The sequence below is a fragment of the Malaclemys terrapin genome, chromosome 2 (assembly GCF_027887155.1).
Source record: "Malaclemys terrapin pileata isolate rMalTer1 chromosome 2, rMalTer1.hap1, whole genome shotgun sequence".
Taxonomy (NCBI): Eukaryota; Metazoa; Chordata; order Testudines; family Emydidae; genus Malaclemys; species Malaclemys terrapin.
The window spans coordinates 75,381,181-75,453,269 of NC_071506.1; the positions used below are offsets into that span (position 1 = coordinate 75,381,181).

Genomic DNA, 72,089 nt, shown 5'->3' on the forward strand with positions numbered 1-72,089 from the left:
GCAGGAGCCCCGACCTTGCCCCCGTGGGCACGGGTGGCAGGTTTGTAGAAATTTTGGTGGTGCCCAGAATGCATAGAGCCCACTGCTCCAACTCCTCCCTGCAAACTCCAGTCCCCACCTGCCTAAGGCTCTGGGAGGGAGTTTGGGTGGGAGAAAGGGGCCTGGGGTGCAGGCTCTGGGACAAAGTTTGGGTGCTGGGTGCAAGCTCCGGGATGGAGCAAGGGGTGGAGGATGCAGGCTCTGAGATGGAGTTTGGGTGTAGGCTCCAGGCTGGGGCAAGGGGAGAGGGTGAGGGGTGCAAACTCTAGGTGGGAGTTTGGGTGCAGGCTCTGAGAGGGAGTGCGGAGGGCTGGGGTGCAGGCTCTGGGAGGGAGTTTGGGTGCTGGGTGCAGGCTTTGGGCTGGGGATGAGTGTGCAGGAGGGAGTTTGGGTGCAGGCTCTAGGTTGGGGCAAGGGGTGGGGGTGCAGGCTCTGGGAGGGAGTTTGGGGATGGGAAGGGGTGTGGAGCGAGGAGGGTGCAGGCTCTGGAATGGAGTTTGGGTGTAGGCTCTGGGCTGGGGCAAGGGGTGGGAGTGCAGGAGTGAGTGAGGGGTGCAGGCTCTGGGAGGGAGTTGGGGGCAGGAGGAGGGGGTGTGTGGGAAAGGGCTGGGGGTATAGGCTCTGGGAGAGAGTTGGGGGTGGGATCATAGAATCATAGAATATTAGGGTTAGAAGAAACCTCAGGAGGTCATCTAGTCCAAACCCCTGCTCAAAACAGGACCAACGGCCTTAGCGGGTCGGAATTGGGGTAGTGTGGACGGAATTCGACGATATTGGCCTCTGGGAGCTATCCCACAGTGCTTCATTGTGTCCGCTCTGGACAGCACTCTCAACTCAGATGCACTGACCAGGTAGACAGGAAAAGCCCCGCGAACGTTTGAATTTCATTTCCTGTTTGCCCAGCGTGGAGAGCACAGGTGACCATGCAGAGCTCATCAGCACAGGTAACCGTGATGGAGTCCCAGGATCACAAAAGAGCTCCAGCATGGACCAAACGGGAGGTACGGGATCTGCTCGCCATATGGGGAGATGAATCAGTGCTAGCTGAACTCCGTAGCAGTAAAAGAAATGGCAAAATATTAGAAAAGGTCTCCAAGGCCATGAAGGACAGAGGCCGTAACAGGGACGCACAGCAGTGCTGCATGAAAATTAAGGAGCTAAGGCAAGCCTACCACAAAGCCAGAGAGGCAAACGGAAGGTCCGGGGCAGAGCCGCAAACATGCCGCTTCTACGTGGAGCTGCATGCCATGCTAGGGGGTGCAGCCACCACTACCCCAACCGTGTGCTATGACTCCTTCACTGGAGAAATACACAGGGAAGAGGGTTCGGGATACGAGGAAGAGGAGGATGAAGATAATGTGGATAGCTCACAGCAGCAAGAAAGCGGAGAAACCAGTTTCCCCAACAGCCAGGATATGTTTAGCACCCAGGACCTGGAGCCAGTAACCCCCAAACTCACCCAAGGCATGCTCCCAGACCCTGAGGGCACACCGGGGACCTCTGGTGAGTGTACCTTTGTAAATATTACACATGGTTTAAAAGCAAGCGTGTTTAATGATTAATTTGCCCTTGCAATCGCGGCCAGTACAGCTACTGGAAAAGTCTGTTAACATGTATGGGGATGGAGCGGAACTCCTCCAGGGACATCTCCAGAAAGCTCTCCTTGATGTACTCCCAAAGCCTTTGCAAAAGGTTTCTGGGGAGGGCTGCCTTATCCCGTCCGCCATGGTAGGACACTTTACCATGCCAGGCCAGTAGCATGTAGTCTGCAATCATTGCATAACAAAGCATGGAAGTGTATGGTCCCGGTGTTTGCTGGCATGCAGACAACATCCATTCCTTATCACTCTTTGTTATCCTCAGGAGAGTGATATCATTCACGGTCACCTGGTTGAAATGGGGTGATTTTATTAAGGGCACATTCAGAGGTGCCCGTTCCTGCTTGGCTGAACAGAAATGTTCCCCACTGTTAGCCACGCGGTGGGGGGGAGGGGTGAAGTGATCATCCCAGAGAATTGGGTGTTGGGGGGGGGAGGGGGGTTAGTTGGGTTTGTGCTGCATATTAACCCGGGAACCGCAGCCCCTCCTTTTACATTGCAAACCCATTTTAAATGGCAAACCCAACGGGTGCTTGGTATGGGAAATGAGGGCGCTACAGTTTGAAACCATTCCCACATGTTAAGAAGGTTAAAAAAGCCAAAAGACTGTGGCTTACCATGGCTGCGCGCAAGCCGAAATCTGTTGCCTGGCACTGCGTGAGTGATCTCTCACAGCAAAACGGCAGGCCCTCAATATAAGAGGAAAAATGCGACCTTGTAACGAAAGCACATGTGCTGTGTAATGTGAACAGCAAAATTTAATGTGAAAAAGTATACCCATTGTTCTCTAAAATGTGTCTTTTTTAACCACCTCTCCCTTCTCCTCCACCAGCTGCAAATGTTTCTCCTTCACAGAGGCTAGTGAAGATTAGAAGGAGAAAACGGCGGACTCGGGATGACATGTTCACGGAGCTCCAGATGTCCTCCCACGCTGAAAGAGCACAGCAGAATGCATGGAGGCAGTCAATGTCGGACTACAGAAAAGCACAGTATGAACGAGAGGAGAGGTGGCGGGCTGAATCATGGGATGAACAGAGCAAGTGGCGGGCTGAAGATGATAGGTGGCGTCAGTTTGCAGACAGAAGGCAAGAGTCAATGCTCCGGCTGCTGGAGCATCAAACTGATATGCTCCAGCGTATGGTTGAGCTGCAGGAAAGGCAGCAGGAGCAGAGACCGCCGCTACAGCCCCTGTGTAACCAATAGCTCTCCTCCCCAAGTTCCATAGCCTCCTCACCCAGATGCCCAAGAACATGGTGGGGGGGCCTCCGGCCACCTAGTCATAGACTCATAGACTCATAGACTTTAAGGTCAGAAGGGACCATTATGATCATCTAGTCTGACCTCCCGCATGATACGGGCCACAAAGCCGTCCCAACCCCTTTCCCTTGCCTCTGCTGTTGAGGTCCCCAAATCCTGTGGTTTAGAGACTTCAAGTAGCAGAGAATCCTCCAGCTAGCGACCCCCGCCCCATGCTGCGGAGGAAGGCGAAAAACCTCCAGGGCCTCTGCCAATCTACCCTGGAGGAAAATTCCTTCCCGACCCCAAATATGGCGATCAGTAGAACCCCGAGCATGTAGGCAAGATTCTCCAGCCAGACCCTCATTGGCCATTGATACTATTTACCAGCGATGGCACGCTGTTCATTTGACTAGAATCATGTTATCCCATTAAACCATTCCCTCCATAAACTTATCTAGCTTAATCTTAAAACCAGACAGGTCCTTCGCCCCCACCGTTTCCCTCGGAAGGCTGTTCCAATATTTCACCCCTCTAACGGTCAGAAACCTTTGTCTAATTTCAAGCCTAAACTTCCCCACGGCCAGTTTATATCCATTCGTTCTCGTGTCCACATTAGTACTGAGCTGAAATAACTCCTCTCCCTCCCTGGTATTTATTACTCTGATATATTTAAAGAGAGCAATCATATTCCCCCTCAGCCTTCGTTTGGTTATTCTAAACAACCCGAGCTCCTCGAGTCTCCTTTCATATGACAGGTTTTCCATTCCTCTGATCATCCTAGTGGCCCTTCTCTGTACCCGTTCCAGTTTGAGTTCATCTTTTTTAAACATCGGAGACCAGAACTGCACACAGTACTCCAAATGAGGTCTCACCAGTGCTTTGTACAACGGAAGCAGCACCTCCTTATCCCTACTAGATATACCTCGCCTAATGCATCCCAAGACCACATTGGCTTTTTTCACCGCCACGTCACATTGTCGATTCATAGTCATCCTGCGGTCTACCAGGACTCCAAGGTCTTTCTCCTCCTCTGTTACTTCTAACTGATGTGTCCCCAGCTTGTAACTAAAATTGTTGTTAGTCATCCCTAAATGCATCACCTTACACTTTTCACTATTAAATTTCATCCTATTTCTGTTACTCCAATTTACAAGGTCATTCAAGTCTCCCTGCAGAATATCCCGATCCTCCTCCGAATTGGCAATACCTCCCAACTTTGTGTCATCCGCAAACTTTATCAGCCCAATCCTACAATTGGTTCCGAGGTCAGTAATAAATAGATTAAATAAAATCGGTCCCAAAACCGAACCTTGAGGAACTCCACTGGTGACCTCCCTCCAACCTGACAGTTCACCTTTCAATACGACCCGCTGCAGTCTCCCCATTAACCAGTTCCTTATCCACCTCTGGATTTTCATATCGATCCCCATCTTTTCCAATTTAACCAATAATTGCTCGGGCGGTACAGTATCAAATGCTTTACTGAAATCAAGGTATATTAGGTCCACCGCATTTCCCTTATCTAATAAGTCTGTTATTTTCTCAAAGAAGGAGATCAGATTGGTTTGGCACGATCTGCCTTTGGTAAAACCATGTTGTAATTTGTCGCAATTGCCATTCACCTCAAGGTCCTTAACTACTTTCTCCTTCAGAATTTTCTCCAGGACCTTGCACACTACAGATGTTAAACTGACAGGCCTGTAGTTACCTGGGTCACTTTTTTTCCCTTTCTTGAAAATAGGAACCACATTAGCTATTCTCCAGTCCAACGGTACCACCCCCGAGTTTAAAGATTCATTACAAATTATCGCTAAGGGGCCTGCTATTTCTCACGCCAGTTCCTTCAATATTCTTGGATGAAGATCATCCGGTCCGCCCGACTTAGTCCCGTTAAGGTGTTCAAGTTTGGTTTCTACCTCGGATATGGTAATCCCCCCTCCTGTATCCCCCTCTGTCACGCTGCCAATATTCCTAATCCCTTCATTGGCCTCATTGAACACCAATGAAAAATATTCGTTTAGATATTGTGCCATGCCTAGATTATCCTTAAACTCCACTCCAGCTATAGTCTTCAGCGGTCCCACTTCTTCTTTCTTTGCTTTCTTCCTATTTATATGGCTATAAAACCTCTTACTATTGCTTTTAATTCCCCTCGCAAGGTCCAACTCTACACGGCTTTTGGCCTTTCTCACTCCATCTCTACATGCTCTGACCTCAATAAGGTAAGTTTCCTTACTGATCCCTCCCCTCTTCCACTCTTTGTACGCTTTCTGTTTTTTCCTAATCGCCCCTTTGAGACGGTCGCTCATCCAGCTCGGTCTAAATCTCTTGCTTACTAACCGTTTTCCCTTTTTTGGGATACAGGCCTCCGACAGCTCCTGCAGCTTTAACTTAAAATAATCCCAGGCATCTTCTGCCTTTAGATCCATTAATATGTTTGTCCAATCCACTTCCCTTACCAGTCCTCTTAATTTATTAAAATTAGCCTTTTTAAAATTGTAAACCCTAGTCACTCCACCCGAGATGATTGCCTGAGCATCAGAAGGCTGGCCTTCAATAAGAGTTAAAGTTTTAAACTACAGTGTGTCCTTTTCCTTCCCTCCTCCCCCACTCATCCCGGGCTACCTTGGCAATTATCCCCCTAGTCGTGTGATGAATTAATAAAGAATGCATGAATGTGAAGTAACAATGACTTTATTGCCTCTGCAAGCAGTGCTCGAAGGGGGAGGGGAGGGTAGGGGTTTTTGGTTTATAGGGAAGTAGAGTGAACCGGGTGGGGGGGGGCGGAGGGCTCATAAAGGAGAAACAAACAGAAGTTTCACACCGCAGCCTGGCCAGTCACAAAACTCGTTTTCAAAGCTTCTCTGATGCGCACCGCGCCCTGCTGTGCTCTTCTAACCGCCCTGGTGTCTGCCTGCGCGTAATCAGCGGCCAGGCGATGTGCCTCAACCTCCCACCCCGCCATAAATGTCTCCCCCTTACTCTCACAGATATTGTGGAGCGCACAGCAAGCAGCAATAACAATGGGGATATTCTTTTCGCTGAGGTCTGAGCGAGTCAGTAAGCTGCACCAGCGCACTTTTAAATGTCCAAATGCACATTCCACCACCATTAGGCACTTGCTCAGCCTGTAGTTGAACAGGTCCTGACTACTGTCCAGGCTGCCTGTGTATGGCTTCATGAGCCATGGCATTAAGGGGTAGGCTGGGTCCCCAAGGATAACTATAGGCATTTCAACATCCCCAACGGTTATTTTCTGGTCCGGGAAGAAAGTCCCTTTCTCCAGCTTTCGAAACAGACCAGAGTTCCTGAAGACGCGAACATCATGTACCTTTCCCGGCCATCCCACGTCGATGTTGGTGAAATGTCCCTTGTGATCCACCAGGGCTTGCAGCAGCATTGAAAAGTACCCCTTGCGGTTTATGTAGTCGGTGGCTTGGTGCTCCGGTGACAAGATAGGGATATGGGTTCCGTCTATCACCCCACCACAGTTTGGGAATCCCATTTCAGCAAAACCATCCACTATGGCCTGCACGTTTCCCAGAGTCACTACCCTTGATATCACCAGGTCTTTCATTGCCCTGGCAACTTGGATCACAGCAGCCCCCACAGTAGATTTGCCCACTCCAAATTGATTCCCGACTGACCGGTAGCTGTCTGGCGTTGCAAGCTTCCACAGGACGCTATCGCCACTCGCTTCTCAACTGTGAGGGCTGCTCTCATTTGGTATTCTGGCGCTTCACGGCAGGGGAAAGCAAGTCACAAAGTTCCATGAAAGTGCCCTTACTCATGCGAAAGTTTCGCAGCCACTGGGAATCGTCCCACACCTGCAGCACGATGCGGTCCCACCAGTCTGTGCTTGTTTCCCGGGCCCAGAATCGGCGTTCCACGGCATGAACCTGCCCCAGTAACACCATGATTTGCACATTGCTGGGGCCTGTACTTTGTGAGAGGTCTATGTCCATGTCAATTTCCTCATCACTCTCATCGCCGCGCTGCAATCGTCTCCTCGGCTGGTCCTGGTTTTGCTTTGGCATGTCCTGGCTCTGCATATACTCTAGGACAATACGCGTGGTGTTCATAGTGCTCATAATTGCTGCGGTGATCTGAGCGGGCTCCATGATCTCAGTGCTATGGCTTCTTGTCTGAAAAAAGGTGCGAAACTAGGATCTGACGGACGGAGGGAGGGAGGGGTGAGTGACGACATGGCGTACAGGTACAGGGAATTAAAATCAACAACGGTGGCTGTGCATCAGGGAGAAACACAAACAACTGTCACACAGAATGCCCCCCCCCCCAAAGATTAAACTCAAAACCCTGGGTTTAGCAGGCCGTTGATTTCACGGAGGGAGGGGGAAGCAAATGAATACTGAACAAATCTATTTTTTACATCTTAAGCTGCAGCATGACTGATAGCCCTCAGCATCTTCTGGGTGCTTGGCAGAAAATACTGGGCGCTTGGCAGAAAATAGCATATTACGACTGATAGCCATCATCTGCGAGACTGTTCGATAGGACTGAGCATGTCTGCCCAGGTGCCCATGATTGACAGCCACTGCAGTATGACGACTACGGATATCAATCGTAATATACCATCTTCTACCAAAAGGCAAGGGGCTGCTGTTGTGTGCAATGTAGCCCCACGTCTGCCAGCCCCACGTCTGCCAGCACCCAGATCGCCGATGAAGGCTACCAGTTATACTGCACTGTCTACTGCCAAAAGGCAATTAGCTCCTGCTGTGTAGCAATGCAGTACCACGTCTGCCGGCACCCAGAGGACATATGGTGACTGTGAGCTGAGCTGAGCTGAGCGGGCTCCATGCTTGGCGTGGTATGTTGTCTGCACAGGTAACCCACGTAAAAAGGCGCGAATCGATTGTCTGCCGTTGCTCTGACGGAGGGGGAGGTGCCTGACGACACGTACCCAGAACCCCCCACGACACTGTTTTGCATCATTCAGGCATTGGGATCTCAACCCAAAATTCCAATGGGTGGCGGAGACTGTGGGAACTGTGGGATAGCTATCCATAGTGCAACACTCCGGAAGTCGACGCTAGCCTCGGTACTGTGGACGCGGTCCGCCGACTTCATGCACTTAGAGCATTTTATATGGGGACACACACAATCGGCTGTATACAACCGATTTCTATAAAACCGGCTTCTATAAATTCGACCTAATTTCGTAGTGTAGACATACCCTTAGAGTTTTTTGAAGGTGTCAACAACCATGTGGACAAGGGGAATCCAGTGGACATAGTGTACTTAGATTTCCAGAAAGCCTTTGACAAGGTCCTTCACCAAAGGCTCTTACATAAATTAAGTTGTCATGGGATAAAAGGGAAGGTCCTTTCATGGATTGAGAACTGGTTAAAAGACAGGGAACAAAGGGTAGGAATAAATGGTAAATTCTCAGAATGGAGAGAGGTAACTAGTGATGCCAAGGGGCAGTCCTAGGACCAATCCTATTCAACTTATTCATAAATAATTTGGAGAAAGGGGTAAAAAGTGAGGTGGCAAAGTTTGCAGATGATACTAAACTGCTCAAGTTAGTTAAGACCAAAGCAGGCTGTGAAGAACTTCAAAAAGATTTCACAAAACTAAGTGATTGGGCAACAAAATGGCAAATGAAATTTAATGTGGATAAATGTAAAGCAACGCACATTGGAAAAAATAACCCCAACTATACATACAATATGATGGGGGCTAATTTAGCTACAACGAATCAGGAAAAAGATCTTGGAGTCATCGTGGATGGTTCTTTGAAGACGTCCACACAGTGTGCAGCGGCAGTCAAAAAAGCAAACAGGATGTTAGGAATCATTAAAAAGGGGATAGAGAATAAGACGGAGAGTATCTTATTGCTCTTACATAAATCGATGGTACGCCCACATCTTGAATACTGCGTACAGATGTGGTGGTCTCATCTCAAAAAAGATATACTGGCATTAGAGAAGGTTCAGAGAAGGGCAACTAAAATGATTAGGGATTTGAAACGGGTCCCATATGAGGAGAGATTAGTGGCTAGGACTTTTCAGCTTGGAAAAGAGGAGACTAAGGGGGGATATGATAGAGGTTATTAAAATCATGAGTGATGTGGAGAAAGTAAATAAGGAAAAGTTATTTACTTGTTCCCATAATATCATAACTAGGGGCCACCAAATGAAATTAATGGGCAGCAGGTTTAAAACAAATAAAAGGAAGTTCTTCTTCACACAGCACATGGTCAACTTGTGGAACTCCTTGCCTGAGGAGGTTGTGAAGGCTAAGACTATAACAGTGTTTAAAAGAGAACTGGATAAATTCATGGCGGTTAAGTCCATTAATGGCTATTAGCTAGGATGGGTAAGGAATGATGTCCCTAGCCTCTGTTTGTCAGAGGGTGGAGATGGATGGCAGGAGAGAGATCACTTGATCATTACCTGTTAGGTTCACTCCCTCTGGGGCATCTGGCTTTGGCCACTGTCGGTAGACAGGATACTGGGCTAGATGGACCTTTGGTCTGAACCAGTACGGCCGTTCTTATGTATGTTCTTATGTCCCGAGTCCCGTCTTCAGCCGAGGACGGTTGAGAAGGAATTGAGGGGGGTACGGGATGCACACGCCCAGGCAGACCCTAACGATGCTGCGAGACAGCAGCTGAGCGCATGCGTCCTGACCAGGCACTGCTACCAAAGATCTCCGATCAACGGCGCTGGGACACACCGTCACCTGGAGTGGAGCACCCACAGGGACAGCACTCGAAGAAGGATAGTATACATACAGACATGAGTCAATCTTGAGATTCAGATTCATAGCAGAGATGGAGAGCTTTGTAGATGCAAAGAGTTCTTTCAGAAATAGTCCATAGGCTATAGTCCAATGTTTGTATCCAGGGTGGTCCAGTCAGAACTGGGATCTCAGTCCTTATGGCTTAGGCTTCCCCTGCATGAAACCTCAAGAAAATCTGAGATGACAGGATCAGGATCCAAGGGTTTTTTATATAGTGTTCTAGCAGCTACTTGACCATACAGTCCTAGGTGAACTATAGGCTTTTGATGTAACCTTCTGTTTCCTAAGCACCACCAGTAATTAGTTACACAAATTAACATAGGGCAATTTATCCTTTAGGCAGCCTATCACAAAGGTCAAAGAGACATATAGACAATGACATTATTTCACCCAAGATTCATCTAAATGTTAATATTCCCTTTTTAATCTCTGAATTAATAGTTATAGTGACAGACAGGAACTGTCTGTTTACACGGCTAGCATCTAAGATACACACAATTAGTATCACTTCTAACAACATAGGTTTGCATTTCAAAGTTCTAGTCTATCTAGCATTGAATGGCCCTAATTACCATTCACATACTTTCTAACATGCTTTAAAGGTTGGCTCTGGGTTATTTAGCCTGCAAGCTGCTTAACCCTTTCTGGTCATGCATCACAACTACAGTGAAGAAAATATCCTCATGGTCACGGCTGCCTGCTTTGAACTTCATAATATCTGTGAAGCAAAGGGGGAAAAGTTTCTGCAAAGTTGGAGCGTGGAGGTGGATCGGCTGTCTGCTGATTTTGAGCAGCCAGATACTAGGGCTATAAGAAGAGCTCAACGGGGAACTATTCGGCTCAGGGAGGCTTTGAAGGAGCATTTTAACAATGAACTACAGTAATGTGTGTATGCTGTACCTGGCACTCTTTTTTTGCACCGTGCTATGAACCTTGTAATGAGTGCTGTATGTGTGCTAATATAGGTCAATGTACGCTGCCTTCTGTCGATTAACTCTGAAGTGTTGACTAGGCCTTTGTAATGTCAGCTCCTGAGTCTAAACAGCTGGTATTGGGTGTGACTCTGGAGACCTATTTTCCTTCCCACTCAAACACCTGTATGAGACAACCCCTTTCTATACACTCTCTCTCTTGCTCTCTCTGGCTGGCTACAAGAGACATCTAGCAGTCAGGGAAGACCAACTTCCCTCAAGAAACAAAGGGGATCCATTCCCCAACTGCCTTACCAGCAAAGAGAACCAATCCCCAACCATTCTACAGCTGGAGACAGTGGGATGTCTTGCTTAGTCACCACTACTGCAAGCAGATACTGCATGACAGCCCACCTGTCATGTCTGCAGTGCTGTAAGGAGCAGCCCCCAGGTAGGTGAGCGACCTAAAAAAGAGTCCATAATTTGCTGGGAAGGGGGAAGAAGAGGTACCGAGCCATATGGAAGGAAGGAATTCTATTTAGTAGAGTTTGTAGCATTTCCATGTGTTCTATATAGTTGGTTTTCCCCAATTATTTATCCCAAATCAAGTTAATCAATGCTGGGTTTGACATTGCACCCAACCAGTCTGCATATGTAGGACTTGCTTCAGACTTCCATCTTCTCAGCAGGATGTATTTTGCCACTATCAACGCAATAGCAAATACCATCCCCATAATACCAGCAGGTTCTTGATGTGCCACTTGGGCAGACTGCCAAGCGCGGCCCTCAACAGAGACAAAACTAAACATGACTAAAGCTATAAACCAGCTAATTAAACAAATCCCTAACTAAGAAACAGCTGAGTGGTTATACACAATTACCTACCAGAGGTCAAATGCTGTTATTGCTTATAATAATTTACTACATTTATACCCCTTCTTTTCTCCAGAAGAAAAGTGCTCTCCTTTTTTATTGCCCTCTCTCAGCAGCCCTGAGGTCTACCCAGCATAGATCTTAGAGGAAAAGCAAACAACCAACTTTCCCTTTTGCAGTACTCCTTCTTTATAGAATAGGCTGGATATTTTGGCAGAGAAATAACCAGGGCAGCCAATAACTCTGATCAGTCAGTTACTCCCACTTTAACTCAATTAAACTGCTGTATTCAAGGAACTAGTAAATGTGACCATGAATGAGAAAATGAAAATAGAGGCACATGTGAACACTTATATGCATACCTAAATTATCATCATAAAACCAGTCACATCACAGTGAACGACATGAAAAAGCAATATATTAATCACAAAATTTCAGGACATTGAGTGAAAGATCTTAGAGCAGTGGCTCTCAAACTTTTTTACTGGTGACTCCTTTCACATAGCAAACCTCTGCTATGTGCTATATATCCTATGAATTAGGATATATAAATTAAAATTAATTAATAAATTAAAAATTATAAATTAAAAACACTTTTTTATATATTTAACACCATTATAACTGCTGGAGGCAAAGCGGGGTTTGGGGTAGAGGTTGACAGCTTGCGACCCCCCATGTAATAACCTCGCAACCCCCTGAGGGGGCCTGACCCTCAGTTTGAGAACCCCTGTCTTAGCTCAACAGTAACTCGGTCCCTCATGAAGAGTGTACATGAATTAATTACTGTTTAGATTCAGGTCTGGCAGGTGGCCCATTCAGGAGAGGGAAAACTGATTTCCAAAATAACAAGAATGTGAGGCCTGGCCAGCTGGTTCATAAAAGTTGTGCCAATCACACATGCTGTATGGGTCTGCACCACCGACCCCAGCAAACAGGACAAGGTGAAGCAACATTAAGGTGATGAGTAAATACTTAATGTTCACACTGGACTTTGAAGACAAAAATTATATTATTTAAATTCTGAATGTTATAATGGGTTCTATTATATGATCACACACCTGGGCAATGAGCCTCCAGCTCTGAAACTAACTTGCTTTGTGACTTCAGACACGTCACTTAACCTTTATCTCCTTTAAAATGTGAATAGAATAATAGTCACCTAATTCATAGGATATATAGCACTATGTGCCAAACTATGTTTTTAAGGCAATGGTCCACAATGGGATAATCCTTCTCTGTATTCCATGGTTGACATCACTTGAAATCTAACCTCTGATTTAAAAAAACAACAACTTTAAGGTAGAAGTAACACCATATATACTTTAAAAGTATCTCTGTTGGAGGGATGGAAACAAGTTCTGCCTCTGAAATGTGACTATGAGGAACTGGATGAGTGCACTGTGAGTGGAACTGAAAGTGAATTTGTTATAGAGCTGATTACATTGAGTGGTAAAGCATGTGCATTGTCATCAGTGTGGTGGTTGATATTGATTTAACCAGTGACTTCCTTGAGTTTTAGTAATTGCATTGGTAGGAAATATACTTGAGCAAACTTAATTGTAAATTAACAAAGAGGGGTGTGTGGGTGTGCGCATGCGTTACTGTTTTGTGGCTAATGTAGCAGGCTAAGATATAGTTTTAAACACAAATCACAAGCACATAAACTGAGGATTCTTAAAGTAATATTGGAGAGGCATTAACAAAAGACATCTTGGTATTCCCATATACTATGTATCTAATGTATTTTAGACTGTACAAAACAGTGCTATTCAATCTGCAATTCAATTTTCCCCCTATGATGGGAAAGGTGTTAACAGAACACTTCACCTTAAGTAGGCCTTTGAAATTCATGTAAACTACTTTTGCTAAACAATCTTTTCCACCTTGTATGTAACTGTGACACTCAGTACACTTCCCAGACCTGAAGAAGAGCTCTGTATAAACTCAAAAGTTTGTCTCTCTTACCAACAGAAGTTGGTCCTATATAAGGGCTGGTCTACACTGGGGGGGAGGGATCGATCTAAGATACACAACTTCAGCTATGAGAATAGCGTAGCTGAAGTTGACGTATCTTAGATCGATTTACCTCCTGTCCTGATGGCACGGGATCGATGGCCGCAGCTCCCCCATCGACTCCGCTTCCATCTCTTGCCCTGGTGGAGTTCCGGAGTCGACGGGGAGCGCATTCGGGGATCGATTTATCGCATCTAGACGAGATGCGATAAATTGATCCCCCATAGTTCGATTGCTACCCGCCGATCCGGCGGGTAGTGAAGACATACCCTAAGATATTACCTCACCCACCTTGTCTCTCATTCAATCTGACAGACAGTCTGGGATATTGTCACTTTCTTCCTCAATCAGCGCTGCATAAGACAGCCAAAAGTAGCCTGGACCCTTTCTTTGCTCATGCCAGGAACTCAGAGGAATGTAATAGTACAACTCAACACAATGGAAAATACACTATCACCCCACTAATCTGCAGGTGGTGTCCATAAATAGGGTTCAGAGTCATTGGCTTGAGGAGGAGATTCTTGTTGGGGTCTGTCTAGGCCATGAACGTCTTCAGTTTTCCCAGTCTGTAGTACTTGTACATTTGAAAAAATAATTACATTAACTAAAAGCTTAGGGCTTTTATCTTAGTTCTTCTCCTTGCAATTTGTTCTCTTGGATAGGAGTGACAACTTGAATGAGGCAAAACTGCTTAATGAGTCCTGAGCAGCTATGAGAGATGCTGCAAACTCTGATCCTTTGGCAGCCAATTAGATGCCTCTTTTTTTTTTTTCTTTTTCATAAGCCCAAATGCTCTCCTCCCCTTACTAAGACAAGGAGAGAGGGGTAAAACCCAGCAGAAAGTGGAGGGTGATATAGGCCTATTCTAGTAACCCTTCAATCTCACTCTGCATATTCACATCCCCACAGTTGCAGAGGGGGAGCCATGTTGGGAGAGCAACGTAAGCTCTCCTCGGTAGGGACCATCATTTTGATGTATGTTTGTACAGTGCCAAACACTCTGGGGCCTGGACCTCTAGGTGATATGGTAGCACGAACAATTATTAATAATTTCGAGGCTATTATCCTTTCAACAGACTGATGATTTCCCTACAGCAGGTGACGTTGACTCTGTCAGGGTTCCTGCTCCATCATATACCTACACCATCTTGGAAGATTTTCTGAATCAGCTGCTATACAAGACATAAAAATGTCTATATCCACAATACAAGACATAAAAATGAGTGGGGAAGCGTGGACAAAGTGAGGGGGAGGAAGGAAAAACAGAAAACCTAAAAGGACAAAGATGGAAATATAAGCAGAGGCACAAAAAATATTTGAAGGACTTGAAGCTATTTGGGGAGATAAAGAACAAGAACAGGGCTGGACTTTTGGGTGAGGGATAATCCTCTACAGCTGGGGAAAGAGACAGTAACAGGGGCATACAGGATAAATGTGGGAAGGGAACAAATAAGCAGGAGAAAATGGCAAAATGTTGCTTGCCTTGTTTGCAAATACTGTCACCATAAACTACAGAAATTTAATCCCCAAATGTAACTTGAGCTAACTACTGAGAGCTGTGAAATGACTGAAAATGAAAGAGCCAGCTTTGCCTTGTTTTTGACCTATCTTTTTTTGTTTGTAGCTATTCTGGATATAAGGACAGATGCACGGGTAGTTTTGTGAGGGGAATGTTGCTTAAAGGACAAGGGTGATGGATGATTGTGCATTGACTGCTGAGTGGGGCCAAGGGATTAGGATGCCAGCTTGAAATGTGCGAGGCCAGGGTTCATGTTCTGCTTTACCACCGGCTTCCAGAAAAACTTAGTCACTTAGGCCCAGATCTTCAAAGATTTTAAGCACCACTGTGAGCCACAAAACCTCCGCTTGACTGCCACCTACCCCTTTTGGCACCTAAAGTCACTCAGTGCCTAAGTTTTTCAGGGTAAAAGTTCCCTAGGCTTCTACTTTTCTGCCTCTAAGGGTACATCTACACTACAGGGGGGAGTCGATTTAAGATACGCAAATTCAGCCACGTGAATAGCGTAGCTGAATTCGACGTATCGCAGCCGACTTACCCCGCTGTGAGGACGGCGGCAAAATCGACTTCTGCGGCTTTCTGTCGACAGCGTTTACTCCCACCTCCGCTGGTAGAGTAAGAACGTCGATTCGGGGATCGATTGTCGCGTCCCAACGGGACGCGATAAATCGATCCCCGAGAGGTCGATTTCTACCCGCCGATTCAGGCGGGTAGTGTAGACCTAGCCTAAGCAAGCACACCACTGCCGGCCTCTAGGCATCCTGATGCCTCTCTCATACCTAAGCCGCAGCACAATCCATGAATTGGGGGAAGATAAGCATTCCTCTGCCTAACTCACCTGCAGGTTGTGATTTGGAAGGTGTGCTTAGAGCAAACGTGGTACCATGTTATGATTCAGGGTTATCAAGAACTAATGCAATCAGCCTTCTGTTTTCTCCCACTGCTCAGCCATAGTTAAATGGGCACAGAGCATGAGCTTGGGCTTGCGGCATTTCATCTCCCATCATCCTCTCTCCCCCACCCCCAAATTCTCTCTCTCTTTCAATCACACATACATACATGTTACCTTTAGGAATGACTGTAAAAAATGCTTTTTCATATGTTTTGATAATTATTTCAAATGATTTTTTTTCAACTGGAATTCGGCCCATGTCTGACATACTTCTACACTAGTATTTTTTTTGAAGTAAAGTTCCTCTGTTGGGCAGATTTTGCACTGTGGTGTAGTACAGCTTCTTTAGGCTCCTCTGCTGGCACAAAGTGGATGCTGGCCACCAAGGTTATTCCAATAAAGGGCATCTCCCAAAGATACAGATCCAGCATAAAAGCTGTTCTGCCACTCCTGTCCCAGCTGTCAGAGTAGGAGACATGGCTTCAGAAAAGGGAAAAAGGCTTGTGCCCCAGAAATCCCTGGCGGCTAGATCAGTCACTTGGCACTATCACCAGGCAGTGCACAGCCAGCCCTGCTTCAAGACAGTGCCAATGTGAGCAGGTGCTATAGCTTTGGGCTCCTCAAGGGAAGGATTCTCCTTCTGATTTCAGATTTTCTCCCTGCACCACCTATGTACTCAGGCTGTGAGCTGTCCAGAGGATTTCTCCTTAACAAATAAGCTATGTGTGGCTGAGGTGTTTGCAGTTTATAAGGAAAGAAATCTATATTCAACAAAATTCAGCTATGCCCACTTCTCTTCACTACTGTATAATGTAATTATCCTCACATGCTCCCTTGTGGTTCTTATTTGTACATCATCATTTTAATTTTAAAGGTGACCTCCAAAGGGTGGGGGATAGTTGGATTTGTACCTCTTTCCCCCTCCCCCCCCTTAATGTTTACATTTGGCCTGACATGGTTTTTTAATTTCTTTATTTTCTGTTCCAATTAATGGGAGTTGAGCACTCTGCCTCTTCCATGTTGGAGCCTTTAGTTAACACAGAGCTATTAATCTCTTTGCCAAACGTAATAAAGTAAATAGAGAAATTCTGGACGTGTCAGCCTTTAACTAATAGCAAATCAGTAACCCAATTAATGTAGACTTGGAACAGTTACAACAAGTCTATTACTGCAGATTCATTTTTAGAGGTGAAATATTTCAAAAGAGATGTACCACCCAGGAATAGGATAACTGCTCAATGAATTATCATCCCTAAATGGAACAAATATAAAAACATTTAATTTAAAGGTGAAACCTTTCCATGCACTTTGTTTTTGGATTTAGACAATTAAAAATAATTAGTGCCTTGTTGTGGTTTAATGATAGACTAGGAAAGTTTTTTCAGGGGGGAAAAAAGGGCTGGATAAACTGACTTTACAAAAGATTTTCTAGAGTTAAACAAAAAAAAATGCAGTTACCCCCTTAGATGCTGCTACTGCCAGAACAGAATCAAAGTTCGTGTTGAAAAGACCCATCTAATTAACCTTCTTGCTAATTTACATTTTTTATCGACACCTATAGAAATAAAAAGCCTAGTGTCAGACTTCTGGCCTTCCTTGATGTATTTCTGTAGCCTGTATGGCACATTCAAATTCTGCTGAAATTAAGCTTTCATTTAAAAAAAGTTCTAGCTATAATTGCAAAGAAAACTTTGCTAATGTAAACCAAGTGTTACTGATGCAGTGCTCACTTCATGAATCTGCAATCAGTCTCAAGCAAGAACTGAGGGGTGTAAAGTCGTCTGTCCACAACACTATAGTACTGGTGTTGACTCTTAAGGCTAGTGATGACATTTTTAATGTAAATTTAGCTATTTAACTGCTGATCACTTTAGCAGTAGGGAAGTGGGTGAGAGTGAAGTCTATGGATGTGGGGAATGGGGATTTGCTGTGGGAAAGGAAATGTGGAGGGGGGAAAAAGGAAGACACACGAAAACAAGCATGAGAAACGGAAGATAGGAAACAAAGGGCAGAAATAAGGATCCTAATGGGGAGTACGCTTTTCCCATTTAGTGATGTTGAATGTGACTAACAAATAACCAAAGATTAATAGATACATAAAGGCAATATTCCATTCTTGATCTTTGTGCAAACCTCCCATTGATATTCATGGAACATAAGAACGGCCATACTGGGTCAGACCAAAGGTCCAGCTAGCCCAGTATCCTGTCTTCTGACAGTGTCCAATGCCAGGTGCCCCAGAGGGAATGAACAGAACAGGTAATCAGCAAGTGATCCATCCCCTGTTGTCCATTCTCAGCTTCTGGCAAATAGAGGCTAGGGACACCATCCCTGCCTATTCTGGCTAATAGCCACTGATGGACCCATCCTCCATGAATTTATCTAGTTCTTTTTTGAACCCTGTTATAGTCTTGGCCTTCACATCCTCTGGCAAGGAGTTCCACAAGTTGACTGTGCACTGTGTGAAAAAATACTTACTTTTGTTTGTTTTAAACCTGCTGCCTATTAATTTAATTTGGTGGTCCCTAGTTCTTGTGTTATGAGGAGTAAATAACACTTCCTTATTTACTTTCTCCACACCAGTCATGATTTTATAGACCTCTATAATATCCCCCCTTAGTCATCTCTTTTCCAAGATGAAAAGTCCCAGTCTTATTAATCTCACCTCATACGGCAGCCGTTCCATACCTCTAATAATTTTTGTTGCCCTTTTCTGAACCTTTTCCAAGTCCAATATATCTTTTTTGAGATGGGGCGACCACATCTGTATGCTGTATTCACGATGTGGGCATACCATGGATTATATAGCAGCAATATGATATTTTCTGTCTTATTATCTAACCCTTTCTTAATGATGTCTAACAGTCTGTTTGCTTTTTTGACTGCCGCTGCACATTGAGTGGATATTTTCAGAGAACTATTCACAATGACTCCAAGATCTCTTTCTTGAGTGATAACAGCTAATTTAGACCCCATCATTTTATATGTATAGTTGGGATTATGCTTTCCAATGTGCATTACTTTGCATTTATCCACATTTAATTTCATCTGCAATTTTGTTGCCCAGTCACCCAGTTTTGTGAGATCCTTTTGTAGCTCTTCGCAGTCTGCCGGGGACCCAACTATCTTGAATAGTTTTGTATCATCTGCAAATTTTGCCACTTCACTGTTTACCCCTTTTTCTATATAATTTAGGAATATGTTGAATAGGACTGGTCCCAGTACAGACCTCTGGGGGACACCACTATTTACCTCTCTCCATTCTGAAAACTGACCATTTATTCCTACCCTTTGTTTAGTATCTTTTAACCAGTTACCAATCCATGAGAGAACCTTCCTTCTTATCCCATGACAGTTTACTTTGCTTAAGAGCCTTTGCTGAGGGACCTTGTCAAAGGCTTTCTTAAAATCTAAATACACTATATCCACTGGCTCCTCCTTGTCCACATGCTTGTTGACCCCCTTCAAAAAATTCTAGTAGATTGATGAGGCATGATTTCCCTTTGCAAAAACCATGTTGACTATTTCCCAATAAATTATGTTAATCTATGTGTCTGACAATTTTGTTCTTTACTATAGTTTCAAACAGTTTGCCTGGTACTGAAGTCAGGCTTACCGGCTGTAATTGCCAGGGTCACCTCTGGAGCCCTTTTTAAAAATTGGCATCACATTAGCTATCCTCCAGTCATTTGGTACAGAAGCTGATTTAAATGATAGGTTACAGATGACAGTTAGTACTCCTGCAATTTCACATTTGAGTTCCTTCAGAACTCTTGCGTGAATACCATCTGGTCCTGGTGACTTATTACTGTTTAGTTTATAAATTTGTTCCAAAACCTCCTCTAATGACACCTCCATCTGGGACAGTTCCTCAGATTTGTCACGTAAAAAGAATGGCTCAAGTTTGGGAATCTCCCTCACATCCTCAACTGTGAAGACCGATGCGAGGAATTCCTTTAGTTTCTCCACAGTGGCCTTATCATCATTCCTTTAGCATCTTGATCGCCCAGTGGCCCCGCTGGTTGTTTAGCAGGCTTCCTGCTTCTGATGTACTAAAAAAAAATTAGCTATTACTTTTTGAGTCTTTGGCTAGCTGTTATTCAAATTCTTTTTTGGCCTTCCTAATTATATTTTTACACTTCATTTGCCAGAGTTTATGCTCCTTTCTAGTTTCCTCATTAGGATAACTTCCACTTTTTAAAGGATGCCTTTTTGCCTCTCACTGCTTCTTTTACTTTGCTTAGCCATGGTGGCTTTTTTGGTTCTCTATATTTTTTAATTTGGGGTATACATTTAAGTTGAGCCTCTCTTATGGTGTCTTTAAAAAGTTTCCATGCAACTGGCAGGGATTTCACTTTTTGTGCTGTACCTTTTAATTTCTGTTTAACTAACCTCATTTTTGTGTCGTTCCCCTTTCTGAAATTAAATGCTACTGTTGGGCCACTGGGGTGTTTTCCCTGCCACAGGGATGTTAAATTTAATTATATTATGGTCACTATTACCAAGCAGTCCAACTATATTCACCTCTTGGACCTGATCCTGTGCTCCTAGGACTAGGAATTGCCTCTCCTCTTGTGGGTTCCAGGACTAGCTGCTCCAAGAAGCAGTCATTTAAGATGTCAAGAAACTTTATCTCTGCATCCCTTCCTGAGGTGATATGTACCCAGTCAATATGGGGATAGTTGAAATCCCCCATTAAGTTTTTTTTATTTTAATAGTCCCTCTAATCTCCCTGAACATTTCACAGTCACTATCACCATCTTGGTCAGGTGGTCTGTAATATATCCCTACTGCTATAAAGATGATGTGCCATGGATTGAGGGGAGTATGGTATCCAAAATTTATATTCTTGACAATAATTAAAAATAGAATTAGGCCCGCTCCCGAAAATGAGTTTGACCCCCCCCCCCCAGTCTAGCAGGAAAGAGAAAAATTAATATTTATCCAGATTAAACTTTTTTTACTAGTCCTTACTGGGGAATGTGTCCACAAAAATATGGGAGTGGCCCTCCAAAGGAGAACCGGTGATGGTAAATGCTCTAAATTGCTTAAGGCTTTAATTTTGAAAAGTAAAAGGTGAGGGTTGGCCTTTCCCACTATAACAATGTATTTTTGAAGTAGCTCAAGAAAGGGTACAGCCCTGCTTTCTCGAATGAACTTCAGAAGATAAAGAAATCCTAATATCCATGATTTCAATGTTAATCACACACTTGTAGTAGGCAGCTGCACATTTTAACAATATTTAAGGCCTGTCTTCGCAAGCAGTCTCACAACAAAGGGGATGCTGGGGGTTGTCGTGTATATATGTTTTTCAAATGAACATACATCATCAGGGTATTCATGAGGACTGACACAAATATCAAGAATGCATTTGAAGGATAGACTAGTGTGAAAGGTCTTTTCCAGTTGTAAGATTCTGTGAAAAGGTGTAGGGGCTTTCACTAGATATGGATGTAGCTGTGCATACCTGTTATACAAATCTGGCATATGTAGAACCTAAAAAACATCCCGAAGGTAAACTCCAGCTGGTCCATAAAATTGCACTATGGCTGCAATACTCCTCCATATCCTCCTGACCACTGGTAAAGCATTCCAGGAGAGAGTGTATTTAGCAATCTGATAGTACCAGTGGCACAGGAAAGGACAGTTTAGCTATGTAATAATAAAGGAATTATTCTCTATCAATGCTATTTAATTCTAGAAAAGTTTAACTACATTTATTTTGTATGTTCTATGATTAACAGAACAAAAAAAAAACAATAATTGTTGCGTAAACAAATCTTTGGCAAAACAGACAAGTTATTTAGAGGTATCCTGGGACTGTCCATAAATTAATTTTGGTTGTTAGGACTTCTACTAGTTAAAATATAGTAAAAAGACTGGAGTTAATTATTCATTTCTGGCTCGGTTCAACAAAACACTGATGCATATGTTTAAGTCCCATGGTCTTCAGTGAGAATTAAGCATGTTTCAGTGTTTGGTGGCAAAAGGGAAGTTCTGTACTGAGTTTCATTGGGCATGTGTACTTAGGAGAAGTGATGTACAACATGAGGAGGAGGAACACAAGTCTTTTCCAACTCAAAGATATTGGTGAGAGTGACCTGGGTGAGAAGGGCATAGTCCAGCAATGCAATCAACCATAAATTCTTCACATATCGTCTCTTACAAAATGTTGCCTTGTTTAAGCAGATATATGGCTTGTCTACACACACAGTTACTCCTGATCAACTCCATATGTGGACACTCTTATTCTGGAATAAGTGTCCATAAGTAGAGTTAATCAGGAAAAATTAATATGGAACAACTCCATCTGTAAACAAGCCCTTAAGATATCTCTTCAGCAACCAGATTTGCCATCTTCGTCAATGGCTGCAAGGCAACTCCTACCCCTCCCTTTAATACATTCTGCTTTTCCCGGTGATGACCCAGGGGACAGCTGTAGTTGAATCTGCAAATAGACTTGGAAGCATGTACCTCTTTGCACTGCCCAAACCAGTCTTGTGCTTCTAACCCCAAAGTTGAATGAAGAACGTAAGGCCTCTATCACTATATCGATAGTGACCAGCTCAGAATGGATCATACAGTCAAACCAATTAGCTCACAGGACAGGTTATTAGTAATGTGCATGCTTAAATATTTATCATCATTTAAATTGTGATGCCACCAGAAGTAGGTATAGAGTTCCTGAATTAGAATCTCAAAGGATGAAGTAGAGTCAAGGGAACTGGTTCTGATTCCTTGTCTTATGACAAGATCCTCCTTGTTAGAGAGTGAAGACACAGAGAAAATAAAGTGTTTTAATAGAAAACCAAGAAGGTACAATTCAAGCATCAGACACCTGTCTTCAACATCCATACATTTAGAATGTGTTAATAAAAGGGTTTCTCAACCGCACACTTCCAATAAAATTTGCACACTTTACTGCAATCATTACCCATTACCAATATACAGCCTCCTCATGGGTACATTTGAGATGCAGAGTGGAAAAGAGAATGACAACGGCAGTATACTATCTGACCAAACTGCTTATTTTCTTGTCATTCATCAGTTATCTAAAAAATGTAGTTGGAGGATGTCTCACCATAATAAAAATATAAAAACTTAAACAAGGAAGATTTGCCAATATACAGTTTACCATATGCAAAATAGGGAAAACATCCCAGGCATTAAGGATTTGTATACTGCATTTAAATACACAAAATAGAATGCAATAAATGAAAATTACTGTTCAAAGATTAAATTCCTTGTAACATACTGCAAAAGGATGTTATTTTTAAAATATGAATTCAAGTCTCAAAACATTTAAACTCTACTAAAATTTTATTTCAACAATCACATCAAATGTGAACTATTAATTATTGCTGTAACAGTAGAAGGATTTGTGTCTCTGAGTTAGTGTTTTAAAACATAAGTAATTTAAACTAGAGTTCTCAAGACATGTTCAGGTAGCTGAAATGGCTTGTTCAGAGTCAATCAGGTGTTGATCTCAGAATGATTCAAAATAATCTGTATTGGCTCTAGGCATTTATTGCCATCTCCACTATATTAGTATTTTGTTGACTCTGAGAACAAATGTATTCATAACTGAACTTTGAAAAATAAAAAAATTCTATCAGAAGTGTTCACAGTAGAAGAGTTAGCATGTTCTGAACTTTTATTTTTTTTAAAAATCACAAACTTTTTAGCAGCGGAATACCTTGAAATTTAACCCCCCTCCCTCACATTTTAAGATATTGTAAACAGGCTAGAACTTTAGGGGATCTGTGAAATAGCCTATTCCTCTACATTTTTGGCAATTTAAGCCAGCAGGAGAGATAGTATACTATCTGTTTACACTTTCAAATAGAGAATAAACATTTCAAATAATTATTATATATCCGCATTATAGCTCTATATACTGCCCTCTCCCTCCCTCCCCCTCCATGAATGGACCACAGAATTAGGTTTCAACTTTGAAAACCTTACACTGTAGGTTCTGTTCTTTACATACATTCCAGTCTGGATAGATCTGGAATATGAAGCACTTAAGGAAAATGCATTGCATTCTCCAGATTACTTCGTTTGGAAATAGCATCACATACCTTTTAAGGGGAGGTTTTCCAAAGGCACAAATGAGTTAGGCACCTGAATGCCATTTGTACTGTTGCTTGTGCTTAGACAATACCATTACTCAGATCACTAACTGCACAGCAAAATTACTGGATATTCTCTTTTTTATGTACACAACACCAATGTACAATAATGACAGTTAGGAATATGTGTTAGGGGGAAAACATTGTGTCCCAATTGACTACAGTATTTGGAAACATCCTATTTCTCCCAGGCTTGGGAATTCTCCATACACCTGATAAAGCCATTTCTTAAGGGACATGCAAGGGAACAAAATAGGGCTTTTTGGTTCTTATTTATAAAGGTCCAAACTTAAAAATAAAAGTTTGTGTTTTTAAAATTGTGGGAATATCAAGTCTTGCCTTCCCTGTTTTTGTTGGACGTCATCTTGCAGGAAGGGAGAACTAGAATAGGAACTTTTGCAGCCCTTAGCGTAAGATATGGAGGTAGTGAATCTTCTTAGCAAGATTTTTTTTCCTCTCAACTGCTTATTCAGGTTTACAACACATGTTAAAATTTTAAACAATGACTGACAAAACATATATCAATGCCTTGATACCAGTTATGTCCTAATCCTACCAGTTTTCAAGTTTAATGTCTTCCCTGTTTTTCATGGTAGACACAACCTGGATTTCTGATGTAACTAACAAGAAAAATAATGTATAAAGGCAAAACACTCTGGCCTTTTTATCAAAAAGACACACTTTTTTTCCTTTGCGTGTTATCTTTAAATCATTCACAAGGCACACTGTCAAGTGACACAAAGCACTTCCTCTCCCCACCAGTTTGCAGGGTGTGTGGGAAGAGCTCATAGCCTCTCCGCCCAGGAAGCAAAATGTCCTATTTTAGTGATACACCAGAGAAATAACAAAATAGAAATAATTTCCCTGAGGCCATGATATAGCACTCCTTCTTAGTGATGTAAGTGAAACCAATCTGCTTTAAAATGCTGCACTATTGAAAACAACTATTTCAACTTTCCAAATTGGCCATTCTCACTTTTATTATTAGAAATTATGGTAGTAAAAATATCACTTCAGCTTTAAACAAAAGTTACACACAAATATTCTCCCGAGGATATAATTTTGCAAATGAAACCCTGACTATAAAAAGCAAAGTGCAATACAGCATCTTTGCATCTGATTCCCACCCTCCGCCCCGAATTTGGCATTAACAAAAATATAACTGCAAGATCAACAAAACCATGAAAATGTACACAGAAATCAAAAGACACCAGTGAATAGCTCCACCAAGGTCCCTACTTAAAGTAAAAGAACTCTACTCAGTAAAATGACTTAACACCTTTCCAATAGCTGTACGATCAATTATGTAGAATTAAAAAAAAATCTAGTAGTAAAATTCACTCCATTTTTGTCTAATCAAAAAGCATTTTAAAAACTCTTGTTCTTGGAAAAGTTATTTAACCTAAAAAAACAGATACTGAATTCCCTTTTTATTAATATACATTTCAGATTACTGATTGGATTCATGTAGCTTTTCCCTCAGAGTGCAGTAAGATGCAGAGGACCTACACTTTAAATAGTCACGTGACAAGATTCTTCAACAGCATTTTGGTACTGGGTTTCTTCATCAAGCTGAAGATTCTAAACACAATAAGACATTTGATCAAAAACTGAGAAATGCTGTACACGCTTATCAAACTATTCAACTCCATCTGGTTCTTTGTATTATTTGTTGCCCACATATAGTATTATAAATGGCACCTAGATAGAGAATCTCTTGTGTTACAATATATGCATCAAGAACAGGGTGGATAAAAATCAATGAATTTAAACAAAACAAAAAAAATCTGTTTTTTTTTTTTTATTTAAATTGGATTTTTTTGATAAAATGCTTTTTGAGGAAAAAACCTATGTAAACATAGTTTTAATTAAGATACATTATAGCTCAAAGATATCTCATCATGGAATAGGGATTATAAATTCTAATTCTATAGTATCAGACAGTATATTCATGTAATGTTTAAGAAAAGTTTTGTAAATGAGTTCCAATAGTTCATGGATTAGGGACCCAATCTTATGGGGTTCCAGGGGCTTCTGTATAGATTATTTAGGTTAATCTTTCTATCTTCCCAATGGGACTCAGTGCTCAGTCTAGAAGCAACCATCAGAGATGCTTATTTTTGCAGTTCTCAAACTGTGGACTGTGTCTCCAGAGATAACATGTTGCTTAACAGCAAAAATGTTTTAAAATAAATAAATAATATATAGAGGTGAGAAATAACAAGACCTCAACCCTATTGTCCCTCTGTAAATTTGTGTACACAGAGTCAATCCCGTATGTCTCTCTAAAAGTGCAAAGTTTCAAAAAGTTCAATGAATAGAAGTTTGTTGGGGGCGGAATAGATCTGGATAAGGAGAAGAAGTCTGGAGATAAATGTGAGAAGGGAGGGACAGACATAGAAACAAAAGTGAAACTATTTGAGCAGCGTATTCCAGGATTCTTGGGGTCTTTCTGAGTGTAGCCTTCATTGATTTGAGATCTACCATACCATTCTCTCACTAGAAGGGAAAACCTATAACAGCAGCAGACCGTAAAAGAGACCCAGTTTGGGTCTCATCTATTTCTGAGTGGTGAAGAATATGTACTAAGGTTATAACAACCAACAAGAATGCACTTTTATGTAGAAATCCATGATTAAATTGAGTCTTCCTGACTTCCTCATTTAAATCCATTTGATTTAAATCAAATCCACCCTGATCAAGAAGGTTGGCTAAACACTCAGTACTATATCTTACACAGATACCAAAGAGAGATGAAAGCAGAGGAGTAGAACTCTTCAGCCGAATGAACCCAATCAATCTCCTCTCCTTGATTTTATTGTGGGCTAGTTAGCTAGGGAGAGGGATTCTCTACCATGTAATTCTTATGAGAGGGTTTTCAGTCAGCCAATATACCTCTAGAACATCAAAGGTGCACCCTAAATCCGTATTTCCAAGGCCTCTGGTTGTTCCCTTTTGGTTGGCAAAGCAACAGACACCATAAAGGTGGCAGTCTGGAGTCTGTCACACTTTCCTTGGGAATAGGGGTAGTCTTGGGCAGCTGTGCAAGGCTGAAATTAGCTTTATGCAACAACTTTGTCTACACTAGATGGGTGTTCAGCATGATTTAGCAGCATCTGTTGCCAATACCCACTGTCAATGGCAGTTACTGTTTATAGTGTAGACAACAGTTTAGAAGTGGCAGAACTACCTCTAAGTAGCAGGTTCCACAGCAGCTAAACATGTAAAAGTTGCAAATCTTCTGTGGGCTCTGCTGCCACAGAGGCTAATTTAGTACTTTCCTTCAGAGAAAAAAAAGTTTCCCATTTCTTTGAAGAGCAAGAAAAATGGAAAAATGCTTACCACAAATTCTCCATAGTCAAACTGGTGTCTTAGATTTAGATGGCTAACAAGATTTCTAGTAACCTGACTGGGATCTGCCCATGGAAGAGACACACAAATTGGACAAATCTAAATTTGAAAAATTAAAAAAAAAAAAGTATTAGCCAATAAGAAGACATCATTATATTGTGTAGTCTATGTAAAATCTTAATCTGATACTTATCCACCTCAAAAGTGAATGTACTAGAGTTTTACATAAACAACATTTTGAATGTTACACAATTTACAGTTTTCCAGAATAATATGTCTAACATTTGAGACTGTCAACTTGAAGTTTTTTAAAAGAGGTTAAAAGGAATTTGTTACTACATCTGTCTGTAAGTCCTCCTGCCAATTTGCTTTTTAAATAAAAATTTCCTGTATTTTAAAAAAAATATTCTCCCTTCTGCTCCATTGATGTTTGTGTTGGTCTTACACACAACTAGGGTGCAAGAGGAAACTATACAGAGGAAACAGTGAAACTGACTACACAGAGTAAAATAAAAATATCTTTCCGTCTTTAGCTTTTGGTTTTAGAAATGTTAGGTTTCATATGTAATAATAGTAAGTTACAAGACAAATAAGATTTTTAAATTGACAATGTTTCTATAAGTAACAGCAGTTCTAGTTAAGCGACCAGAAAATAAAAGCATCAAGCTCAAAAAACAAAACAGTTTACATTTCAACTCAACACAGTAACTGAAACTAATATGACAAAGAAAAAACAAATGCCTTATGACTGAAGTGAAGTAAGAAAAGTTATAGTTAATAGGGAAATGTTTTTGAATGAAAACCCCTTCTTCAACTTAACTACAGTGTCATCAATGCAATTCTTTTCTTAGAGCATAATGCTTGTTTGGAACTGTAAGAGCCCAGAGAAATAAACTATTACTCTAAATAACTAAAATAAGGGGAGTTTAAGATGCTTACATTGAAAATATATATACTTACTACAGGAACTATCTGATAAAGGTGTCTATTGTTACAATGATCCAGTAGGTGTTGCCGGGTAAAGTTGGTTTCCTGACACAGGGGGCATTTGAATGTGGGATGTGCACTGAAAATGGAAGTTATACAGTATTATATGGATCTATTAAAACAGAATTTAAGAGATATCAGAGGGAGATAACAGAACATCTGCTGACATTGTCATAGCCTTTTTTGTTAGTAGTCAAAATAAAGGAATTCTGATGACACTTTGCTAAATTGTAAATTTCAAGAAAAACTGTATATTTGTGTGTCAATATGTATTCTATTACGTTAGGGAGTTTAGACAATTCTTTTGTCTTTTTTATTGCGGCCATACAATGCATCTTGGAGATTCTTCAAGTAAGAAGAAGCAACAAGAACACCAGATTCTAATTGATAAACTTGCACGTACATGAATCCAAGGATTAAAAAAATAAATTTAAAAGAAGTTTGTCAGACTCTCGTAAGAAGTTTGAATTGTCTTCTCCCTACTGGAAATATATCTAGCACTAAATATGGACAACTTAATCACTTTTACAATATTGAATTGAAGAAGCCTACCTTGCATCTCCCTGAAGTGTCTGAAGATTAGCCATCTCTCCGTTATCAAATGTAGATGTATCACTCCTATTACTTTATATAAAATGTTAGATAAAGTATACAAGTTTAATTTGTGTTTGAATACCTAGATACCAAAAATATAGTTTTTTTTCTATTTAAAAAAAAAAATCCATGGAGTCCCATTAATTGTAAACTGATCATATAGGTAGAACATATGGTAAGCATATATAACATGACAAATAATTAAATATCACCCCTGCTCAGAACTTTTCTTTTCCATCAAGATGTTATTTTTCACTTGGTTAGCGTGATGAACTTTAATAGAATGTAAAGTAATTTAGTATGAAAATAGTGTTTAGCATATGCTTATCCATTCAACAGCAAGACTGATTTTTTGGGGCAGGGAGGGGAACGGGAAGGGGACAAATAGTTCCAATGGCAGTATGGACTGTGTAAACAGAAGACAGGGGCTGTTTTCTAAAAGGAATTAGACAGCTGTTTGCTCAGGATGATACTTTACAACAGTAGTTAAAGGCATTAATCCTCCATAATTTGAAACTGTAGAAATGAGTTTCTGCAGTTTGTGCACACTAGGTACTTCATACAGTGTGTTATTTGCAAGAATGCTACTTTCTTTAAATGCAGGTTTTGACCATGTATCTTTAACTAAGCCAAGCCAAATTGCTCGACTATGTATGTCTTATAGTGTTAGACATGGGAATTCTGAGTGTGTAATTTGGTGTGCAGTAACATGACAACTTCCAGAATATTTTTCCAACTCAACCACTTCAGAGCAGCATGGCATGATAGTTATGGAAAATGCCCACATTTGAGCCCACTTCCACATATTCCTTGTTCTTTACCATAGATTCATTCGAAACTCAAATGGATTTTTTTCCCCAACTGGTCGAACTACTGAAAATAGATGGTGATAAACGAAAGTACGCAGTATGTGTAAGTATCTATTAAACTAAATGTGAATTTTGAATGCCTGGCTTTGTTTTTACTCCGGTACTGACAAAACAGGTTCTTTAGCCTTATGGCTTGCAACTGAGAGAGGATAAATGGCATCTGGTTATATAATTTATAAACCAACATGTAAAGATGCCAAAGGGCTATTATTCACTTTCAAGAAGATTAACTCAAGATGAGTCAAATCTGAAGACAAAATCCTAAACAGAAGACAGCAACATTTTGAAACAAGAGGAGGCTAAGCGACCATCTATCCATTTAAATAGTAATAAGGGAAAAATAAAACTTCTCTAAACCTAAGAGCAATCAGACCTCCTATAAAGCAACTTACTCAATTGCTGTTAAGGCAAAAAACAAACAAACAAAAAAACAAAAACAAAAACCCACAGTCGGAGGTACTCTCACACTATACAACCTTTAGGGAAGGCTTCTGGAAGTCATTCCAAAACATGCTGTACAGCACTTTTCTAAATGCCACAGATTGAAGAATAAAGAACAGGATCGAAAGGGTGTTTCTGGAGAAATATTCATTTTTGAAGCACAAGAACTTAGACAACACTGTTTACAAAAAGAAAATGTGCCCTAGAAAAACTATCTGAGTCATACATGAAATACATTAATTACCTGTTCCCTGTTGAATCTTGGGAAATCTGAAAGTTTGGAACAATAGAAGGAACACCATATTCATCCTGATACTTCTTACATGTTTTATAATGGTGTCTCATGCGAGAAAACCTAACCTGTAAATGAAATTTCAAACCATTTAGATTTTACAGTGTAACTAGAACATCTGGGAAAAGAATGACGGTACTTCTGATAAAACAATGCATGTAAGAAAGGAAAACAGAACACCCCTGTATAACAATATATTAAATTCTAATTCCTCTTCTAATGCAACTTTAACAACTACATTCTGTATCCACTCCATCTATGCACTGAACACTTAATAGTGTATTAGGCATTATATTCAACTCTTGATACAAAAGGAAAAGGCACTCTGGGGTATTCATTTGTTTTAAATACACCCTTCCCCTTCAGCAATAATGTATTACTTTGTGATCCTAGCCCTTTTGCCATTTATGCAGTCAGTTACACCTCAAACTAACATTTTCAGGGATTCCTATTGTCAAGCTAGAGTACTGGCTCCCTTGAGCACAATGAAGAGCTTCACAGAAAGAAGTGAAAGCAGGACAGCTACAGATAGAAACATGTCCAAAGGTTCTAAGAACACATTATCTTTCACAGCTAGTATGCTCAATGACACATGTAAGCCACTTTGTTATTTCCAGTCTACCAGTTTGCAACTGAGTGTAAATGGCATTTGGTTTTATAGTTTATAAACCTGAACGTTTAAATGATTCCCTCACCTTATTTCATTTTAAACAGAGATCATGAGTAACAAAGCACCAAACTCAGTACTCATGGAGGATCTCACACAATCCTCTGAGATCCAAGAGTGAGGAAGGGTAGTATTAAGACTTTTTGGATTCAAATGCTTCATAAACAAAATCTATTGGATGAAATCCTGCCTCCATTTAAGCAAGACTCCTATTGACCTCAAGGGGGCCAGGATTCCACCCATAGTGTTCTGAACATTAGTGATCTCTTTACCAAAGGGAAAGCAGAGAGATTAAATAATATGGTAGTGTTTACTGACATTTGTATGGCTGTTTGCATTTTTTAATTTTGTGCTCTTCTGCTGCAAATTTGAGCACTTTAAAAAAATATAGCACATTATGAGCTCTTTAGTTTATTTTCTAGTTGTTCCCCATTTCTCATTGTCATAGTTATTCGTGTTCTCTTGGCCTGTTTTAGAGTTTTCATTCATTCTTCTCAGTTATTCTAACTTATGGAGCACTATCAGTTTTGCACTTTACAAAAAAAAAAAAATAATAATAATAATAAATCTTTCTTGAAAAGCAACTTTATTTCAGCAGCCACTTTGCTCTGATTTCAAACTTTGTTTCATAGCTAAGGACCAACTTCTACTTCAGATGCATGTGTATGCACTCCTGCCTCACTTGGTGCTCAATGCTGCAAGTCTTTAACTACTGGGCATTAATGACACATAGCAGCATGAAGGATCAGGTCCCCAGGAAGGAAAGTTTATTCACTTGTAATAAGTAACTCTTATGTTTACTCCACCTGTTTTTCACAGCATCTACAACACCCAGAAAGCTTCTTCATGTTGTTTTCAACATCTAGAGCCCTTTTGGGACATGATCTTTCTTTTTTAGTCACAGTTCCACGGCATAGAGGACAATGCGTTCCACTTTCTCTGATTGCTGTCAGGAAACATTTCCTGCAGAAGCTAATTCAAAGTTAACACAAATACAAATTAGGGGGAAAAAAAAGTTGGATAGGTCAATATTTTCTGCTTTAGCACCAAGGATAGTTGAGTAGATATATTATTATTTATTATAAAAATAGTAGAGTCAGGCCTTGAACCAGCAATAAGTTCTGCAGGATAAGGATCACTGGCTGAAGTCTGTATCTATAAGTCTTCATAAAAACAATACAGATCAAAACAGGTAAAGTTATTATAGAAACATACCACTGATCTCAAGTTATGGGATGTTTGGCAATTCATTTTATACAGAGATTGTACTTTCTAATTCCAGTACACTTGAGTTGTGTAACTTGAATGATCATTAATGAGATATTGAACATGTGACATTGCGGAAATTATCAGATGTTCATGTTTATTTCTAGACCAATTGTAATATAGCCCAATACTGCAGCCCTTCACTCACGCAACTGCCCCCATAAATTCCAATTTGTTGGTTTGTGCAGTCCCCCTTACCTTCCATATATAATCAGCATTCTTTTAAGGGTCTGTGTTGATTTTAAAAGAAACACTTTTGGGGTGCTTTTGGCAAATTTTTAGTTTGTAATTAAACATTTCTCAGAAGTAACATACACTTTTTGCAGCATTGTGAATGACAGCTAGAAAATGAAAGTGATTACACTCTTTCCATTTTCCAATCTGAGAGAATAGCCAGTGGATAAGAAATTAAAGGTACACATTTAATAAGATTTGTAAAATTCTTTCACTTCTAAATATGTAACATAACATTAGTAATACAGGCAAGGGATGTAAAAAAAATATTTTTCACCTGATTGTTCTTTCATTACAAATGAAATAAGGATGATAAAAGCTCTGAAACACCTCATACACAATCTAAATTCAGCATTGGATAGAGGTTTATTATCAGCACAGTGGAATGAAAAAGCTTTAAAAAGGTCTGTAAAGTTTTACTGTATGTATCATACTGCACTAGACGCTGCTCCCAGGCCAAGTGTTGGAAAGCTGCTGGGGGGGGGGGGGGGGGACAAAAGGAATAACAGCTTCTCAGGAGGCTAGAGGACAAGCACTCATAGAGGGGAAGGTCAGGGGCAACAGATACCTACACGTGTTGGCAGGTTACTGTCCTCACAGGCGTTTTGAACACCTCCTGGCACACGGGACAGTAAAAATCCTCTTCATTGAAACAAATAGTGGCAGGTTCCTCGGCCATGGCAGTGAGTCTTGACCGCTCTGTGGGAGTAAGGGGGGGAAATCACTCACTTAAGGAGACTTAGGTCTTAACCGATTTCCCCCTTGTGGGGATGAAGGGCTGGTGGGGGAACAGGCCCGTGCCCTCTGGTTGGCAGCGTCCCTCGCCAGCTTACTTCTAGGGGGCGCTGATGCAGGCAGCTGGGGCAGAGGGTGCTCCTACTAACCAGGGCCAGAGCTGCAGGAAGGCGGTGGTGGCCAATGGGGAAAGGGAGCTGTGGGAAGGGGGCTGGCAGGCCAGTCCCTGTCGCAGCGAGGGCCCTGGCACCGGGAGGGGATCGGTCCCCCCCCCTCGGCCCTGTCTGTTTCCGTCTCTCTACCGGGCCCGAATGGCAGCGGGAAGCGCCCTCCCCCCTCTGGGGCCGAGAGCGCGGCCCGCGGTACCTGGCGGGGGCCCCCTGGGCGGGGCCGCCGCTCCAGTGTTTCAGGGTCTCTCAGCCGCAGCAGCAGCTATCCCGGGGCGGGGTGGGCCGGGTTTCCATGGCGATTACCTGCGGCTGGGCCCGGCGGGATTGTTATGAAACAACAAGCCCCCCCCCGCCCCGCTGTGGCCTGCTGGATGGTCCTAGCGGGACAGCCCCCTTCCCGCCACCACCCCGCTATCCAGAGCCCGCCCCGAGCCCTGCCGCGCCCGCGTCCCCACCCCTTTGCTCGAGCCCCTCCGCCGCTGTCAGGCCCTGAGCTTCCCCTTCGCGTCGGCCAAGGAGGGGCCCAGTCTGTGACAGCAGTTCCGGGGCCCTGGGCGCCCGGCCGGTTCAGCCCCCAGCCAGCCCCGCCGCTTGCCCCGAACGCCTCTCACGCCCGGGGCGAGCAGCCCCCGCGTCCCGCGGGAGTGACTTGCGTGGCGTTCACACGGGGGCCAGCCCAGCCTGGCAGCAGAGGTGCCCGCAGCTCCCTCCCTCCTTTGTTTTCTGCTGTGTGGCTTTTCCTAGACCATTGTCCTTCCCGATGGGTTTGTCCATTGCCCCGGGTCAAGCAAAGTGGGCGGAGTGGGCAGCAATTGTACTTTTCAATGGGGAATTAGCTCTGATTTCAGCCTCTATTGTAGCTGCATTGGTGCAAACCCCTAGGGGTATGGCGGTGCTCAGGTGTTGGGTGAGTAACTGACTTGAGCCCTTTTGTAAAGGTTAATCGGAGCACTCTCCAAATAGTTGCCCCAGCAAGCAGATATTTGTCCTAAATTAACTCAAGGAAAAAACTAGCAGAGACAACCCCCAGAATTGGTACCTTCTGCGCACTAGGGGTTGGCACTGTGGTGGCTGAAATTGAAGCTAATTCCGAGCATAGACTGGACATTGATGCTAAGATCTCAGAATTCTCAACTCTGATGAGAGGGAACAGGCGATGTCCACTATACAGCAATAATATGCAAGATAATGTGGCAATTGTAGGAGTACCTAATAGGGGAATTACAGCTGCTGGCCTATACTGAGCAGATTGCTTAACAGGAAAGTAACTGGCTGTTTCTGCAGGAGGAAAATGATGGGATTGTTGGCCCGCATGGTTTGGGACATAACATAAGAATGGCCCTACTCGGTCAGACCAAAGGTCCATCTAGGCCAGTATCCTGTCTTCCAACAGTGGCCAGTGCCAGGTGCCCCAGAGGGAATGAAGAGAACAGGCAATCATCAAGTGATCCATCCCCCTGTCGCTCATTCCCAGCTTCTGGCAAACAGAGGCTAGACACACCTTTTCTGCCCATCCTGCCTAATAGCCATTGATGGACCTATCCTTCATGAATTTATCTAGTTCTTTTTTTGAACCTAGTTATGGTCTTGGCCTTCACAACATCCTCTGGCAAGGAGTTCCACAGATTGACTGTGCGTTGTGTGAAGAAATACTTAAATACTTAAAGAATGTCCATACTGGGTCAGACGAATGGTCCGTCTAGCCCAGTATCCAGCCAATGCTAGGTGTTTCAGAGGGAATGAACAGAACAGGCAATCACCAAGTGATCCATCCCCTGTCCTCCACTTCCAGCTTCTGGCAGAAGTGTCCACAGAGCTGCCTTCTTCAAAGTGTCCAACCATCATTCCCAATTGCTGTGCTTTCCAGTTACATTTGCAGCAGTGTGTTTTGGGGAAATCTGGCTAGTTATCTTAGAGTGTGACAGTGTCTGTTGCCAGACAGAGGGGCTGTGTATTCATTGATGAGTACACTGTGCAGGCAGCGACATCAGGGAATAACATTATTGCCAATGGCCATGATTATATTGTGACTAGCAATTGTGGGATGTGGTTTTACCTGTCTCATGATGAAAGGTGCCAACACACAATTTTTCCCTTACTCAAAATGGCCACCATCTCCTTTTACAGTCAATGGGGGTGAAGCCAGGATGATGGCTGTCATTTCCTTACATGCTATCTGCATGTGGAAGTGGGGGTGCCCTTAATAAAGGTGTCTGCCACTTCCCACTCTTCTCAAAGAGATTTAAACCAGGCAAAAGGGCTGTTAGTCTGTGGTTCAGGGGGCTAGATGGACACAGGGACTGGGAGGAGCAGCAGTGGCACTGTGAAAGGTGGATGAGAAGAGTAAGGAGTTGCAGAGGATACAGATAGGGTGGGAGATGCATGGGTTGATGGCAGCTGCCTCAGCATAGAGATAGTGGTGAGCAAGGGGAGTACCTTCCAAACAGCCAGGGGAAGGCAGGGTTGTAGTATTGCCAGTTCTCACAAACTAATTGTGTGAGACGGGATGTTGGTGCCTGCAGGAGGAGTTGTCACAATGACATCAGAAGCTCCTGTGGACCCATGATTTTCAGGGCTGAGCGCATGGGCAGAGCTCTGTAGAAGAGCTTTGGGGCTAAGGACACAGACCTGACCTGCCTTCAGGTAAGGGCCTAGATCAGAGAGAGAAGGCCTGGAGTAGCAGCAGGGAGGAGTTGGGATGGAGAGTGGTTCTGCTGGGACCCTGATGGAGGAGAAACTCCCGGGCGGAGGGAAGAAGTCAGCGAACAGCTGCCACTGGGTCACAGACAGAGAAGTCCGGAGGCAGAGAAGCATTGCTGTTAGGTCAAGCAAGTAAAAGAAAATAGATGGCGATTCCCCTGTATTAGAGGTGAGAAGAAGAAGGTAAATGGAATCTCCATAAGAGGAGGTAGAGGTAGGTGTGTATTTTTGTATGCATTAAAGGTTTGATTTTTCAACCTGAAATTATCTCACACACATTGGCAGAAGAGTTAAAGTCAAAAGACAGACTAAAAAACACTATTTGAATTACCTCCTACCCACCCACCAATAGGATTTTCAGCTAATCTCATGATTTGGAAGGGGAAACACTGACTCATGAGTTTTGATCTCTACAGGTTGATAATACTCAAATAATAATATTCACAGTATGCATTTACTGATATAACTATAGTGGTATAATTATGCTGGTAAATTTCCCTGTGTAGATAAGCACTCAGACACATTAAGCAGATTCTGTAGTGACCTACCTGAATTTGGGCCTTGGTGGTTAACAAACAAACAAACCCTTAGTTTCCCTTTTAAAGATAAACAGGTCTCATTTGTAGGAATTAGATGACTTTAAAATAAAGCACAGTCCCCTTATTTGAAGCCCTTGTTAGAAAAAAGGATGGAAGGAAATGTTGCCCTTGACTTCTACTCTGCCAACACTTTGAAGCTGACAGCTGGCTACTCTCCACAGTGAATGTATAGAAGGGGTTGCCAGACAGGGGAACCCCCACCCCTCTTTCTAAGTCCATGGGTCTTCAAGTGGGAGGAATGCAACCTGAAACCTTAAACCCCTGGGCCTACATGGCCTTTTAGGACCATTTAGGATCCTAGCAAACAACCGTAGCTCTATACTGCATCAGCCAGTGGTGGTTGCAACAGGTAGCCTTATGCTACTTTCTGGTGCAGTGAGGACTACCCAAATACACAGAATAATACCCTGAAGATTGGTGGCCCTGCCTGACTGATCTTGACTGTCTGGAGGGTAAGAGCCTTGGCTCAAGATCGAAGCCTGTAGTCCAGTGGTTCTCAAACTTTTGTACTGGTGACCCCTTTCACATAGCAAGCCACTGAGTGCGACCCCCCCTTATAAATTAAAAACACTTTTTTATATATTTAACACTATTATAAATGTTGGAGGCAAAGTGGGGTTTGGGATGGAGGCTGACAGCTCGTGAACCCCCATGTAATAACCTTGTGACCCCCAGTTTGAGAACCCCTGCGTAGCCCCTTATTCAAAGACTCAGGCGGGGCCTGTAGTTTTTGGGGTGGGTGGAGGTAAATCTATTGGAGGAAACTGAGCTGGAGCTGAGGTCCATCCTTCAGGATCAGATCAGGGGATGTTGGGTATGGAGTCCTAATTCAGGTCTAACTCCAGTTATTAATATTGTTATGCAGAAAGCCAAAGGTGCTAGTAATACACTTGATGGCAATCTTTGATCCAGAGACTATCAAAGACCTGGTTAAAGCTGATGGGTATGCTAAGCACCATTCTTTCAGGCTTAGTGGGAGGAGCAGTAAAATACCTTTTATGTTACTTAAGAGCTGGAAACAATGGTTACTGCCAGGGCCGGCGCAACCCATTAGGCAACCTAGGTGGTCGCCTAGGGCACTACAATTTGGGGGGCAGTGACCGCGGCGGTATTTCGGGGTGGGACTTTCCGCTGCCTACGGCGGCAGAAAAGCTAGCGGCGCTCCTGGTTACTGCCCAAAGTGATGGGCCACATGGTGAGGCCTTGTCAGAGTTTGCTGATTGAAAATGCAGGCAGGGGCTAAAGGTTTGAGTTTGTGTTTTGTAGGAGAGACAAGGTGGGTGAGATATTCTCTTTTACTAAACCAACTTCTGTTGGTGAGAGGGACAAGCTTTGGAGCCACACAGCGCTCCAAAGCTTGTGGAACGGTTTGTTTAGCATAAGTAGTTAGCATATATTCTAATCTAAGGAGCCATTCAAAATAGAGTGGCCTGTTAACACCTTTGCAGTCATAGGACAAAAGAGGGGGTTAGTGGGTTACAGATTGTTGTAATAAGCCATAAATCCAGTGTCTCTATTCAGTCCATGATTTTTTAGAGTCTAGCGAAGTAATGAATTTAAGATCCCGGGCTCATCTTTTGAAGTGTCGTACAGGTTTCCTTTGAGGATGAGAACTGATAGGTCAGACACAGAGTGATCGCTTTGTGAAAAGTGTCACCCACAGGTGATAGGGTGTTTTTGTCTTTTATCATTTTCCTGTGTGAGTTCATTCGAGAGCATAGTGATTGTCTGGTTTCACCCACATAGTTGTTATTGGGGCATTTAGTGCACTGGATGAGGTATAACATGTTGTGATAGGCATGTGTAGGACCCCTGGATCATGAAAGGTGTGTTGTAAGGGAAATTGATCACTATAGCAGTGGAGATATGTCTGCAGGTTTTGCATCTGTTGTTCTGGCAGGGTTGGTGCTGCTTTGAGTTGGTGTCCTAGTCTGTGGGGATCTTGCTTCTGATTATGAGTTTGGAGAGGTTGGGGAGTTATTTGAAGGCCAGAAGTGGAGGTTCAGTAGGGTTACCATATTTTGAGCCTCCAAAAGGAGTACACTCCACGGGACCCCGGCCCCGCCCCCAGCCCTGCCCACGCCCCCCCGCCCCAACTCCGCCCCTTCCCCAAAGTCTCCGCCCCCTCCCCTGCTTCCCGCGAACATTTGATTCGCGGGAAGCCTGAAGCAGGTAAGGGGGGTGTGGGGGGAGGAGGCGCGGCCCAGTCTGGCCCCCCCGGCGTCTCCAGCCTGGGTCGGGGCTCGGGCCCTGGGGTGCCGGCCCCGGGCCCAGCCCCCGGCCGAGCACCCCCGGCCCGCCCAGCACTGCCGGCCCCCGGGCCCCCGGCCGCGCACCCCCGGCCCGCTCAGCACCCCCCAGCCCGGACCCCGGCACCGCCGACCGCCGGCCCTCGGGGCTATTGAAACCATGAACTCTAAAGCTGCCCCTTTGGGCAGCAGAATAGGGGGTGACTATGAGAGGGGTCAGAATGAAAGGGAGAGGCTGCTTTTCAGAGAGAGACCCAGAGAGAAACAAAACAAAAATGAAGACAGAGGGGGAGAGAAAATGGTGTAGAGATGGAGAGAATGATTCAGAGATGGAAGGAAAGAGAAATTGGGAATAAAGAAATGGGAGAAGTAGGGGTGGAGGGTAAGGAGACACACACAAAACTTGCTACTGTATGGAACTGGCTTGTGTGTGTATGAGAGTGAGAGAGAGACACACAGATAGACCACTGCCCTCTTCTGAACGGAATCAGAATTGTTACTTTGTATGTGATAGGTCCTGTACTGCTAACCACTGAAGAACACTCTTCTGTTGTTCAAGACAAATAGTTTGGGAGTAAGAAGATCTGAGATCAGTCTCTGCTGCTCCCATATAGTTACAGTGGACAGCATAGTGAAGTCCATAGATAGTTTCAAATTTATTATGATGCTATTTTTGTGGGCTATCTTACTGAATGCATCTAAAGCACCTATAACAATGGGTCCCTCAGATTGGAACTTCTAGGTGCTGCCACAATAGAAGTAAATATTAATTGTCTGGATAGTGTGGTTAAATAATTGCTCTTTTCTTGATTGCTTTCTGCTGTTTGTTCTGGAGGTGTCATAATTGCTCTGCCTTTACATTTTTGGTTCATATCTGAATTGTAACCAGCTTGTTATCTTCCTGGTATGGAAGCTGAGTAGGAGTATCAGAAACCAAATAAAGAGGGACTATATGCTCAATGGTTTTATACCTCTACATAGGCAGCTCTAAATCTTATTGGCTTTTTATTTTCTGGCACTTCGCATTGCAAGCTCACAGCTAATTTCTTGTCTATTCATCCCTTAAGGCTTTGTCGACACTGGAACTTTGTTCAGGGGTGTTAAAAAAAACCCAAAACTACCCCCCGCATGACAAAAGTTTTACCGATGAAAAGCGCCGGTGTGAACAGCGCTTTGTGCCGACAAAGCTGCTGTCGCTTGTTGGGGGTGGAAGTTTTTTGTCGGTGGGAGAGCTCTCTCCTGCCAACAAACAGCAGCTACACTGCGCGCCCTTTAGCGCCATGACTGTAGTGGCACAGCTGTGTGGCTAAAAGGTGCGTAGTGTAGACAAAGCCTTAGTCTCTCTCAGCCTATTTACCAGGTTTCTCCCTGTGCATGTGTTTTGGATTTCTTTCCCCAGATATAATACTTTGTATTTGTCCAGATTATGTCTAGTTTTATGGTGCCTTGTCCATCTTTCTAAACTTTTTACATCCTTTTAAATTATTTCCCTGTCCTCACTGGTATTTACATTTCCTCCCAGTGTTACATCACCTGCAAATTTCATGAACATCCCATTTCCCCTTTCCTTTCAACTTGGTAATGAAGATGGTAATGTAAAAAAAACAAACACCCCCCCACACACTTTTGTAAGACAATTGAAATGTTTCTAAATTTTAATAAGTCCAATGCAAACAGATGAATTTTAAATCAATACATATTTCCCTTCAAGGTTTGGACCCTAATATTGTAGCATAGAGAACTTGAATGTGAAACTGATGATAAAATAATACTGAAACTGACTAAGTTGAACAAAGAGCACAATAGAAATAAAATGTATTTAAAAACTGATTTCACTTATAATATTATTTATTATTAATGGGTGGTGTGAATAACATAGATTAGTATAATATGGTGCAAGTACATTTCTTTACATTGATGGTATCTATTTCACAGAATCTGTCTAGTGTTTAGAAGGACTCTTCCACCCTCTTTCTGTATCCTGGGATTCTATGGGATAGAACACAGGACTGGAAGTCAGGACACCTGGATTCTATTCTCAGTTCTGTCCCTGGCTTGTTGTGTGGCCGTGGGGTAAATCCACTTCCCCATCCATGCCTCCTCAGTTTGTTTCCCTGTAAAATGGGGTTTATGATACACACCCACCTCCCAAGTAGATTATGCTGTTTCATGAGCATCTCTCAGGTAGATTATGCTGTTTGTAAAGGCCGTTGAACATGTCATGCACTATAAAAGTACTTATATGTCAGTAATCATCCATTTGAGGATACAGATGTTAAAATAAAATGACATCTTCCCAGTTTAGGAAGGAGATGTTCATGCTTCCCTCCCAAGACTGAGAATAGAAACCAGGAGTCCTGATTCCTGATCTCTTGCTGTAACCACTAGACCACACTCTCCCCCCCCCCAACCCAGTAATATCACATTAATAAAGTGTTTTCAGAGTCTTGTTTCAAAGGTGCTAGAACATGGAAGAGTATTATTTAATTGTTGAGTTTCAATCAGTGGTATACATTCTCATGCTTGATACCATTTTGTTAGTTACTATGTGACATGCTGTCATGTCTATGTGTGAGGTTTCCTGGTTCTTTGTTCCCATTAGTGTGACCATGTCAGTGAGATGAGAAGTGGAATGTTCCACAGCTGTGGGGACTTGTGAGCCCATTAGGAAGAGTCTACACTGAACCCAGACTTGTGACTTCTCCTTCCTCTGGATAGGATGAAGTGAATTTTTTTGGATGGTGGAGCAGGCAGCTTGGTCTGAACACCCAAAGCCAATCTGCCATCCTGACAGCCCCATGGGGGAGATCAACAACTCTTCTCCCTCCTGGGGAGGAGGCAGCCCAAAGCATGGACCTCCAGTAAGAGAAAGGACAAGTAGAAGACCAAGGCCAGGCTCTGAAGGAGAAGAGCCAAGTCCCAGACCCAAGGGGAGATGGAAACTCTTTCTAAAGATCTGTGAAACCAGAGAAACCCTGATTGATGAGCTCTAGACTGCATGGATGTAGTGTGTGGGGAGGAGATGTACGAGGGCCTGTTTACATGGTGAGATTGACCAGATAGCTGTTCTGGAATAGCTCACTGTGTGGACATTCTTATTCTGGAATATGAATGCCTTTTTCTGGTTTAGTTTAGCCCAGTTTGCACTGTTATTCCCAAATAAGAGCGTCCACATGAAGAGTTATTCTGGAATAGGAATAGGACTTTAAATTCACATACGACCTTATTCCAGAATAATTTCCCTATGTAGACAAGCCTCCCTGAGAGTGAAGATTGTTCTGGTCTCTACATTGTGGATCCCCCAGATGTTGCCTTTTCTCTGGACACCTGCTGTTTCACTGAAAAGTAGATGTATCCAGAGACCTCAGGGCCAGAAACAAGAGCAAAGATGCTTCCTGAGTGTCTCTGTCCATTGGATGTACAGTTAATGACTTCTGAGAGCTGATTAAACATTTTGTGTGTGTCACATATACTAGGTGGGGAGTTGGGGGAGCTAAAGAAGATGGAGAGCTCAGCGTGGTTCCCAGTCAAACAGTGTTTGCATCACACAAATAACCACAGATGGGCCTAACTGTCCCCCTCATTATAAGCCTCAGTAGATAGAGTAAGGGCTGAATGGCCCAGAGAGGCTGAACTCTCTTCTTGTTCCTACAGGTTCCTTTCAGGCCGTGCTGAGATACATTGGCCAGGAGTCAGTGGGAAGACTCTCCCAGCTGTTTCCCAGGCTGTGCCCACTCTAGGGATATGTGGGTTTCAGTCTCCAAGGGCTGTTGATTTCTGCTCTTTTACCCTCCTCCCACACATGCCAAAGCAGCTCCCTCCGTTTTCTGACCTGACATGAAGATGCTGGTAGTAGCGAGCCTGGCAGCATCTCTAGGGTATGTTTTCGCTTCAGAGTTATCTCAGGTAAGGTGCCTGAGGCTAAGCGCTTGGCTCCCAAAAGTGAGCAACCACACTGCAAAGCCGCCCTTGAGTTACTGGGCTAGTGGTGCACTCATTTATGTGTGCCACTAGGACTTCTGGGAGTGTATCCCATGGTTCTTTGTACTGCAGTAAGATGAGCAGCTCTATGGTTCTTTCCTACTGAATTGTAGGAGAACCTGTCTATCCCGGGGAACCTGGGGGAATGATGGGAAGGCTTTGGAGAACTGTCAGTACTCTAGTTGCTCAGCCTGTGTCCTCATTGCAAAGTGGGAAGGTTACCAGCCTGACTGAAAGCCTCTCTCAGGCTTTAGCCTATAGCTCCAGTTACACTAGCTCGTTCAGGCTGAAAGCACCACCAGACTTGGTCAGAGGTTTTTGTGTGGGGACAGGACGATTAAGGTAACACCCAGTTGGAACCTGTGCTAACTCTGCAGTTAAGACATACCCCCAAAGAACGTGCACTAGCCTCCCCTGTCACTAAAGAGAAAAAATGATTCCTTAGCTGGAGCCTTCCCATGCAGAGCTGATCACAGCGTCTGCATGTAACTGCAGCTCAGTGTGTCCCTACCTGTTTGTGTGCTGGTGAAAGTGCAGGATGGACAAAGCTGTACAGTGTAAAGGGAGCTCAGGCGGGTGTGTCGGCGGCTCAGTGGTACCCCAGTTCCAGTTGGCACCCTGGGGGGAACACATCACAAACAGCTCTTTATACCAGCCCAGAAGCAGTTGTGCAAGCCAATGAGGTTAATTCTTTCCTGTTTGAATTATACATGGGAACTAGGCAGGGATGTTCATTGCCTCCTTTACTCTTCACATTGCAGAGGACAGAACTAGTGAATTTATCTCAAGAATAAAACTTGCAGGAATACATCAGAAAAAAACACTGATGACATAATGTTGTTTTTATCTAACCTGAACATTTCTCTAAAATTAGAGTCTAAAGAAATCTTTGGTCTGGTTTAAAGTGAATTATGCCAGATTTTAAATACTAGTTATAAATGTGCCCAATTTAGAGAACCTATTCCTCTATAAAACATTGGGGTACAAATGGGCAACAAATTCTATAAAATACTGGTGAATTCAACTCTCAAACATCCAATGAGAGCTATATGATTTAAATGTCAAATCGCTGTTTCAGCGAATGAAAAAAGATTTGGGGTGTGGGGAAAGTATACAATGTATTGGTTAGGAAAAATAGTCAAAATGACTATTCTGCCAAGGATATCTTTCTTGTTTCACAATATTCCTATAATCATCCTAGACAAAACTCTAGCAGGAATAGAGACTGTTTGAATTTATATGTAATAAAAAAAAAAAAACAGTGCAGATACTTTGTACAGACCCACTAAACAGGGTGGACTAGCTGTTCCAAATATATGGTACTATCAACCCAAAATATTAGTGGATTGGGGTGCTCTAATTCAGCTAAACACTGGGTCTTTACTGAGTAAGAAAATGGTGGCAATGTAAATATTGCTAGGTTACCAGTTTAATAAAAAATCACACTCTTCAGCAATTTATATATATCCTTTAGCAAAGACTACTCTGTGGTTTATGATAGAACTCGAAATGCAATATTTTTCTTCACCATTGAAACCCAATGCAAATAATCCAGATTTTAAATCAAATCACAGATCAGCGTTTTAAGGGTTCTGTGAGCCATATAATATGTATGGCTGGCCAGCTGTTCACTGAAGAAACTTTTTTCTAACTTCTTAGAAATCAAAACTATAACTCACCTGCTCTCCCATAGTACAAATATTTTCAAGGTAGGCATTATGCTTATCAACATTATAGAAAAGTTGTTTTATAGAGAAACTTTAGTAGACATGCTGGCTTTTGGTGGATTTGGGGAAAAAAATAAACTAATTTATTTCTGTCTTTGTAGTCAACATTCCTAACAAAGAAGTGTCCATATATGACATGGTGGGGGGAAAAGATTTGGATGACAGATTGATTTGGAAAAGATGAGAAACCTCAGTTTGTATTATGGTAAATAAAAATGTCTTTATGATACTCTTTCAATGGTACCTCACATCAGTCAGGTTAAAAATATATAGAGATTTTCATGCATATATGGTGGATATGTCCAGTTAGAGAGTGTTGGGATGTGATTAGTAACTAAATATTACAAATTATTGGATATTTATTACCAAATGACCCTTTACTAATCCTTCTGGGCTTCCTAACAGAAGTGTTCAGACTCAAAGAAATGAAGAATTAATCTGTCATCTGCTAGTAGCTGGTAGGCTGCTGATAGCTTCTCATTGGAAAAAAGAAAAATAGCCCAAAATTAGAGGAATCATTCCAAAAACTATGGGAGTTTGTTATAGAAATATTGATGCATGTTATGTATCCAGCAAAACAGACAAGGACAAACAGATACTTAGATATGTGGTTACTGTTTAGCCAATACTCTTACAAAGTACTGCAGAAATCCCAGCATACCTATCCAATGGTTTTGAATATTAAGGTTTGATGTACACACCTGGTTAGATAAATATGAGCAGTCAGTACTTTCACTCAGTTTAATAAAATCACCAGAAACATGACTTGGGTGTTGTAAAGAGGCTGACTCTGTAATATGCTAACACCGGCTAAATAGAGATTTCATTATTATAATTACGTATTGCATGTTTCCTCAGACAAAATGATTGTAATGATTCGTGTTTTATTTCTGATGATTACATGGCAGTGCTTTGACTCCTGAGTTCTGTTCCCAGCTCTGCTACTACCTTTTGGGGTACATGCACACTGGGAAAATTTGAAGCCTTTTTTTAATTTTTGCGTTGATGCAGCTTCCCTGATGCTACTAGTGATAGCAGCTGCAGTGTAGACAGGACAGTTTTTCCACACTTTGTTTTGAGGATTGGAAAAGGGGTGAATCTTACAAATCCTGTTCATATCCAGCACAGGTTGAAAGTCATCATGGCCTTGTGGTTAAAGCAAGTGACTGGGAGTCAGGGAGATCTGTGGTATTTCAGGCTCTGCTGCAGCTTTCTTGTGTTGCTTTAAGCAAGACACTTAACTTCTCTTGTGCTTCAGTTTCCACATCTGTAAATAGGGAATACATTTTACTTACTTCATAGGGATGTTATGAAGCTAAATTAATTACTGTTGGTAAAGAGGGTTAGATACTATAGAAAGCAAAATATGATAAAAAGAAAGTGCTAGTCCATTTGAACTTTATTCAGTAGACTGCAGTAATTATTGATTAGCAGCTTCTGGAAGGGGAAGAAAGTGGGCTGTTGACCTCAAAGAAGTAAACTACAGGGAGGTTTATGTGAAGGTGTTCATGTTGTTAACGTTATTGTAAATCTTAATCCTTTAATAAAGCTGTGACCTTGATGTTGACAGGTAGTATGCCATAGAGCAATATATAGTGTGGCACCAACCTTGTAAATCTCATGTCATTTTTGCCACTGTCATAGACAACATGTAAAAAGAAATCAGACAGCAGAGGTTTATGAAGAACATTTATTTGAAGGAAAGCCTTTTAAATCAGACTATTTTTTTTAGATGAAATCAATGGCCCTGCCAACTTTTTATTCCTCACAATAAAACATATTTGTGAAATTAAATCAACAATGAAAATGTGTAGAATTACACACAGAAGTTTGTGTGCTTACTTCTCTGTTGGAGGTACATTTTGAAACAATTCTATAGCCCTATCTTCTGGTCACTTTAGAACAGGGGTGGCCAAACGTACTGACCCTCTGAGCCGCATACGACAAACTTCAGAAGTTTGAGAGCCAGGGTGCGATTGCCGGGGCTCCTGCCCCACAGGAGGCACCTGCTGATGTCCTGAGCCCCGGCAGGCATGCCCTGCAGGGCTGAAGCCCTGGGACCCCATCCCTGCTGGGCAGAGAAGACCCTAGCCCCACCACCCTGGTGCAGGCCAGAAGCGCTGAGTGCCCCCCCAGTCTGATAGGCTACATAATTCAAAAAAGGCTGTGCCTTGTTTGCTGTCTGTCCCAAGCATTGCAACATCAGCAGCAGTATCATGGAGACTCTGGCCTGCTCGTGGAATGTGCAATCACAAGCTGCTCTCTGCTCCAGTCATTGCCTTTCCTTTGTATAAAGGTAAAGGTGTTTGTCAATGAGCAATAAGGTAGTACAGGCAGACAGTGACTATTGCATTTTAGGTGTTCAAAACCAGCAATATGGCAGTGTGATCTTTTACATTTTTCTGTGATGGAGTTGGAATTTAATTTAAAAACAAAACTATTTTTTAAGTCAACCTGTTTAGGTCTAAAATCTGACAATGTCCCGGTAACTGTAAAAACTGAATTTGAATGAACAATGTAATCTGTTGAACATCTATCCCACCCTTTTCAGTAGAATTATGTGCTGTTTGGATGATTCACTTGTATATATTCTAAAAATGACTGGTATAGAATGTTTTCAATAAGGGCTTCTTCTACTATGTTTATATCCTGGAATAAGAAAAGAAAAAGATATTTAGGCATGCAGATAAAAACAAATACTGCTTTAACAAGCTACTTCTATTCTTGAGAGCTTGCTTAGACCATGACCCAACTAAACGTTGATTTCAATGGAACTATGTGCATGCTTAAAGTTAAGCACATACATAAGTAGTTTGCAGGATTGGGGACTTATTTTATACTACTCAATTTTAAGCACTGACAGTTTATAGTGGGAGAAATCTTTACTATGAAACAAATGTAATTATAAAAGGAAGAATTCCAGAGGAGACAGACAAGTAAAATATGATATGCAAACACCAGTAACTCCTATGTTATTTATTACAGGCCCCAGACATAGAGATGCATATTATATAATTACATATCTAAATAACAAAATGTTGCATATCTCAGCACTCTATTGCAAACAAGATAAAAAAATACATTAGCCATCAATAAAATATTACCCAACACAGGTGTATTGCTCTTATATGCACGTAGTATAGATTAACATTTTATTGATGGCACATGTGGTTCTCTCAAGTCTGGCAGCACTTTCTCAGGGGTCTGCCCTCACTTTAGAAAGTATTAGATTCATCTCTTTTTTTCAGGATGGTGTCTGAATGGACGTCAGTCAAGGCGATAAAGGAAACCACTGAAAAATGTTTTTTGGAATTTTTAATATTTTTTTGACTCTTGTGATGTATAGTCTAAATTTTATTGAGTTAGGAAAGTGTAAGTAGCTGTTGTTTAATAGCTCAATCCATTGAAGCCAGTGGGGTAAGTTGAGGAACAGAGAGAGGCTAAGTATTTGCCAAAAGTCACACAACTTAGTAGCAGAACTGGGAAAAGAATCCATGTCTCCCAACTTTGTCTTGTGTTCTTACCATTAGAGTCGGGGTTCTTACCATTAGAGTGTTGCTCCCATTCATATCTGTTACATCTTCTTAACATCACAACATGCCCTAAGCATGACATTCTGGCAATCTAATGCATACGCTCACATGACATATTGATTGTCAGAGGTACGGAGGGACATATGTAAAGAAGTCAGGACAGTAGCTTATAAAAATGATTATTTACTCACTATGTAGTCTTCATGGTTGAATGTGTGTCTGAGTTGAAGATGCCTTATAAAATTCCTGCTAAAATAGCTTGGATCTCCACCAGGTATTAAACGACAAATTGGACAGTACTGTAAGCAGGGGAAAAACTATAACTATTGAGTTTTCATTACGAAGACATTGCAGAAGGAAATATCAGTGATAAGGGGAGAGTGAAATATCTGGAACAGTAATAGCTAAATGACATTCTCTGAGTGACATACATTTACTGCCAGACGCAATACACCCGCAGTCCAGCTGTAAAATTAGGTTAATCCCAGTTGCGTGTTTTCTGTTCAGTAGATACCCATGGGGATGTCTGTCTGCCCTCATCTCATGCTTAACTCCTTCCCTGGTACTGGCTAACCCAAGAGTGTTTAAATGAAATGTTATTTGTGGTGCTCCCAACCTATGTGCTACATGATTTATTCTTCCACTGAAAATAATGGGGCATCCACTGAAAATAATGGGGCTCCCACTTACATATGTGGTGGATTACTGTACAACTTAAAACAAAAATACCTTCATTGTTTTGGAAGGAGATTTTAGTTCCTTCGTAATTTTTGGTCCTCTGCAATATAGCTAACCATTGTAATTGTTGCAACATTTAGTTCAAATAATATCATAAAAATATTAGTACACACTTAAAACAGCATTTGAATAACATGCTTATAGCAAAGTGTAAAAGGCTAACTTATTGATTAATACTTTTAGAGCTAAATCCTGCTCTGTGCTCTTCTGGTATGAAAGAGGAGGTAGAAACAGCAGACTAGAATCTCTCCATGAACCTCAACTGAGCACGCTCAGAAACAGATATCTAATGTGCCAACCCACACAATACATCCCATGGAGGATGGACGGTCTAGTTATTACTTAGTCCTGCCTTGAGTGCAGAGGAGTGGACTAGATGACATACTGAGGTCCCTTCCAGTCCTATCCTTCTAGGGTTTCAAGATTAAGGGGAGAGGCCAGTCTCTAATTGCAACCACTGTCCTATGGAGTATTTCCCCAGCCTGCCCTGGAGAACTCTTTGCTATGTGGCAGGATTCTGGTAGCAAATTATGCAATAAACAGTGTCTATCCGCTTGCTGTACCAGATAGTCACGTTTATAGATCATGTTGCTATGACATCAGTGTGACAGAGAAATTTCTTGACTCTTTTTGGGGTTTGTTCTATAATCTAAACATTATTTAAATTAAACTATAGTTTGTATATTTGTGTGAGGTTTTCAAGGACGATGTTAGACTATTTTAATGAAATGCTGTGTAATGTATATTATTTACTGGTCTATAAGGGATAAACTTGTTTAATTGTGGAGTGAGATCTTTTAACACAAGAGGGTTAACTAAGTTTTAAGGGGCTTATTCTGCCCCATAACTACACACAGCTACTGTTTATGCATTTGCTCTAAGTACTATAAATAAACTTATTTATGCTAAAAAATATAACATTTTTGTCTGGCGATTACCAAGTTGGCTTCTATATGTGCTGAACAATCAGTGGACTTGAACAAATAAATGCTGAACCTAATTTAAAACCACACAACTAAAATTTGGCAAAATATGGTCTGCTAGGGTAGTAACTCTTAATGGTGAACCCAATCTTTAACTGTAACCTTATTTATTCTTCCCTTAATTTGTATTCTCAGTACTACAGACACCAGGGGTGGGTAAATTATGGCCCAGGGGCCGCATCCGGCCCCTTAGCCGTTTTAATCTGGCCCTTGAGCTCCCAACGGGGAGCAGGGTCCGAGGTTTGCCCTGCTCCGCATGCGCCGGGGCTCCGCGCAGCTCCCGGAAGCAGTGGGATGTCCCCACTCCGGCTTCTACACGTAGGGGCAGCCAGAGGGCTCCGCACGCTGCCTCTGCCCCAAGCACTGCCCCTGCAGCTCCCATTGGCCGGGAACCGTGAGCATTCATGGCTGGTCATACAATTTTCAAACCTAGATGTGGCCCTCGGGCTAAAAAGTTTGCCCACCCCGATGTACACAGACCTACCAAAATGTTAACATCAATACGATAGTAGTTAAGCAGATTGAGAACTAACCTGCACCATAAGGGAGAAGAGAATGTTGTCCTTTGTTTTGTTAGTGATGAGGGATGGTTGTGTCATATATCAGTCATTCAATTTGTTAACTTTTTGATTTGGCATCCCTCAGGATCAGGTCTTAAGCAAATTCAGCTCCCAGTGAAGTCAATGAGAGTCGTGCACAGAACTTGTCAAGATCAGGCCTATATAGAGGTCTTGATCCTGTAATTTGATCCCCACAGTCAGACCCTTATGCCTCACAGAGCCCTAGGCTTGGGGCCATGCTATGTATTTTTGTTTGTACAACTGGAATAATTTGTCCTTGTCCTGTGAGTCCTTTGTAGCTCTTATGAATCATTGGAGTAGTTCTCAAATAATGATCCATAGGTCAATGATCCATAGATTGTGCTAGGCAAGAGAACTATCAAGATAGACAGAAAATATTGCACAGAAAGTGGAGTCTGGGAGGTTAGGCGCGGATGTTGGGTCCATGGAGAGAAATGACGAATACAGAATTTTAAAAGTGGAAGAATCACTGAATCTTGTAAAAATGTTGGTGGCATGGCATTTTGAAAATGCATGCCATTAGTCCAAAGGGCTAACTATAAGCTATCCTTTGGAGCCATCATGACATATTGGGTGTATTTCTAGCGTAGAACTTTTGATACCATTTTCTAGCACCCGTGCTAGCTGGGGTGGAATTACTAGTACAGATTGGGACCAGGCCACTTATTTTTTTAATTACTGTGTCATCCAAGCCAAGTTTGTAATTAATGCTTTTTTTTACCTGTTGTCATGTCTACTAGTATCTACAGCCAAACAGAATCAATCAATTTAATATGTACGTTCAATAAAGTACACATTTGCACATATAACTGACTGCAAGATAGTTACCACTGCTCTCCTTTCTGTTCTATGGTAAGTGAGACAATGGTCCATTAGATCATCTTCATGCACTCACACTGGCAAAATGGACAGGCATATCTGGGAATTACAAAGATGGTATAATTATGAATGACTTTCTTTGTTTATAAAAAAACACGGGTAGATTTTGTTTTCCAAAAAGTAATGAGGATTTTAATTACCCTAAATATTTTAAAATGTTGATTCTTAGCTTTATGCTATACGATGGTTGAAATTTTTCAAAGAAAGAATCTGATTTTAAAAAAGGCCTTTTTTCAAAAATAAAAATGTTAACGAAAAAGCTGTTGACTTGATTTTTTGTATTTTTGCAAAGTGTCACATTTCATATTTGTTTTTTATTGAAAACATTCTCAAAATCATTACTGGGTTTCAGTATACAAAAAAACTGATGACCATTTTGATAAAAAAGTGACTGTGAAAAAAGTGAAAATGGCTACATGTCAAACCCTGTGAAATGGAAACAACTTCCAAATTTTGACCTTTTTCTTTTTTTAATTGACTAGCTGTACTTCGTACTATTTTATCCCAACACCAATACATAGTAAACTCAACAGCACAGTGGTCACATTATGATCATCAAAGGGCTGTACCTTGTTACTGTGTCTCCGAGCTCTTGTAGAGGTCCATATTTTTCTACATATTGCTCACAAGTCCTTAAATGAACTCTCATTTCACTCAGACATACCTAGGCAATGTTAAAACGCAACCTGTTATTCTTTAGCCCAACGGACATGTCATATACCCGGTGGTCTTGTTCACTTGGCATAGCTTATTATCTTTGCCATTCTGAGGCCAGGTTTACATTATCTGCACTACAGTAGCATAGCTATGATGCTGTAGCTATCCTGCTATAACCCTGTAGTGTAGATGCAGACTACAGCGATGGAAGGGTTTTTTCCCTTCCCTTGGATTTTTCACCCCACTGAGTACCATAGCTGTATCAACCTATTGTAAACCAAGCCTGAAAACTTAGAGGCCAGTTTGCTTAAGAGCTATTTTCATTAGACTGGTAGAACTTTAATTAAGGATATATCATAATTTCTATTATTAGCCCAACTTCTCAGGAGTTACAAGATCTTACTGACTGAGCACATTATTTTAATACATTACTTAACAAAAAAGTGCATGTTTTGAGTGTAAAATTAATTAGAACTAGATATCTAGCAGTTTGAGGCTTTTGTCCTGGTTTTCAGACTAACACTTTAGATCGTGAAATGAACTGTTGGAGATAGTGGGCCCTACCCACCGCGTCTTATGCAGGTAAAAAGACCTATTTGATCACATTCTGCTCTGTTACACTGGTGCAAATCTTGACTGACTCCACTAAAATCAACTATACTTTTACTAGACTAAGGATCAAATCCTAGTCCTGACGAAGTCAGTAGCAATAAGTGAGGTTTATACTCACGAAAGCTTATGCCCAAATAAATCTGTTAGTCTTTAAGGTGCCACCAGACTCTTTGTTGTTTTTGTAGATACAGACTAACACGGCTACCCCCTGATAATTGGCTTCATTGGGGCTGGGATTTGGGTCTTACACTGATGTAACTGAGATCTGGCCCATTCACTTTACTTCAGGACCCTGTTACAGTAAATCTTGTGAACCGGGCCCTTTAAGTATTTTCTACAAAGAAAAACAACAAGAGCCTTGTACTCTTTGACATATCAATGACATTTTTGTTGCCTCTGATATGTCTCAAATAAAAAAGAAATACAAAAATGCACATGTAGTAATATTAAGATCCTGCCTTAAACCATCCATTACCAGTGAAATAGTTTTCTGAAATACAAAACACAAGGCAAAAATAAAAATTAAAAATCACACTATTATAATATAACATTCCTGATATGTTTCTCATGCTGTTTGTAATCTAACTAATCAGATAACAACAGCCCTGCCTAAATTTATCCCTTCATTTTGGCATTCCGCTGCAATATGTTCAGCTTACAGCTGATATAGAAGAATTAGGTTTTATTTTGCAGCTGACAAGACAAAAGGAAGTAAGACACTGAGAAAGAAGAATGAGGAAGGAGATGCTGTTCTGGCCTACACTTAAAATCAAAACAGGGTGGGGTATTCATTATGCAGAATGAAAAGGGGACAAGTAAGCAGTGAAAAGTTGTGAACAAAGTGAAAAAATGTTTTGGTTTTGTATATACTTTCAAATTAATGTATATGAGTAAAGTACCAATCAACTGTCTTCCTTGTCCAGATCTGCTAATTCACTCTCTTGCTCTGCTCTGCAAAGTTAGAAATGATGGGTCTAATTCTCTACAGCTTTGCAATTTGTTTAGTGATTTACACATGTGGACAATGGTAGCTTTTACAAGCAAATTTGCACAGGGGTAAATGAGAACACAAATGCCTTGCCTAAATTAAGAAAAAAAGGTGGGTTTTTTTGTTTTTGTTTTTCCAGTTGTTAGCTCAATTGAGGTAGTTTAACTTGATGGGAAAACACCAGTAACTCTAATGTAGATGCAATTTAATACCTTTAGTTTGATTCTAGCAGGTTGTTATAGCGCAGGGGTCTCAAATTCAGATGACCTCGAGGGCCGCATGAGGACTAGTGCATTGGCCCGAGGGCCACATCACTGACAGCCCCCCTCGTTGCCCCCAGCCCCGCCTCCACTCCACCCCTTCCATGAGGCCCCGCCCCTGCCCCGCCTCACCTCTTCTCGCCCGTTCCCTGCCCCCATTCCAACCCCTTCCCCGAAGTCCTCACCCCAGGGGGTGCAGGAGGGGGCTCAGGGCCGGGAGTTGAGGTGCAGGAGGTGTGCAGGGTACGGCAGGGAATTGGGGTGTGGGTGCAGGAGGGGTGAGGGGTGCAGCAGGGGCTCAGGGCAGGGGGTGCAGGAAGGGTGAGGGGTGCAGCAGGGGCTCAGGGCAGGGAGTGCAAGAGGTGTACAGGGTGTGGCAGGGGGCTCAGGGCAGGGAGTTGGGGTGCAGGAGGGGTGAGGGGAGCAGCAGGGGTTGGGGTGCAGGGTGTGGCAGGGGGCTCTGGGCAGGAGGTTGGGGTGCAGAAGGGGTGCGGGGTACGGGCTCCAGCCCAGCACCGCTTACCTAGAGCGGGGTGGCAGCGCCGCGCCCCATGGCCAGGGCAGGCTCCCTGCCTGCCTGCCCTGTCCCCGCTCCACTCCAGGAAGCAGCCAGAGTCTCGGAGGAGGGGTGGGGGGAGAAACGGCTCCATGTGCTGCTCTTGCTGCTCCTCCAGGTACCTCCCCCAAAGCTCCCATTGGCCGCAGTTCCCAGTTCCTGGCCAATGGGAGCTGGGATAAGTAGGTCCAATTGGTCTGACTGGGTTTATTTTAGAGTTTGTTTATATGAGGAAATTGACTGGCATCGCTACAGCAAAATATTCTGCTTGCCCTGAGGCCAGGTCTATGCTAAAAAATTAGGTCAACCCAGCTACATCTTTCAGGGGTGTGAAAGTCCACACCCCAGAGTGACATAATTCAAGGGACCTGAGCCCCAGTGTTCACAGCACTGGGTCAATGGCAAAACATTTCCATTGACTTAGCTACTGTCTCAACGACTGCGCTGGGAGAACCCCTCTCATTGCTGCGGTGTATGGCTACTCTGAAGCACCAACTGCAGTGTGCTACTGTAGCAGTTTAACTGTAGACACAGCCTAGAAAAGAGGCCTTAATCTTATCACTTCTTGTGTACAGAATATCTTTAGAGTTAATCAGTAATGAATGTTAGGTTTGCAAACCTGTGTGTCACACTTTGTGCAGTTTTGGTATACACTTTTCATCTTCTTGGCAATATCAGTAGCTGGAATTCCTTCCGAAGGAAGATAAGCCCGGCAATAAGGACATGTCCATGTATTATTCCTTAAACTTGTAACAATACAGGAGTGACAGAATCTGCATAAAGAAATTAATGGAAAGTGTTCTATTTGTTTTAAAGTAGTGCATAATTATGGTAACATTCCAGTTGGGTATGTGTATATATGTTATCACTGATATAATACGGCATGATGATCAGTTTCTATTGCAGTTCTAGTCAGTTAATAGGTGTGTTTGCTCACAGCATCCTACTCAACAGCTTTGTTGATAAAGTAATGTACAGGTCATTGGAGTTTCTACAATAGGAAAATTTTTATCCATAATGTTCCATTAGTACAGCAACACTGATGGTAGCAAGGGTGACTCCTGTAAGTGCAGGCAGTAAAAATGCCACATTTGAGCATGTTGCCCCTTGACCTGATCAGCCCATGTCCCACATATTAATGCTGCCCCTGGCAGGAATAATTTGCCTGGGGGTTGGTAGAATGTCAGGGCCCTGGTCTGACTATAAACCCAGAATAACCCTGCTTTTGCAGCATCACTGTGCACTTGTGTGTTCACTAAGAGTATTTAAGGGCTGTATATTGGCTTCAAAACAATAAGCTGTAGGTTTGTTTGGCAGATTTCTCCTGCACTTGATATTGTGAATAGAAGTTAATTATGGCAGAAGCTGTAATACCTTCGAAGGAATGAGAGTAGGGGAGGTTTATTCAGACAGCAATATCTAGGCTAAAATAAGAATAGTTAAGGGTTCAGGATAACAAGGGGTTAACTTGTCTGCAACCCTTTTTAACATCTATGTAAATTACTTAAAAACCTGGACAGGAAGATAATGCTTAGGTTACTTTATGTAAATGAAGTGGCTATAAGGTCACAAATGCACAATGAACTATGGAGGCAATTAGATGCTTTTGAATTTCAACGTGATAAATCATAGTACATCTAAGAGTTTGGTATTCAGTAGAAAGAGAACAAATGCAAGAGGGATATAGGGGTGGATTAGGGTGTGAGGAAGGTTTGAGGGCTAATGTGAATTTTGGGAGGGTGGGCCTAAGTCCACCTAGACAAGAGGCCCACCTCCTCAATTGAGGGAGGGGCCACAGAGCCCAGAAAACAAGATTCCACGAGACAACAAATGATAAAACACAGGAGTGGGGGTCAAAAGTTCAAAACAAGGGTACCAGATGGGGACAATAAGCAGAGAACCCTAGACAGCATCCACTGCTTCATAAAGGAGTCCAAGGAGTCAGTGGATGCTGCCCAGAGACACTCTGCTGAGAGCAGTGAAATGACAAGGGAATGGAAGTAGGCCCTACAGTTGCAAAGAACGTCTCGGTTGAGTGTCCTCCTCCTTGACTGAGGTATGGCCATCATGGTCAGTGCTAGGAGGAGGTTGACTAGGAAGTCATATGACTTCTTGGGGTCACAGATAGGGAGTGCATAGCAGAATAGATGTGGAGTAAAGTGCAAACAGAAACTCAGCAGGAGGTTCTGAAGGAGCCAAAAGAGGGGCTGCAATCTCGCACATTGAAGGTGGACGTGCAGCAACGATTTCATCTCATCACAGATGGGACAGGCATCAGGGGCATTAGTTACCATTATTCCTGGCAGACCTAGGTGGAGTAAAGGTTGGCTCACTGGGGTTCCTCATCCTTGCAAGGTGATAGAACACACATCACTGTAGAACATAAGGCTACGGATATGCCCTGTTTGGAGCAGGAGTATGTAGTTATGATCTCTGGCTAGTTTTGCAGACAGAGCAGCTGGATATGGTCCAGCCTACTTGGCTGGTGCACCATAGGTAGTGGGAGGGATCGGAGGACATAGCCTTTAATTTGAGCCCTGACAGCCCAGGAATAGGGGCTGGTGGGGGAATACCCTATTTCAGGACCTGTTCAAGAGAGAAAAAATGGATTCACAACACATCAGGCAGTTCATTTATATCAGGATTGTGTTTACCCCAAGATTAAACTGGAGCCTACAAACTGGGAAAGTTGGAAAGAAAGTGGTATAAGGAACTGGAAGAATTATCTAGTCAGACACCAGTCTTATTGGAAATGTGATAGAATTGGCTTTGGAGATGTCTTTTAAGGCAGAATATTAATATAAATTGGTATAAAAGTGTGGTGTCATGGCGTATCAGAGAGGTAGGCATGTTAGTCTGTATCCACAAAAACAACGAGGAGTCCAGTGGCACCGTAAAGACTAAGGGATTTATTTGGGCATAAGCTTTCGTGGGTAAAAAACCCCACCTTTTCAGATGCATGGAGTGAAAATTACAGATACAGGCATAAATATACTGGCACATGAAGAGAAGGGAGTTACCTTACATCCTTAGAGGTTTTTAAGGCCTGGCTTGACAAAGTCCTGGCTGCGATGATTTAGTTGGCGTTGGTCCTGCTTTGAGCAGGGGGTTGGACTAGATGACCTCCTGAGGTCTCTTCCAACCCTAATCTTCTATGATTAGAAGTGGAGAACCAGTGTTGACAAGGCCAATTCAGTCAGGATGGATATGGTCCACTCCCAATAATTGATGAGCTGTCAATACCAAAAAAGGGAAAATTGCTTTTGTAGTGAGCCAGCCATTTCCAGTCCTTGTTCAAGCCCAAATTAATGGTGTTAAGTTTGCAAATGAATTTAAGCTTTGCAGTTTCTCTTTGAAGTCTTTTTTTGTTGAGGGACGGCTGCTTTTAAATCTGTTATTGAATGTACAGAGAGATTAACGTGTCCTCTAATCAATCTAATTAGCAATCTAATCAATGGGTCTGCAGTATGTAAATTAACCATGTGAAAACTGGCTGAGAATAATGAGTTTTTCATAATTGTCCTTTACTCAAACTATACATTTAAAAAGGTCTAAGGACCTAGCTGCTCTAACCCCCCCCCCCCCACACACACACACACACCACATTTGACTACGAATGCAGGAAAATTGTATTATAGTTTTTTCTTTCTTGCCAGGTGCAGTAGCACTGATCCTGAGGATTTGGACCTAGAGCTCCAAATGTTGCTAACAGTGCTGGAGCTCAGCTGGTGTTAGCAACACTGGGGAAATCTTTGGAAAATGTCCAAAATGTAGACACCCCCACCTAGGCTAAAACAATTCTGTAACACAGTTGTAGTGGTTCTGAATCTTCACTCCCTTGCCCCTTGTATAGTAATTTACACCTGTGCAAAGTAATACTACCAAATCAGACTTCTGAGACTGATGGTGGCATTTTGCACCTACTCTGCGAAGTGCAAACAACTACACAAAGCACAAGGGACTGGTACATCAGGCCTAACATGTTTTCTATCCAAGAATAAACCATGTTCTAACATGATTTGACCTCCAGCCATGTTTCACAGCCAGGTTTTAATCTGGATTATGTTTGTATTTTAGACAGGGTTTAAAAGGTGTTTCTGTTTCTCTAACAAACGGAATAGTCTTCTGTAAACATCCGTGATCATGGTTCAGGTGAGTTGTCGGGGCCCCTCCCCTATTAATGTCACATGGCATAAAACCGGATTGCTCTTTGTCCACTCTACCTATCAAATCGCCATTGGGGAAGGGTGATATAGCATATCAGGACAGATAGAAACACAAGAATTTATTGTATACAGATAACATTCTGTTACTGGGCAGACTTCTTCCCTCTACTGACTAACCACGAAACAATTTGGATACATTTCAGGCTATAACATAAACTACTCTACAGCTGAAATCCTACCATTAAAACAGTTGGCCAGTTTTATTTGCTCAATACAAATGTAAATACATAAACACACTTCTACCCCTATATAACGCTGTCCTCGGGAGCCAAAAAATTTTACCGCATTATAGGTGAAACCGCGTTATATCGAACTTGCTTTGATTCGCCGGAGTGCGCAGCCCCGCCCCCCCGGAGCACTGCTTTACCGCGTTATATCCAAATTCGTGCTATATCAGGTCGCGTTATATCGAGGTAGAGGTGTACCACAAAACAGCCAGAATGGGGGTAGAAGAAATAAGCTCTGAGCTTCTCAGGATGTTGTCCTTGAATCTTGTTGAGGGCCCTATTTCTCTGCTCTCCAAATACAACTTCTGGATGATTGATTGATTGATTGATTGAAATCTTGTGCAAGAACTTGTCTCTCAGGGGCACATGGGGAGGAATTGTAGGAAGGTATTGGGAGGACAGTGGCATAAAATGAGTAGACTTAGCCTGAGTAATGTGATGAGTTGTGCTAACTTGAGCTTTAGCCTGTACCCCCTGTAACCAACAATTACTTGTTTTGTCTGAGCTATTGGCTGAAGTAGGACTGAGTGGACTTGTAGACGCTAAAGTTGTACATTGTTTTATTTTTGAATGCAGTTATTTTTTGTACATTATTCTACATTTGTAAGTTCAAGTTTCATGATAAAGAGATTGCACTACAGTACTTGTATTAGGTGAATTGAAAAATACTATTTCTTTTGTTTATCATTTTTACAGTGCAAATATTTGTAATAAAAATAATATAAAGTGAGCACTGTACACTTTGTATTCTGTGTTGTACCTGAAATCAATATTTGAAAATGTAGAAAACATCCAAAAATATTTAAATAAATGATATTCCATTGTTTAACAGCATGATGAATGGCTTGACAGCCCTTGTTTTTTTGTTTTTTTTTTAAATAGTGGTTCTGTTTAGTTTAGGGGTTTTTTTAAGGGGAGAAAGTTGGGGGATAAATGGAGTGAAGTGTTATTTTTTTAAGCTACTTCACCCAGTTATATTTTTATTTAGCAGGCTGGCCCCTAAGCTAGGGTTGCCAACTTTCTAATCGCACAAAACCGAACACCCTTACCCTGCCCCTTCTCTGAGCACCACTCCCGCTCACTCCATCCCCCCTCCCTCCGTTGCTCGCTCTCCCTCCCTCACTCACTTTCTTTGGGTTGGGGCAGTGGATTGGGGTGCAGGAAAGCGTGAGGGCTTTGGCTGGGGGGTGCAGGCTCTGGGGTGAGGCCAGAAATGAGGGGGTGAGAGCTCCAGGAAGGGGTGAGGGCTCTGGGGTGAGGCTGGGGATGAGGGGCTTGGGGGGCAGGAGGGGACTCCAGGCTGGGGCCGAAGGGTTCGGCGTGCGGGAGGGGGCTCAGGGCTGGGGTGTAGAGGGGGCATGGGCTCCAGCTGGGGGGTGCAGGCTCTGGGATGGGGCCAGGAATGAGAGGTTTAGGGTGCAGGAGGGGGCTCAGCGCTGGGGCAGGGAGTTGGGGTGCAGGGTGCAGGCTCTGGGAGGGAGTTTGGGTGCAGGAGAGGTCTCGGGGTGGGCAGGGGGTTGGGGTGTGGGAGGCAGTGCAGGCTCCGGCCAGGTGGCGCTTACCTTAGGAAGGCTCCCTGCCTGCCCAGGCTCTGCGTGGCTCCCTGAAGTGGTGGCATGTCCCAGTGGCTCCTAGGTGGAGGACCCACAGGCACCACCCCTGCAGCTCCCATTGGCTGCAGTTCCCGGCCTAGAGGCTGCAGGGACATGCTACCGCTTCTGGTGAGTTCTACTGCTCATACATTGGGTACAACTCAGTGTGAGTAAGGCTGGCAGAATATGGCCCTAAATTTTTATTATGCTCTGCTTACTATTTTATTTCTAGCAATTCTAGTCTAAACAATACATACACAATAGATATTTGTGCACGTACAATATTATCATGTGTGCTCTTTTTTGGTTCATAAGCACAGGGAATTTGTAAATTCAGTTAACAGTTGGTTACCAATTTGTTTTGTGATGGATCCATATTATATTACCAGCAGAGTTCCGTTGTCCAGAAGACAACCCTTGGGAGAATGACCCCCTTTAGAAAATGGCAAAATCTTTTTTGGGGGAGGGGAGTAATAATCCTTTTGGATGACGTTTTACTTTCCTTAATTGCGTATAGGTATCTGGATAGTGTGGTGATAGGTGCCTTTAAAAGGTCAGGGTCAAATCTATCTATCTATGTATGTATTTTTGGAGTATGACAAAGATCAAAATGAAGTATGACCCAATGAGATCATGGAGCTGCTCGGGTGGAAGGCAGTATATGCATGAGTAATAATGTTATAAAATAAAATATAAGGATGCTTGAAAAGAGGTGATTTTAACCAATCTGCCATGTAACCCTGTTTGGTGGCAGTCTATTTGACAGTGTGCTTAAAATGGTGACAGCAGTTAGCAGGTTTTTATGCAAGGGCTATTAACATAGGTGCAAACACATTTTTAAGAAATTTTCCTTTGCGTTAAGTTATTGTTTCAGATGCAAACAGCCATGGGCCAGATTCACTTCTGTGGGCACAGGAGGAATGCAAATTATACCCATCCATCTCCTCCTCTGCCTAATGCAACCACAGGGCAGCTGCACTGGCATGCAGATACACCCCCAGGAAAGGTATGTATTTACCTATTAGAAAAACCTTTCCCACTAACCATGCTAGCTTGCAGATTAATTATCCAGTCAGTGAAAAGGCACCAAACTTTTGGAATTCAAAATCCAACAGGCTAGACTCCAAAGTAACAGTCTGAGATGTTGAGGTAGTGATGGAAGCAGAGCTCTCTGCCTTTCAGTAAATCACAGCGTAACCCAGGTTGAGCTGCTCCATTTGGCTGATTTAGAACGCCTTCCAATGAAGATTCTTAAAGTGACCTGTGAAAGATATTGAAAAATTGGGATTGGGCACATTTTTATTTGCTTATTTATGATGCATAAAGGAGGCCTGTAAAGTTGTGTAGTTTTTTATTTAAGGTTTTTTTTTTTTTCTGTTTGTTTGCTTAGCTTCAAACTATCAGATATCTCAAGTCTGGCCTTTCTCTGGTAGACTTCACGTATGAGTGATGTTATTGAGCTTTCCCACCTTAAGTGAGGACTGCGGGTACCCCCCGCTGCCTGCAGCTCTAGAGGCCCGCAGCAGCCTTGAGCTCAGCAGTTCCCTAACCACAGCTAGGAGCTGCGGGGTATCCCCACCACCAGCCCCGGCTGGGAGCTGCGGGGTCCTGGCTGCCTGCAGCTCTGGGAGCCCGTGGTGGCCGACAGCTCGGGGGGTTCCCCCACTGCCTGCTGCGGCTGGGACGGAAGCTGCGGGATACCCTACCACCTGCGGCGGCTTGGAGCTCTGGGGGCTGTCACAGGCAGTGGGGGTACCCTGCAGCTCCCTGCCCCTGAGGGGGATGGGGTACCCTGCAGCTCCCAACCACTGCAGGCTGACGTCATGGAGGTCGCTAAAAATCACGGATTCCGTGACTTCCGCAACCTCTGTGACTAAATCATAGCCTTAACTATAATCCCTGCAATGTAGACATGTCCTGAATATGCCTATGGTGTTGAATCTTTAACAAAGATATCCTTTGTCCAAAGAGTTCATTAGACACCGTAATTATAAAAGTGCTTCCAAAAGCTAGTAAAAAACAAAGTTTTAAATGGATAAAAATAATTTTCCTTCTCAACTGCACACCTTTCAATTTGTTGTCACTTGTGGTGTCATTACTTCACTAGTTTTTTATAAAGTCTTGCCGGATAGACAAACCCTGAATTTATAATGTAAGAAACAAGCAGAAAATGAATACTTTTTTGGTGGGTGGGAGGGGGCCTTTCTGCATATGTTATAATGAAACAACAACGGGGAACAAGCTCAATACTTTTAAAAAGACTGAAAGAATCCTGGAATGAATCCTCAAATATAAGAAGAATAAACAAAACAAAGAAATGGTGCAACCAGACATGTTTTCTTACAAATGATGCTTACTTTTTCTTGTCATGTGTTAAAATCTGTAAGTATTCTGCAGTGCATAAAATTGTAGGCTGTGGGTTATCAGTAGAATTGCATTGTTACTTCACTGATTAATGGTCTTGAAAGTAAAATAACCTCTCATTTTTTGAAAGGTCAGTACATTCATTCTGTATTATGTTAGGATGCAGTTTACTATTGTTTTGCAGTGTTAAATTAATGAAGATAAGATTTTTAATTTGCTTTTCTGCTGACAGATCATTTTGAAAGCAGCCCTTTCATTTCTAATGGCTTAGATGTCACATGCAGGGAAGGTGGAGCAGATTTTTAAAACGAATCATTCAAATTCAGGAAACAGCTTGGGAGATAGAGCTTATAAACAAGGACAACAGGAATCTGTAGAGTATTGCAGCAATTTCTCATCGTCTTGCTTCCTGCACTGGTGGAATTTTTGAAGAGATTTATTTTTTTATTCTACCTGTCCTAACTTCTGATTTTGTACTCAATACCCTGATGTTAAGCACTTTAGAAATTCATGTGGCAAATAAAAATAGTTAACATTATTTACCAGAAAGATATAAGCAGTACATTGTCTTAGTTCAGGGGTTCTCAAACTGGGGGTCAGGATCCCACAGGGGGTCACGAGGTTATTACATAGGAGGTTGCGAGCAGTCAGTCTCCACCCCAAATCCTGTTTTGCCTCCAGCATTTATAACGGAGTCAGATATATTTACAAGTGTTTTTAATTTATAAGGGGGGTCGCATTCAGAGGCTTGCTATGTGAAAGGGATCACCAGTACAAAAGTTTGAGAACCACTGTCTTAGCTGTTGCTGGACAAAGGGCATGATCCTGTGTTCATTGCCCACCCAAAATGGGCACTGATTGCACTGGGAGTTTTTGAGGCACAGGGAATGTAGGATTGGGGAACAAGGCCTTGATTGTTCTTGCCAGACCCTCTCATAGAGGAGTCCCTCCATACCTGGATCTCTCATACCCACATGGAAATGACCACTGATGGATTTGTAAGAGACAGGGAGATAATTATGAAAAAGGGGAATAAGCCTGAGCTTCTCACATTGGTCTTAATACTGCTCTCTGTTGTGAGTATGTCTGCACTGCAATTGGGAGGTGTGATTGCACCATCTTCTGCAGACATACTAGAGTTATTTTTGATGTAGTTAGCTGGACTAACAATAGCTGTGAAGCCAACACGGCATCTAGCCCCACCTGCCCAGAACTCTGGGCACACACTAGAGTGGCTAGTGCATGACGCGGTGTGCTGCTGCTGCGTCACTGCTATTGTTATCGGAGTTAGCGTTGCAGCACATGTAGCTAGATCAATCATACCTCCTGACTGCAGTGTAATCATACCAGTGACATAAACCCAGAGCAATTGATGCTAGCGGGGATACTCAGGACTTGCATCAATAAAAATGAAAGCAGAATTTCACCTATTGCATTTGTTAATATGCAAGTATATGTTGAACAAAAGTGGCATTCTGAAAATTATTAATATATAACAAGTACTGGAAGTTTTAAGTTTTAGATTGCTATATTCCAAATTTAGTAATGCACAGAAATGTATCCAGATTTTTATCCTGATTTTTAATATTTGGTTAAGAATGGAACCTGATATATAAGATATATTTGGGATGTGCCAGTTATTTTTTTGTGCTACATATTTTTCCTAAGAAAATGGGACAATTTTATGAATATTACCAAAATATAAATAAATTATCATGAAGCTTGGATAAGTATTCAAGTTCCAGTCTATATTTTCTGTAGTTTAATACCTTTATATGAGAAAAACCAAATGTGACCCACTTTTTAGTAAGGAATAAAAATGAGACCCCAAAAGGTTTGACATATCCCAGATATAACCAGAATACCCTCTCATATAGATAATTTACATAGCTGTATCCAGACCTGACTGGAATTAGCCAGCTCTTGTTAAAGTGTTTTTTTTTTGTAAATTTAAGTTGCAGCTTTGATTTGGGAGTAAAATACAATTTTTTTCCAATTTTCTGGCATCATACTTTACAGGGGTGATTACATCTCCTTAATGTTTAAATATAAGTAACTTTTATAGTAATATCATTAACTTACCAAATAAAAGATGTAATGACAGTAAAAGGAATACTTCCTCTTCATGTAGTATATGCTCATACATCACACTACTGATGAATGATTACAATAAGTGTAATAGAAGTTATATTTATATTTCATGACAAATAATAGGCAGGCAAAATATCAAATGATGTACTTTTCTATTAAAAAATGCAGCTAAACATGCCTTAATGCATATGATATATTTTAAGAGCTCAAATGCTGGTGCTGACAAATTGATCAGGTCAGGATTACATTCCTGTCAGATTCCTGGAATTTAGTATTTTCTGTAAGTAAATGTACTTCCTTTTACCAGTTACTGTTTTCTCTTACTTTTACATGCTGCTAAAGAGCAAGGAAACAATGTGTATATTCTCTGTTATGGGCCAAACGCTAATCCAGGGTTTCTCAAACTTCATTGCACCATGACCCCCTTCGGACAACAAAACATACTACACTACCCAGGGGTGAAGGTGGGGAGGAGGTGCTGAAGCCTGAGCCTGCCCAAGCCCCACTGCCCAGGCGGGGGTGCCAAAGCTGAAGCCCAAGGGCTTCAGCCCCGGGCGGGGGGCCTGTAACCTGAGCTCCACCACCCAGGGCTGAAGCTGAAGCGTGACCCCCATTTCCCAGGGCTCAGGCTTGGGCTTGGGCTTGGGCCCCAGGCCCCAGCAAGTCTAACGCCAGCCCTGGCGACCCCCTTAAAACAGGGTCGTGACCCACTTTGGGGTCTTGACCCACAGTTTGAGAATCGCTGCTCTAATCTAATTTATACCTGAGTAACTATGGAGTCATTTTATGGGTGTAATCTCACCCTATGTCAGCTCAAAGTCAATGGCAGACATTAGTGATGCTACATGATAAAAATGTCATTAGCCAATACTCAGTGTATATCAATTCAATTTTCTCCAACAAGAATGCAAGGAAAAATAATCAGTGACTAACAAACTATAGGCTTCTTGGTAAATTAGACTGTGCTCAAAGATTAACCACACTGATCTACTTTCTGTATGAATAATGTGTGAAATACACTATATCATGCAAGATAAGAGCAAAATGAATTAATAAGCAATTACACACTTATCTCTAATGTGTGGAAAGAAATATTGCATATGATGGGGGACTTTAATTTGGGAGACATAAAATGGAGGTCTCATGGAGCCAATAGTAAAACATCACTAGAATTTCTAAAAATTATAGATGATGATGATGATGAGGAAGGTGAGGTGAGGAAGATTATAAGTGAAATTGATTGGAAGGAAAAATTTAGACAGAAAAATGTGAATGAAAATGGGGATTTATTTTAGAAGAGTTTATTAGATTACCAAAATACCACAATTCCACAAACATGAAAGAGGACAACTTTGATTAAAAGTCCATCCTGGTTAAGAGAAATAGTGGAGGCAGCAATTATCCACATAACAAATGGAAAAGAAGCAAAGTAGATAGCAATCAATATAAATTAGATATATAATGAAAATTGAAAAGGGAAGCTAATCACATCAGGGAAAAATCTATGGCTGGCATGGCTAAGAACAATAAGAAGGATTTTTTTAAAGTATTCTAGGAACAAAAAAATCCTGGCATGGGTATATAGGGTATATAGGTATACTAGATGGAGGTGATAAAATTATTATTCATGATCCAAAAAAGGCAGAAGCGTTCTATAACTATTTCTGTTTTATATTTGGAAAGAAGCAGGATGATGTATTTCTATCACAGAAGGGTGATGACCTGCTTTCCAATCCATTAGTAACAGAGGCCTTTTCTATACTACAAAGTTAGATTGACATAAGCTGCCTATTGTTGACCTAATTGTGCAAATTTCTACACTTAAATGTGTCTCCCAATGTCTGTTATTGTCTGTTATTCTGATGTAGTAACACCACATCCCCAAGTGGCATTGAGCCATGGTCAATGCATTGAGTTTGATGCCGTACAAATATAGACACTGTGTTACCTATGTTGACCCTAACAGTTCTCTAGAAGCTGTCCCACAATGCTTGACGCTGAGCGCTCTGGTTACAATTGTTAATTCCACTGCCCAGGGTCATGGGGACCAGAAGGCCCCTTCTGCTTTCAAGCCCTGCAAATTTTTGAAGTGCCTTTTCCTGATTGTCCAAGTTGGCGAGCATACGTAGCAGCTCTCCTTTGTTATGCACAACTGCCCAGCTGACCATCACGGTTACATGATCCAGATGTGCTCTGGTTTGGTCTGTGGGGAGAAGAGGCTGTCCAAGAACAGCTATGGACTAGCTGTAGAAAGGTGGACATCTATGAGTGGATTGCACAGGGAATTCAGGAGAAGAGCTACAACATGGATCAGCAGGAGTGCCGTATGAAAGCGAAGGAACTGTGGCAAGCATATTAGAAGGCCAGGGAGGCCAAAAGTAGATACGGTGCTAGGTCGCAGACCTGCTGCTTTTACAAAAAGCTGCATGCCATAATTGGTGTAGACCCCTCCCCACACCACCATGGATACCTCTGAGGATCCTAAGTCACTGGCCCATGGTATGAACAGCGAGGACGAGGAGAAGGCAGAAGAGAAAGAAGAGGATAGGGAACACGTGACCGGGGGCCAACTATGCTGCGAGCCAGGACCTGTTTGAGACTCCACTGCAGTCCAGTCAGTCCTGGTAGTTGAGCACAGGCAAGCCCGATGCAGGAGATGGCACCTCAGGTAAGAGTGTAAATTTATTTCCCATTACAGTGCTGGTGCCCTCAAATTAGCAGGACACAGCTGTCAACTTTTCATTAATTTATTTATACTAGAAGAGGGAGCGGAACAACAAAGAGAGGTAGCACTGTTATTGGCTTTTCATTCCCGCAGTAGAGTTATGCAGAGGGGCCATGCAGAGCAGTTTATGTACACAGGGATGTCCCTTGATTCCTCCTGAGAGATCTTGGTGACACTTTCATGGAGGTACTCTGCTATCCTCTGCTGAAGGTTTCCAGGGATGGGAGCCTTATCTCTTCCTCTGCAGTAGGACACTTTCCCTTGCCAATTGACAATAACTATTGCAGTAAACAGGGTAGCAGCGTAAAGGCCTAGGCGGTTTCAGGACACCAGTAGCAGCTGTGCTTTCTTTGCATTTGTTGCCCGCAGGACTGAGGTATCAGCTAAAATCACTACTGCCTGTGGAAAATGGTGCCAATATTTAGTACCATTGCCCTGGCCTGTGTACCCATAGTTTCACACAACTGACCAATTCCCTCCTTATTTCCCTCACCCCTGGCGGGTCATACCATGGCTGGAGCTGTGAGTGGCACAGTGCACAAGCACCCCGAAGCAGAAGTATCAATAAGTATGTCTTGTTTACAACTTTAGGGGAGCCAGGGGAGGGAGTTCTGAATCTTAACTTTTGCTTTCCTGGGAGCTATACCGACAGTGTATTTTACCTGTAGCTGCTGCCATTGCAGACTTGAAGGGTTCCCTCTCCACACTTGAGGAATGCCTGAGCCAGATAAGGAGAAGAAAGAAGAGGACTTGGGATGACACTTTCAGAAAGATCCCCCTTCTCCCCCCCGCAAGCCAGTGCAGCATCAGACCATGAACAGAGGGTCTGGAGGATGAATATTGCAGACTGTATGGAAAAGGAAGGAGCAGTCAGGAGAAAGGCCAAGGAATTGGAGAGGAAGATGCACCAAGACATGATGGGGCTTTTCTGGTAGCAAACACAGAAGCTGCAGACTCTTGTGGTCCAACAGATTCAACAATCCCAGGCACACCTGCCTTCGCAGTCCATGAACAGCTGCAGCAGAGCACCTTCCTACATACCCCCTCAACATTACACATGGCATATGGAATCGCATCCCTACCCCTACCACTCCACTCCGAAGGACATTAAGGACAACCATAACTTCAAATGTGCTGATTTGTGAGAGCCACGGTTGATGTATGTGTAGCTAAAATGGACATGAATCTTCCTCCCTCCTCTTTAAGCTCTGTTCCATAAATTTGTTAAGGTTTTAATGTATTTGCTTGTAACTTGCATAGAATTTTAACCTGTTTTTTTTTACTCAATAAAACTCTTATTGTTTGGAAAATAATTCATCTTTCTTCGTTCCCAAGATATGCTGCAGAATGGCTGGCGGTATTGAAAGCACCCACTTACTTGTGATTGTGCACTTTGACACAACTCATAGGATCAGTGTCAAACACAGTGTAATAATCATAAATGTGCAGCAAGCACCACAAAAGTAATAGGTGCATTGTTAGTGTTATTCATACAGTTGTGCACCAAGCACCACGTAATTCCTAACAGGCCCCCAAACTGCAGGGCCAGGGAGAGCACGGTACACCATAACACATTACTGTGGCGTGCTGCTAAAGTGCTCTGTCAAAGCCTTCCTGAGCTGTTGAGCCCCTCATGGAGCTCTTCTGACAGCCCTTGTATCTGGCTGTTCAAACTCAGCAGACAGCTGCTTCACTTCCACCCTCTGCCCTGGGGGCAACCTTTGCCTCACAGATATAATGCAGATTAGAGCAGACAACTATAACCAATGGGATATTTTTTTCACTGAGATCCAATCTGGTGAGTAAACAATGCCAGTGCCCCATCAATCTACCAAAAGCACATTCAGCTGTCATTCTGCACCTGGTGAACTGGTAGTTGAATCTTTCCTTGGTGCTGTGGAGGTGGCTGGTGTATGGCTTCATGAGCCAAGGGATCAAGGGGTTGGCTGGGTCCCCCAGGATCACTATTGGCATTTCAACATCACCAATGATAATCCACCAGTCAGGAAAGAAAGTCCCTGCTTGTAGCTTTCTGTTGATGTACTCTGTGGCAGGGCAGTCTGATGCCAAAATAGGGATGTGCATGCTGTGCAGGGCCGGCTCCAGGCACCAGCCAACCAAGCACGTGCTTGGGGCGGCACCTTGGGTCGGGGTGGCGCTCAGGTTTTTATTAATTTATTTATTGGGCGGGGGCTAGCGCGGCACGGCGCTGGGGGGCGGGGGCTGGTGCTCAGAGGAGGGGCGGGGGTTGGCGCAGCGCGGCACTGAGGGGGCGGGGGCTGGTGCTCGGAGGAGGGGCGGGGGCTGGCGCGGCACTGGGGAGACGGGGGCGGGGGCTGGCGCTCGGAGGAGGGCGGGGGTTGGTGCGGCGTGGCGCGGCAGTGGGGGGGCGGGGGCTGGCGCTCAGAGGAGGGGCGGGGGCTGGAGCGGCACGGCGCTGGGGGGGCGGGGGCGGGCGTTTGGAGGAGGGGCGGGGGTTGGCGCGGCGTGGCGCAGCGCTGGGGGCGCGGGGGCTGGTGCTCAGAGGAGCGGAGGGGGTTGGCACGGCGCGGCGCTGAGGGGGCGGGGGCTGGCGCTCAGAGGAAGGGCGGGGGTTGGCGCGGTGCTGGGGGGGCGGGGGCTGGCGCTGGCGCTCGGAGGAGGGGCGGGGGTTGGCGTGGTGCTCGGAGGGGGCGTGGCTTCGGGCGGTGTGGCGTTCTGGGGGGCGGGGATTCAGGCGGCGTGGTGCTGGGGGGCGGGGATTTTGGCGGCACTGCGGGGGGTATGGCGGCGTGGCGTGGCGCTCCGGGGGGGAGGGGGGCGGCACTCTTCTTTTTTGCGTGGGGCGGCAAAAGAGTTAGAGCCGGCCCTGGTGCTGTGTATTGCTCCACCGCTGTTTGGGAACCCCATTGCTGCAAATCCAGCCATTAGGTCTTGCACATTGCCAAGAATCATAGGCCTGTGTAGCAGGAGACGATTAATGGCCCTGCACACTTGCATGACAATGGCTCCACAGTGCATTTTTCAACTCCAAAATGATTTCCCACTGATTGGTAGCAATCCAGTGTTGCAAGTTTTCACAGTGCAATTGCCACTCACTTCTCCACTCTCAGTGCAGCTCTCATTCTGGAGTCACTGCACTGGAGGGCAGGGGTGAGCTTGGCACGCAGATCCAGGAATTCGCATCCAAAAGTTCTGCAGCCATTGCTTGTCATCTCAAGCCTGCATTATGATGCAATCTCACCAGTCAGTGCTTGTTTTGTGGGCTCCACCATTTACATCTGCTCAATGAATGCCACTAACAATCTGGTACTGGTTCTTGCTATGTCCCACAGCAATCTATCCTCCATGAAATCATCATATTCCCCATGGCTCTTCTTGAGGTTCTGCAAATACCAGAGGATCATGCGTCCTGTGCTTGCAACGTTCATGACAATAGCACAGAGCTGTACAGGCTCCATGCTTCTGTCAGAGATGGTGGACAGCAAAATGTCCCATGTGGATTCATCGGATTTTCAAAATAGGTATGAAAATTATGTGATAGAGATGGCATTATGGAATGGAGAAAGTTGCATGATGTGAACTTGACTCCTCAATCCCAGTAACCCCTGCGTGACTCCTTTCTGCCCCACCATGCATTGCCAAAACTTCCTAAAAGTCAGTGAACTGGATAATGACGAGTTGCACATTGGGATACCTACCCATGGTGCTCTGCACTGTGCATCAAAAAAGCATGCCTGGTGAGTACGTGCAGCACATACACAGGGACCCACATATGCACACACATACGTGATATACTAAGTGCAGTAGCTTTATGCCAATGTAACGTGTGGTCAAAAGTTTGTAGTGTATAATCCTCTTTAGTGCATGTCTAAACAGCTTCTACTAGGGATAAATATTTTAAAATCATCAGATCTGGATAACTTGCATCCAGGAGTCCTAAAAGAGTTGTCTGAGAAGATTTCTGGCTTTCAGATGTTATTTTTCAATTAATCTTGGGCCATGTCTACACAAAAATTTTTACCGGTACAACTTTTGCTGGCATGCAGTTGCTAACAGTGCTATTTATGATAGAGCATGTGCACACTTGGCTGTTTTTGCCAGAGGCAAGTGTCCTCACTGTGAGAGGTTGTGTCTGCAAAAGACACAATGCACCCAAAGTAGGCATCCTAGTGCCACTGTCCAGCGCCCTGTGTTGGGTGATGATTTTTCAGTGCATTGTTGGATAACAGCACTGCACTGGGATCAGGGA

General features: G+C 42.9%; 2 protein-coding genes across 6 annotated transcripts; both read right to left on the bottom strand.

Annotated features, from left to right (window-relative positions):
* Nucleotides 1-22,635: 22,635 nt before the first annotated feature.
* On the bottom strand, nucleotides 22,636-34,214 carry RNF138 (ring finger protein 138). 5 transcript variants are annotated; one of them, XM_054019560.1, is made up of 8 exons: nucleotides 34,202-34,214; nucleotides 33,258-33,384; nucleotides 31,992-32,157; nucleotides 30,471-30,586; nucleotides 28,875-28,946; nucleotides 28,296-28,401; nucleotides 27,327-27,434; nucleotides 22,636-25,565 (listed from the first exon to the last, which is right to left on the bottom strand). In XM_054019560.1, exons 2-8 carry the CDS (start codon nucleotides 33,362-33,364, stop codon nucleotides 25,497-25,499), a joined length of 744 nt encoding a protein of 247 aa, XP_053875535.1. In that variant the 5' UTR covers nucleotides 33,365-33,384; nucleotides 34,202-34,214; the 3' UTR covers nucleotides 22,636-25,496. The 5 variants fall into 5 exon arrangements, with proteins under 5 accessions (XP_053875535.1, XP_053875532.1, XP_053875536.1 ...); XM_054019557.1 differs by lacking the exon at nucleotides 34,202-34,214 and adding an exon at nucleotides 34,046-34,194; XM_054019561.1 differs by lacking the exon at nucleotides 34,202-34,214 and adding an exon at nucleotides 33,894-33,982.
* Nucleotides 34,215-46,591: 12,377 nt separating this feature from the next.
* Nucleotides 46,592-71,298, bottom strand: RNF125 (ring finger protein 125). Its single transcript, XM_054017573.1, is given in 7 exon segments — nucleotides 46,592-47,495; nucleotides 48,571-48,678; nucleotides 51,510-51,571; nucleotides 51,574-51,599; nucleotides 52,130-52,224; nucleotides 55,253-55,406; nucleotides 71,117-71,298. Coding segments are annotated over 7 exon segments (720 nt in total). The 3' UTR covers nucleotides 46,592-47,402.
* Between the last annotated feature and the right edge of the window lie 791 nt (nucleotides 71,299-72,089).

Excerpts from the sequence above, each read along its gene's own strand:
- RNF138 (XM_054019560.1), bottom strand. The coding sequence starts at position 33,364 with ATGGCCGAGGAACCTGCCACTATTTGTTTCAATGAAGAGGATTTTTAC. Across the intron at positions 28,947-30,470 it reads CAAGATTCAACAGGGAACAG|TAATAGGAGTGATACATCTA; the intron begins GTAATTAATGTA and ends TTTTATATAAAG. Across the intron at positions 27,435-28,295 it reads TTTATCAGATAGTTCCTGTA|ATTTGTCCAATTTGTGTGTC; the intron begins GTAAGTATATAT and ends TTTCAAATTTAG.